At 32.6% G+C, this 72,089-nt stretch overlaps 3 protein-coding genes across 4 annotated transcripts; 1 reads left to right on the top strand and 2 right to left on the bottom strand.

Moving 5' to 3' along the window:
* Window positions 1-51,850: 51,850 nt before the first annotated feature.
* Window positions 51,851-52,923, bottom strand: LOC141660620 (uncharacterized). The gene is made up of 3 exons (XM_074467608.1): window positions 52,830-52,923; window positions 52,125-52,718; window positions 51,851-51,969 (listed from the first exon to the last, which is right to left on the bottom strand). Exons 1-3 carry the CDS (start codon window positions 52,921-52,923, stop codon window positions 51,851-51,853), a joined length of 807 nt encoding a protein of 268 aa, XP_074323709.1.
* A 446-nt stretch (window positions 52,924-53,369) lies between these two features.
* On the bottom strand, window positions 53,370-55,088 carry LOC141660618 (uncharacterized). Its single transcript, XM_074467607.1, has 3 exons — window positions 54,890-55,088; window positions 54,387-54,787; window positions 53,370-53,645 (listed from the first exon to the last, which is right to left on the bottom strand). Exons 1-3 carry the CDS (start codon window positions 55,086-55,088, stop codon window positions 53,370-53,372), a joined length of 876 nt encoding a protein of 291 aa, XP_074323708.1.
* A 5,450-nt stretch (window positions 55,089-60,538) lies between these two features.
* LOC141724748 (protein MOS2) lies at window positions 60,539-67,766 on the top strand. Of its 2 annotated transcripts, none has more exons than XM_074526995.1 (4): window positions 60,539-63,819; window positions 64,067-64,199; window positions 64,392-64,454; window positions 67,418-67,766. In XM_074526995.1, exon 1 carries the CDS (start codon window positions 60,602-60,604, stop codon window positions 61,988-61,990), a length of 1,389 nt encoding a protein of 462 aa, XP_074383096.1. In that variant the 5' UTR covers window positions 60,539-60,601; the 3' UTR covers window positions 61,991-63,819; window positions 64,067-64,199; window positions 64,392-64,454; window positions 67,418-67,766. The 2 variants fall into 2 exon arrangements, with proteins under 2 accessions (XP_074383096.1, XP_074383095.1); XM_074526994.1 differs by having other exon boundaries at window positions 67,382-67,766.
* Window positions 67,767-72,089: the final 4,323 nt, after the last annotated feature.

Genomic DNA, 72,089 nt, shown 5'->3' with positions numbered 1-72,089 from the left:
AGAGCAACTGTTATTGACTTTCTTCCATGCCTCTTGCTCCTTTGATCCATCTCAAGTTCATATGTCTTGAGCATACCATAAATTTCATCAAGAGTAGTTTCAGTAAGGTCATAGTTGTCTCTTATGGTAGTAGACTTCAAATCCCAATTTTCAGGAAGAGCTAAAAGGAATTTTTTATTTGAATCTTCAAGATCATATTCCTTGTCCACCAGTGACAGATCATTCAAGAGTTTGATAAACTTGTCATATAAGTCAGTTAATGACTCATTAGCTTTTGAGTCAAAGTGCTCATACTCTTGGGTGAGTATAGTCCTCCTGTTCTTTTTGATTGCATCAGTTCCCTGGCATCTTGTCTCCAAAGCATCCCATATCTTATTTGTAGTCTTGCATCCAATTACCCTGTTTGACATGACATTATCAATGGCACTATGCAGCAAATGCCTTACCCTTGCATCCTTGGCAATAGATGAGATATCTTCAGTTGTGTAATCACCTTTCTCCTTTGGTATGGACTTTGCTGGTTGATCAGCAACTGCAACAGAGAGCTTGGTAGGATTATATGGTCATTCATTAATCTTATCAAGGTATTCTGGATCTGTAGCTTCTAGAAATATAACCATCTTCACTTTCCATATGGGATACTCAGAAGGTCTCGGTATGGGAACCCTAATAGTCTCATATCGACTGTGGGTTTGAGTGTTTTGAGTTTCTTGAGTTTTGGTGGGCTTGGTTGGAGTTTGTGTTTCTTCAGACATGATTGTTTGGATCTTTAATGTATGTGTGTTAATAGAAAAGCTCTGATACCACTTGTTAGGTCACACAACACTGTGGAAGGGGGTTGAATACAGTGTTTATATAATTAAATCAATTTGAACACAAGTATGTAACAAAGATCAAGTATATTCAATAAACTCTGTTACAATATGAACTGTTATTCTCTCTCAGTGATGAACAAATATCACTAAGAGCTGCTAGGTTACAATGAATAATGTTTCTCGATAATGATAACACATATAGTGTAAACCCTAAGCTGTGTTTATATAGTACATAGTTACAAGATATATTCTAATTGACATGGAATATAATTCTGTCTTTTAAAATATATCAATCAGATATCTTCTACAAGTCTTCTAGTCCTCTAACTCTTCATGCATATCTTCTTTTACTTTAGTCAAGATCTTCTCCTGTAAATCAGCCGCATTCCTTATCTGAAAGTCTTCCCGCACTTAAGTACTGATATGTATCTTCTGACACCTTAAGTTCTGATATTAAGTTCTGACTTCAGTAAGTTCTGATTTCAGTAAGTTCTGATATGTCCTGTTGTTAAGTTCTGAAAACTAAACACAAATCATATTAGACATGACATCTCAAATATATCTAACAATCTCACAGTCCTTGTAGCTTTTACCAATCTCACTGAGTCAATCTGAATCCAAAGTGATTCTTGATAAAGTTTGATATCAGCTTTTCTTCTTTATTCCTCGGGACTTGAGATAGTTTGCTTTGACTTGCTTCAATTCTTCATTCTGACTTCCAATCTGGTAGATTGCAGTCCTTAGTGCTGAGATGTGATTAGTTTCTAAATCATCAACAAGTCTGATAACCCTTGGATGAGAAGAGTCTTCATTTTAGCATAGACATTTCTCTTTTAGAATGACTTCAAGTTTAGCAGAATCCTTCTTCACTGGAATTTCACTGTAACATCCGGGATATTGCGTGTAATTATTTTATCAATAAATAATTTTTATATGATTATTATATGATTTTTGGTGAATTATCTGATTATTGGTGTGGATATGTGAATGCTTATATCTGATACATTATAAGTATGTTAATTTTATTATGACCAGAATAAAATATAGATAATTACGGTTTTTTTCTGGTAATTATTGGGCTGTTATATGATTTTATATTGATTTATGAATTTATTTATTATTTTATGAATAATTACAAAATTATTTTATAAAGCCGGGAATCGTCCGACTTCAACCGTTTTTACGTTTTTACAACCCGACACTCTTCCGAAAACTCTTTCCTAACCTAATCTGGTATTTCCGGACATTTTCCGTGTTTTGACTTTTTCGATCCGGATTATGGTTTGACCCGTGCGCGGCCCGACGCAAGATTTTCGATACGATAATCATTTCGGTGAATCAACAAAACCTGTATTCTCGAAAGACGGGATATTATTACGTTATTCTCATATATAGTGTTTTATAAGAAGCCCGGTTTGGATAATTATCCAATACGGGTATCAAATCGGATCGTTTTTGCAGTTACTTAGCGGCTAAGTAACTAGTTTAACGATCCAAAACGATCCAAAATGAACCAATATTCCAAAAATATATATAGCCCTTTTATCATTTCATTTTATTCGTATAATCAAAATCAGTCAGTAAAACCCTGTAAAATACAGAGTAAATATCGAATTCATGTCGCGTTCTTGAGAATCAAACGTACGAACGAAGGCGTTATCGAACTCTGATTCGGGCGTGCAATATATCAAATAGAAACTCTCAAAAAGTCCTTTCATAATCAATCATCCGTTTTTATGCAGAAATCAAGGTATTTTTCTTATTAAATTATTTTATTTCGAATTTATTAAAGATTAAATTATGAAAATTTGTTCTTGATGTTGTTGATATGATTTAATGATTCCATCATGTAGATAATATTTTTCTGGTCAATTTGGTATATTATATGTCAAAAATAGAGTTCAATAACATAGAGAAAATGATGTTTGATTCTGAAAATTAAAATTTGGGTTTATAAGTTGAATGTTCTTGATTGGAAATTGGGTATTTTTGTGTTTATGGTTATTGTTTAAAATTGGTTGCACAGAGTTGTAGATCGTCGAAAGACGATTCAAATGATATATATATGTTTAACAGACGATAGCCAGAAGGGCTTCGTCGGAAAATCGAACCCCGCGGCGGCGGGATTTTCAGGCAACTTCTTTGGTTAATCCTTCAGTCATTTCATTGAATTGAGTTTGCAGATGTGTTCCTGGAAGTCTAAAGAATATCCCCTGTTAATCTGGCAGTATTTTGGTTTTTTTATAGATCACCGGAAAGCTTGGGACCGCCGGCAATGGCGATCGCCGGCGGGAGGGTAGGGAAGACAGCTAAATTGTTGTTTGACCCCCCTGACTTGTACGGTTTTGCAAAATGGTCCCTGGCTTTTCCAGAAAATCCGAAAAATATATTCATGTTTTAGTATTTACAAAAATGATATTTTCTTTTTATAATTATTTTCAGATAATATTTTTATTTATTTTAAATTCCAAAAATCAATATTTTTCATTCTGAAAATTATTTTTAATTCTAAAATAAATCTTAATTATTTAATTAATTTTAGTTGATAATTAATTATTTAATTAGTCAATTAATTTAAATAATAATTGATTAATTAATTAAATTAGTTATTAATTAATTTTAATTAATTATTTAATTAGATTTAATTATTTAAAATTGATTTAAAAATTCCGAAAAATAGTTTTGAGCTTTAAAATATTATTTTAAATTATTTTCGAAGCTCGATAATTATTATAAAATTATTTTAAAGTCAAATTTGGGTGTTCGAACCCTATCATTTAAGTATAAAATGATTCGGAGTCCAATTTTTATTCCAAAAAATATTCAAAAATTTGTATTAAATACCTGGAAGATCATTTTAACCCCGAATCTTCTTTGAAAAATTATTTTGATCGAATATCTTGTGTGCTATGTGCTACGTGCTATCTAATTGTTGTGTTATATGCCTATATGGTTACTGTTTGACTGTTTTAGTCATAACTTTTAATCCGTAAATTGGATTTGGGTAAAACGAAGGGTAGACAAAGGCTTATGACGTCTATGTGACGATTATAATGATATGAGATTTAGTATTGATAGATACCTGTGATGCCTAGCAGAGTAAGCGAGGCATAAAAAAGAAGGCCAGTGATCAGTAAATACAACTGAAGTGTATAAAAAGAAAACAAATGATCGATGAGTGGAAGCAAGACATATAAAAAGAAGAAAAGTGATGGAAAAGTAAAATTGTTAGATGGTACAAGTAAAGTTGTAAATCATCGGTGATAAGGCAAGTACTTCTGAACCTTCTTCAAGATATATTGCAAATATTTTCGAACTGTTTCATAACATGTCGCCATTATTTAAAATAACTCATGTTTTATATTGCAAGCGCTTTGAACTATTTGACCTTGAACCCTGATTCTTATTCATCTTGAGCCATAAGCCTTATTCTTCATAAACCATTGATTGTTGAATTCCCAGATACGAGCCATACACATACGATACTACTCCACAAATACATATCTACCACATACTGATTCTGATATTGCGTTTCTTAACATACCAACCCTTATTCCATGTTTAACAAAAGGCCAATTCTTGGAACCCTTGAACCCTTGGTCTTCTACTTTATGATTTTTTCCTTAATTTAAAGCCAATCTTTTTGAATTCCATGTTATGCCTTCATGGTGTTATGAATCACCCTATGCTTCAAGATAAATGTTGTTTACGATTCAGCTTATTGATTTACATTGATTATCATATTGAATTGTTTTAGAATTGGAAGGTTTTATAAATGTGGACCAGATTCGTGGTTAGACCAGATTCGTGATCACAATAGGCCAATGCGTGCCTTGGATCCAGTATATAGAGCAAAGCTGAGAGCCTTACTCAGGGTTAGTGCATGACTGATCAGCATCCTAACCTTGGTTTTTAAAATGAAAAGTGAATATCCAATTCTAATCATTGCTTATTCAGAAACTTGATTCTTCTGAATCACTTCAATTGATTATTGTTTAACCTCAATTGTTGCTATTATGACTTGCTGAGCTAGCTATCTCACTCTTGCAAAACTTTTTATGTTTTCAACAGTTGAAAAGGATAGTGTTGGTAACGAGGATTCCCTGTCCAGTATGCGAGATAGGGTCTCCGGTTAAGTTGGATCGAGCTAGCAGGAGTTTTATATTGTAAATAAGATATGTAAGATTGTAAGAACGATATCATTATCAATGGTAAGTTGAACTAGTTGGGATTTGGTATGATATAATAAAAGTTAAGGTTGTGGCTTGTTTTCATACTTTAACTTGTTGCGATCCGTGGTTGTGTAAAGAAGGGTCAATACATATAATATTTTATATACAGGTTTGTATATTATGTGTGTGTGTTGTGAGCCCCAAACTTCTTACCCGGATTTGGAGGGCGTCACAGGTTGGTATCAGAGCTACATGTTATAAGCCACTGAAACAAGCCTAGATTGTTAGAAATGGGTAGAGGGTAAGATTAGAATTAAGAAATAGAGAAATAGAATGTCGAGGGGTTGAGTGCGACCAAATAGTAGGTTTTAGTGCGATCCGTGATGAGATTTGACATCCTCATCTAGCAATGCGATTTTCAGATGGCAGCGATGGAATATTCTTTTATCCCTTGATCGTCTGATCATTCAGAGCCTTCATTCAGAAGACTATCATCTAATTCACGTCATGCTCTGCCACCGGTGTTAGCCATGTCACATCCTGTTGCGGCAGTCGCACCTTTTCACATTATTATCTCATCCCCTGATATGAGACTATCTATTCGAGAATCCCCCATATGCTGATTCTGGTTCTACCGGATACTCAACTGTGGGTGCATCTTTTCTGTTTACTCTACACCCTGTTCTATACCATCAGTTTAAAATCCGTCTTATGAAGTAATAGCACCTAAAAGGTTGGATTCGATAACTACATCATATAGTGAGTACACGAGGTATTAAGAAACGTGAGAAAGAACCGAGAGTAAGGATACGTGTGTTCCAGAAGATAGCCGTTACCAGGTTATATGGAGCTACTAGTAAGTATGTCATCTATGATTATCTTGTGGAGTGAGCTAGATGTATCTTTAAAGAAATTAGAGAATATTATAAATTGAGAGTTCTCTGGGAATTAAATGATGATGTAGTGACTAACCATGATACATATAGAAGTAATGTGAAAATTCGACCTTGTGTTATAAAGTAGATCTGATGATAACTGGATAGATTTGTTAAACTTAGTAATCGTAAGAGATGATGATGGGAATGTTACCAGTATGGAAGACTAGAAGTAAAGTTATGAATAAGACAGTATGCAATGGTAACTGGAATTTTTGTCGATCAATGAAGTTAAAATGGACCCATAAGGGGTAGAAGATATACGGAAATGAATGGGCTCTTATTTGATGGTTTTCCTAATTGAATTCCTCGTGATAGTTGAGAAGGACGACAACCAACTCATATAGTAATGACAACCAGGAATAATTTTCTGAATAATTACAAAATTATTTTATAAAGCCGGGAATCGTCCGACTTCAACCGTTTTTACGTTTTTACAACCTAAAACTCTTCCGAAAACTCCTTCCTAACCCAATCTGGTATTTCCGGACATTTTCCGTGTTTTGACTTTTTCGATCCGGATTACGGTTTGACCCGTGCGCGGCCCATCGCAAGATTTTCGATACGATAATCATTTCGGTGAATCAACAAAACCCGTATTCTCGAAAGACGGGATATTATTATGTTATTATCATATATAGTGTTTTATAAGAAGCCCGGTTTGGATAATAATCCAATACAGGTATCAAATCGGATCATTTTTACAGTTACTTAGCGGCTAAGTAACTAGTTTAACGATCCAAAACGAACCAATATTCCAAAAATATATATAGCCCTTTTATCATTTCATTTTATTCATATAATCACAATCAGTCAGTAAAACCCCGTAAAATACAGAGAAAATATCGAATTCATGTCGCGTTCTTGAGAATCAAACGTACGAACGAAGGCGTTATCGAACTCTGATTCGGGCGTGCAATATATCAAATCAAAGCTCTCGAAAAGTCCTTTCATAATCAATCATCTGTTTTTATGTAGAAATCAAGGTATTTTTCTTATTAAATTGTTTTATTTTGAATTTATTAAAGATTAAATTATGAAAATTTGTTATTGATGTTGTTGATATGATTTGATGATTCCATCGTGTAGATAATATTTTTCTGGTCAATTTGGTATATTATATGTCAAAAATAGAGTTCAATAACGTAGAGAAAATGATGTTTGATTCTGAAAATTAAAATTTGGGTTTATAAGTTGAATGTTCTTAATTGGAAATTGGGTATTTTGTGTTTAGGGTTATTGTTTGAAATTGGTTGCACAGAGTTGTAGATCGCCGAAAGACGATTCGAATGATATATATATATATATATATATATATATATATATATGTTTAGCAGACGATAGCCGGAAGGGCTTCGTCGGAAAATCGAACCCCGCGGCGGCGGGATTTTCAGGCGACTTTTTTGGTTAATCATTCAGTCATTTCAGTGAATTGAGTCTGCAGATGTGTTCCTGGAAGTCTAAAGAATATCCCCTGTTAATCTGGCAGTATTCTGGGTTATTTTACAGATCAGCGGAAAGCTTGGGACCGCCGGTAATGGCGATCGCCGGCGGGAGGGTGGGGAAGACAGCTAAATTGTTGTTTGACCCCCCTGACTTGTTCAGTTTTGCAAAATGATCCCTGGCTTTTGCAGAAAATCCGAAAAATATATTCATGTTTTAGTATTTACAAAAATGATATTTTCCTTTTACAATTATTTTCAGATAATATTTTTATTTATTTTAAATTCCAAAAATCAATATTTTTTATTCTCAAAATTATTTTTAATTCTAACTTAAATCTTGATTATTTAATTAATTAATTTTAGTTGATAATTAATTATTTAATTAGTCAATTAATTTAAATATTAATTGATTAATTAATTTAATTAGTTATTAATTAATTTTAATTGATTATTTAATTGGATTTAATTATTTAAAATTAATTTAAAAATTCCGAAAATTAGTTTCGAGCTTTAAAATATTATTTTAAATTATTTTCGAAGCTCGATAATTATTATAAAATTATTTTTAAAGTCAAATTTGGGTGTTCGAACCCTATTATTTAATTATAAAATGATTCGGAGTTCAATTTTTATTCCAAAAAATGTTCAAAAATTCGTATTAAATACCTGGAAGATTATTTTAACCCCGAATCTTCTTTGAAAAACTATTTTGATCGAATATCTTGCGTGCTATGTGCTACGTGCTATCTAATTGATGTGTTATATGCCTATATGGTTATTATTTGACTGTTGTAGTCATAACTTTTAATCCGTAAATCGGATTTGGGTAAAACGAAGGGTAGACAAAAGCTTATGACGTCTATGTGACGATTATAATGATATGTGATTGAGTATTGATAGATACCTGTGATGCCTAGCAGAGTAAGCGAGGCATAGAAAAGAAGGCCAGTGATTAGTAAATAGAACTGAAGTGTAGAAAAAGAAAGCAAATGATCGATGAATAGAAGCAAGGCATATAAAAAGAAGAAAAATGATGGAAAAGTAAAATTGTTAGATGGTACAAGTAAAGTTGTAAATCATCGGTGATAAGGCAAGTACTTCTGAACCTTCTTCAAGATATATTGCAAATATTTTTGAACTGTTTCATAACATATCGCTACTATTCAAAATAACTCTTGTTTTATATTGCAAGCGCATTGAACTATTTAACCTTGAACCCTGATTCTTATTGATCTTGAGCCATAAGCCTTATTCTTCATAAATCATTAATTATTAAATTCCCAGATATGAGCCACACACATACGATACTACTCCACAAATACATATCTACCACATACTGATTCTGATATTGAGTTTCTTAACATACCAACCCTTATTCCTTGTTTAACAGAAGACCGATTCTTGGAACCCTTGAACCCTTGGTCTTCTACTTTTTGATTCTTTCCTTGATTGAAAGCCAATCTTTTTGAATTCCATGTTATGCCTTCATGGTGTTATGAATCACCCTATGCTTCAAGATAAATGTTATTTATGATTCAGCTTATTGATTTACATTGATTATCATATTGAATTATTTTAGAATTGGATGGTTTTATAAATGTGGACCAGATTCGTGGTCAGACCAAATTCGTGGTCAGACCTGATTCGTGGTCACAATAGGCCAATGCGTGCCTTGGATCCAGTATATAGAGCAAAGCTGAGAGCCTTGTTCAGTGTTAGTGCGTGACTGATCAACAGCCTAACCTTGCTTTTAAAATGAAAAGTGAATATCCAATTCTAATCATTGCTTATTCAGAAAACTTGATTCTTTTGAATCACTTCAATTGATTATTGTTTAACCTCAATAGTTGCTATTATGACTTGCTAAGCTAGCTAGCTCACTCTTGCAAAACTTTTTATGTTTTCAACAATTAAAAAGGAAAGTGTTGGTAACGAGGATTCCATGTCCAGTGTGCAAGCTAGGGTCTCCGGTTAAGTTGGATCGAGCTAGCATGAGCTTTACATTTTAAATAAGATATGTAAGATTGTAAGAACGATATCATTATCAGTGGTAAGTTGAACTAGTTGGGATTTGGTATGATATAATAAAAATTAAGGTTGTGGCTTGTTTTCATACTTTAACCTGTTGCGATCCGTGGTTGTGTAAAGAAGGGTCAATGCATATAATATTTTATATACAGGTATGTATATTATGTAAGTGTGTTTTGAGCCCTAAATTTCTGACCCGGGTTTGGAGGGCGTCACATTCACTTCCATCATCTTCAACTATATTAGAAATAAATTCTGTAACCCTTGAACCAGAAATTCTTGCTTTATCTCTTATGGTCTTCATAATGAAATTTGACCATCTCCTGGTAATCTCAGACTTTATCTCTAAAAGATAATGAAAGAATTAAAGTTCTTTCAGAGATTTGTTCAGTACATCTGATTCTGACATTTGATATGTTCTTCCATCTTCAATAAATAGAGTCATATTTTCTTTAACATTATGCTTATCATGAGCATCCGGTACCACTTGAACAGATATAACCTTATCAAGGTATTTCTGTGTAACTTCTTTAAGAGGTATGTCAGTCAATAAGAATGGATCTCTTGTAAGCACTTCAACTCCTATCTTGATTTTGGCTTCATCAGAACCTAGTCCACCTCTGTCTCTTGCTTCTCTGGCTTTCAATCCAACAGTCATGAAATCAGATAACAATTGGCTTTTCTTTGGATCTGATGGTTTGACATTCTTCCATAGGAGTTTATTCTTATCAGTAACTTTCATCTTATCTAAATCAAGTTGAGCACTGTCAGAGGTTGATTTTTTGATGACTTGATCAGAATTTGTTATTTCTTTTGTAGCATGTTGTTCTTCATTCTGAACAACTTGAGCTTTGTCAGAGGTTGTCTTGGATTCTTCAGTTATCTTCCTTCTTTTCAGAATTTGAACAGTTTCATCTTCAACAGCAATATCATCATAAACTTGAACCATTATGCATACAGATTTCATCAGGATTTGAGGAATCTTCATCTCTTGTGGCTTTGTTGGTTTATCAACTTTTCCTTTCCCTTTATCTTTAGGATCAATCTCAACTTGTGATCTTGTCTTGAGCTTTAAAGCCTCAGAATTTGACTTTTCCTTGATCACAATGCCTTTTGCCATAGGCCTTGGAGGTTTCTTAGCATCAGAAGCTTTAGACTTTAGATTTGTCTTCTCAACTGCAAATCTAGCTTCTTCCTCCTTGAGATTTTCTAAATCCATTCCAGGATTATGCTTGAGAAATAGTCTTCTCGAAATCTCTTTGTTAGATATATTTGAGATGTCATGTCTAATATGATTCATGTTTAGTTTTCAGATCTTAACAAACAGGTCATATCAGGACTTACTGAAATCAGGACTTACTGGAAGTCAAAACTTAATATCAGAACTTAAAGTCATATCAGAACTTATATGCGGGAAGACTTTCATATAAGGAAGGAAGCTGATTTATAGTAGAAGATCGAGACTAAAACAAAAGAAGATATGTATGGGAAGAGTTAGAAGACTGGAAGACTTGTAGAAGATATCTGATTGATATATTTTAGGAGACCGAGTTATATTCCATATCAATTAGAAGTTATCTTATAACTGTGTACTATATAAATACAGACTTAGGGTTTACACTATATGTGTTATCATTATCGAGAAGATTATACATTATAACCTAGCAGCTCTTAGTGATATTTGTTCATCATTGAGAGAGAACAACAGTTCATATTGTAACAGAGTTTGTTCAATATACTTGATCTTTATTACATACTTGTGTTAAATCGATTTGATTGTATTAACACTGTATTCAACCCCCTTCTACAGTGTTGTGTGACCTAACAATTGGTATCAGAGCTTATCTGTTAACATACATACAGTAAAGATTCAAACAATCATGTCTGAAGAAGCACAAACTCCAACCAAGCCCACCAAAACTGAAGAAACTCAAAAGACTCAAACCCACAGTCGATATGAGACTATTAGGGTTTCCATACTGAGGCCTTCTGAGTATCCCATATGGAAAGTGAAGATGGCTATGTTTCTGAAAGCTACAGATCCAGAATACCTTGACAGAATTAATGAAGGACCACATAAGCCAACCAAGCTCTCTGTTATAGTTGCTGATCAACCAGCAAAGACCATACCAAAGGAGAAAGGTGAATATATAGCTAAAGACATCTCATCTATTACCAAGGATGCAAAGGTAAGGCATTTGCTGCATAGTGCCATTGATAATGTCATGTCAAACAGGGTAATATATTGCAAGACTGCAAAGGAGATATGGGAAGCTCTGGAGATAAGATGCCAGGGTACTGATGCAATCAAGAAGAACAAGAGGACTATACTCACTCAAGAGTATGAACACTTTGACTCAAAAGTCGATGACTCATTAACTGACTTATATGATAGGTTTCTCAAACTCTTGAATGATCTATCACTGGTGGACAAGGAATATGATCTTGAAGATTCAAATCTAAAATTCCTTTTAGCTATTCCTGAAAATTGAGATTTGAAGTCTACTACCATAAGAGATAACTATGACCTTACTGAAACTGCTCTTGATGAAATTTACGGTATGCTCAAGACTTATGAACTTGAGATGGATCAAAGGAGCAAGAGGCATTGAAGAAAGTCAAGGACAGTTGCTCTTAAGGCTGATGAGGAATCTCCTAAAATGGCTGCCTCAAAAAGGGGCAAAGGAAAGGCTCTCATCATAAAGTCTGATTCAGAGTCATCATATTCTGATGATGATGATTCAGAAACTGAAAGTTTACCTGAGATGGATGCTGATGAAGAGATAATGAAATTGTGTGCTCTGATGGTAAATGGTATCACAAAGATAGCCTACAGGAAATTCAGAAAAGGCAAGAGGTTTTCCTGGAAAAGTGGAAGTTCTGATAAGAAAGGGTTCAGAAAGTCTGAAGGCAGGGGAGAAAAGTCTGACAGAGGAGACAACTCAAATGTCAAATGCTATAACTGTGGTGAAAGAGGCCACATATCTCCTGACTGCAAGAAAGGAAAAAGTGACGAAGGGAAGGCACTTGTCACAAAGAAGAAAAGCTGGACAGACACTTCAGATTCTGAACATGAGGTGAACTATGCCCTGATGGCAAATGCTGATAGCAGTCCTGACACTGCTGAATTGAAGGTACCTCAAACAACTTATGTCTTTCATACTGATGATATTACTGAGTTGAGATTATATCTTAAAACCATGTTTATTAGTTATAGAGATCAGACTTTAACATGTGAAAGATTAACATCTAAAAATCTTGCTTATAAAAAGAGAAATGATTATTTAGAAAAGGAGTTAGTTTTACTTCATCAAACTAAGAAAGAAAATGATGATGCTTTATATGTTAGAGATGAAGTATTAAAAAATGAATGAATCTCTAAAAGCTGACTTAGAAAAAGAAAGAGAGATTATCAGAACTTGGACTAACTCTGGAAGAACAACTCAGAATCTATTAAGTAGTGGCAACTGGAAAGAAGGCTAGGTTATGGAGATGATAAAAGTGAAAAAGGAACTGAACAAATTGAGCCAATTGTTGTTAAGCAGACTGTTAAGCCAAAGGTAAATCCTGTTAAGTTTGTAGCAAAAACTGTAAAGTCTGATTTTGAAAAGATGAAAGAGTCTGTGACAGAAGTTAAGGAAAAGTCAACTTCTGACAAATTAAAATATGATAAACCAGCTGAAATCAACACAGGCTTAATGACAAAGAAGCAGCTTAAGCATAAGCTGAAAAAGATTAGGAATGTCAACAAGGTAAAGGAAGCTAGGAAAAATAGGAATGAAAATGAAGGTGTGAACAAAAGCAATAATTATATGCCTGTTCCTAATGCTCCTAGAAGGAAATGTTATAACTGTGGAAACTCTAACTATCTTGCTTCTTTTTGCAGGAAGAATAAAGATATAAACTTTTTACCTCCTAGATCAGGAGTTAAGAGTCAGTTTGTTAGGTTTAAGCCACAAAATCTTTGTTTTCATTGTGGTAGTTTATGGCATTCCATCTATACTTGTAAGGAATATCATAGTCTGTACTATGATTATTATCAAATAAAACCTTCTTTAAAGAAAGTTAGTATTATTCATTCTAGTATAAAGTCTGATGCAAAGTCTGATAAAAACTCTGATAAACAGCATGTTAGCATAAACTCTGAAACTAAATCCGATGTAAATGCTAACAAACTTAAAAAGACCAAAGGATCCAAGCAAGTCTGGGTCCTTAAAACTAACCATTAGTGGTCTTTGTGATTGCAGGGCAATAGGAAAAATATCCTAGTTCTAGATAGTGGATGTTCAGGACATATGACTAGAAATAAAGCCCTACTATCAGACTTTATGGAGAAAGCTGGCCCATGAGTTTCTTATGGAGATAGCAACATGGGAAAAACTCTGGGATATGGCAATATAAATCTTGGGAATGTCATCATTGAATCAGTAGCTCTTGTCTCAGGACTTAAACACAATCTGCTAAGTGTGAGTCAAATCTGTGACAGAGGTTATCATATGGATTTCTTTGAAGAACAATGTGAAGTTGTAAGTAATTCTACCGACAAAGTGGTTCTGAAAGGTTACAGGCATGGTAACATTTATGAAGCCAGACTTTCAACAAGTTCTAATGGTTCTGCAATCTGTCTGTTGAGTAGAGCATCAATTGAAAAAATCTGGAATTGGCAGAAAAGACTCTCTCATTTAAATTTCTACAACACAAATGAGCTTGTAAAGAAAGATCTTATAAGAGGACTGCCAAAATCAGTATTTGCTCCTGATGGCCTTTATGATTCATGTCAAAAGGCAAAACAAAGAAAATCTTCATTCAAGAGCAAAATTGAATCCTCAATTCTTGAGCCTTATCACCTACTGCATGTTGATCTATTTGGTCCAGTCAATGTCATGTCTATTGCAAAGAAGAAATATGTTATGGTTATAGTGGATGAGTTCACAAGTATACTTGGGTGTATTTCTTGCACAAGAAGAATGAAACTGCATTTACCCTAACTGATCATGTCAGACAGCTGGATAAGTTGGTCAAAGATTCTATTAAAATTATAAGAAGTGATAATGGCACTGAGTTCAAGAATTCAATCATGGAAGAGTTCTGCAAAGAGCATGGAATCAAACAGGAATTTTTTGCACCTGGAACTCCACAGCAAAATGGAGTTGTAGAAAGAAAGAACAAGACTCTCATAGAAGCTGCACGAACTATGCTTGATGAAGCAAAGCTACCAACCTATTTTTGGGTTGAAGCTGTGTAGACTGCTTGTTTTACACAAAATGCTACACTCATAAACAAGCATGGAAAAACACCATATGAGATGGTGAAGAAAAAGAAGCCAAATCTGAAATACTTTCATGTATTTGGATGTAAGTGTTTTGTTCTTAAGACTCATCCTAAACAGCTGTCAAAATTTGATCTAAAAGCTGATGAAGGAATTTTTGTTGGATATCCACTTTCCACAAAAGCCTTCAGAGTCTACAATTTAAGAACAAGGGTTGTCATGGAATCTACCAATGTATCTTTTGATGATAAAAAGATAACTGGACATGAAGATTTCAATGATCATGATCAACTGAGATCTGAAAATGAAGATTTAAATTCTGAATCTAAAAATTCTGATGACTTAAACTCTGATCCTGTAAGTTCTGACGGGTTAAGTTCTGATGTCATTGAAACTGTGGTAACAACTCCCAAGGAAAATGCATCTGTCTAGGGGGAGCAAGCTGAAGATCCTGCCACAACTCAAGACTCTCAAGAAGCATCGGAACCTGTCACTGGCTCTTCAAAATCTGATTCATCAAGTTCTGATAAGCCAAATTCTGATAATTCTAAAAACTTTGATACTTTAAATCCTGATGGATCCAACTCAAATTCTGAAGTCTTAGAGAGCATAACTACATGGGGCGCATCAGAAAATGCTGATGAAGATAACATAAATCATGAGGGAGGATCCAGTTCTAAAAATCAACTTCCATCTGCAAGGAAGTGGACCAAATCACATACTCCTGATTTGATAATTGGAGATCCTGAAGTAGGTGTCAGAACTGGAACTGCAACATCAAATGAATGTCTCTATCATTCTTTTCTATCTCAGACTGAACCGAAGAAAGTGGAAGAAGCTCTTCAAGATGCTGATTGGGTGCTAGCAATACAGGAAGAGTTAAATGAATTTGAAAGAAATAAAGTCTGGACCCTAGTGCCAAGACCAAATAAAAGATCTATTATTGGCACAAAGTGGGTGTTCAGAAATAAAACTGACAGTGATGGCATAATTACAAGGAACAAAGCAAAGCTGGTTGCTAAGGGTTACTCTCAACAGGAGGGTATTGATTACGATGAAACATTTGCACCAGTTGCTAGATTGGAAGCCATAAGAATCTTTTTGGCTTATGCTTCTCACAAAAAGTTTAAAGTCTTTCAAATGGATGTGAAAAGTGCTTTTCTCAATAGAGAATTGGAAGAAGAGGTATATGTTGAACAACCTCTAGGCTTTGTAGATTCAAAATTTCCAAATCATGTCTACAGGCTTGACAAAGCACTTTATGGCCTTAAGAAAGCTCCTAGAGCATGGTATGAGACTTTAGCTCAATTCCTCTGGAAAGTGGATTTCATAGAGGCACAATTGATAAAACTCTGTTCTACCTCAACCATGGAAAGGACATACTTTTGGAACAGATATATGTTGATGATATCATATTTGGTTCTACAAATGCCAAACTCTATGAAAGGTTTGCAAAGCTAATGCAGTCAAGATATCAAATGAGTATGATGGGAGAACTTAGTTATTTTCTGGGACTTCAAGTCAAGCAAAATGAAGAAGGTACTTTTATTTGTCAATCCAAGTACACCAGAAATTTACTGAAGAAATTTGAAATGCAAGACTGTTCAACTGCATCCACTCCCATGGCCACTGCAACCAAGTTAGATAAAGATACTAGTTCATCAGTAGATATTACTAACTACAGAGGTATGATTGGCTCTTTACTCTATTTAACTGCAAGTATACCTGATATCATGTATGCTACATGTCTTTGTGCAAGATTTCAGGCTGATCCAAAAGAACCTCATCTAATAGTTGTGAAAAGAATTTTCAAGTACCTCAAGGGTACAGCTAATCTAGGATTGTGGTACCCTAGAGAATCAGATTTTAAGCTAATAGATTACTCAGATGCAGATTTTGTAGGATGCAAAATAGACAGGAAAAGGACTAGTGGAAGCTGCCAATTTCTTGGAGGTAAATTAGTTTCTTGGTTTAGCAAGAAACAAAAGTCAATTTCCACATCAACTGCAGAAGCAGAATATATTGATGCAGGAAGCTGTTGTGCACAGATTCTTTGGATGAAAAATCAATTACTGGATTATGGGTTAGAATTTTCTAAAATACCTATTTACTGTGATAATCAAAGTGATATTGCTATGACAGGTAATCCAGTTCAACACTCAATGACAAAGCACATCAGCATTATGTACCATTTCATAAGGGAACATGTGATGGAAGGTACATTGGAATTGCTTTTTATTCTAACAAATCAACAACTAGCAGATATCTTCACAAAACCACTATGTGAAGCTACTTTTACAAGACTGGTAAATGAACTTGGAATGATTTCAGGTTCTTTCTCTAAATCTGCTTAGTTTTTATTCTCATGCATCAGACTTTATGATCACTGTTTACAGATTGTCTTATCTTCATGTAATCTGTGCTTAAATTGAAATACATTAAATGCTGATTGTTATCTGATGTGGATCTATATACTCTGATAGTGATTTGAATGTTCTGTGACTATTCAATCCAAAGAGGATTATTATGCTAGATGCTGACCTAGTAGTCTTTAACATACTAGAAATCCCATGTTTGAATTAGTTGTTTATGTGGAAATTCATTAACACAAGCAAATTCTGATTTTGAGCTTAGTCAAATTTAATTTGTGTATCTTATTACTAAGTCACAAACTAGATTCTTGCTTCTTATCTGTTAAATTCTGATGTCAGTAAATCTTAAGGATGAATTAAATGCTGATAAGCCTCACTTATCAAAAGAAAGGAAAAGAAAATTAAATTCAGGTACTCTTTTGAGATCTAGAGTAAAAATGTGGAAGGGAAGACCCAAGTGCATTGCTGATATTAAGTAATATGCATTAGAAAAGCAAATAATTTTTTCTTGGTGACTTTTCACATTCTCTGATTACTGGAGAAATACTCTGATAATAGCATAAATTCTGATAGCAGTTGTGACTCATTTACACTGTGAAGCCACTGTGAAAAAGAATTCTAAAAGATGCATAAAATGAGCACAAACAGTTGAGGTGGACTCATTCACAAATTTATCCTATAGTAGACTTCATTATTAATGACAGATTTTAAGCACTTTCCTTAGTTATGCCTTATTTCTAAGATGTACTGAAGTTTATCAGACTTTAATCTTTATCTGGTATTCTGCTAAATGCACACACTCTCACTCCATATGAATGATAAAAATTACTATGGTGATTAAGTTGTTTTAGATAAACAGTTAAGTGTCAGTTGCATAAATTCTGAGGACAAGTTCTGATGGAAGTTCTGATGATTAAACTCTGAAGAACCAAGTCAGTATTTGTATGAAGAATCACAAGTATAAACATTCACTTTTTGAGTACAGAAGCCATGTTCTGATGACTGTTAAAATTTGATAATAATCAAGTTCTGATATTAAATTCTGATGGAAACTCTGATGCTTACGTGGCATTATTCTTTACTTGACTTATTTATGGTAAATACTGTAACGGTCATATTTAATCAGAATATAATTAGGTGAGATAAAAACAGTCATAATCATTTGGGTTAGTGATAAACGTGCTTATCCTGAAAAACTGCATGTGCACGTTAATTATTGCTTATTTCTCGTGCCCACTAACTCTGCTTTAACTATTTACTGGCTGACTGGTGTACAAGTGTCTGTTTTACTTCTAAAAAGGACTGTTGAGTGGAGAGAGTATATATATGGGAGTTAAAAGATTTTATAATCTTTTACCTACTTCTCTCATTATCTTATCTCTCTTATTTTCTCTCACCCGCTAATATTCTCTGAAGTGTTTTCATACAGGACTTTTATCAAACACCTTGTACATAATATATTTTATTACTTGTTTCTTATAGAAATGGCACCAAAAGATATTATTTTCAATGGAGCGAAGTTTGTCCCCAACAATTACTTGGCTATTCTTAGCAAGAGTGAAGCCCCATCAGATCTTCATTTCGTTCAGGACTTTCTCGCTAACTCTGAGATAGGTTATGCACTGAACCAACCAGACACATTCTTAGGAACTCAAGTGCTGGAGTTCTGGAGGTCAGGCATGTATGATGATGGTGGTGCTAATGGGTCCCTAAGTATTATCTTTACTACAGGGGAGGATGCACATGTGGTGACTTTGGCCACAGTTCGACAAGCACTCTATCTGCCAGAAAATTGCACATATTCAACAGTTGAAGAGCTAGTTCTTCAACAACTAATGGCCAACCCGGGCTATGAGAAAACTATGGCGAAGCTGGGACAGTTGAAGAGACCTCACATAAGGAGGGAATGGAGTTTCTTCTTCGACTGCATCACCAGGAATTTTGCAAATAAGTGTTCAAATTTTGATGTAATCCCAATTCTCAGTCAATAAATCGGGTATGCTCTCATAAATCAAACTCATTTTGATTATGCAAATGCTGTTTTAGGCTTTATTGGGGATAGGATGACAGAAGATAGAAACACTGTATATTTTGCTAGATTCTGTCAGCTTATTTATAGTTTTTGTTGTTCTGATGCACCTCAACTAGCAAGTGAGTTAATTGAACCATTTAAGCTCGCTAAGAGAGCTTTTACTGACTTATTATCTGCTGATAATAAGAAAACTATTTTGAGATCTCTCCAAATTCCACAATCTGTCAAACAGTTTTTGGTAAACTCTGACCCATCCACCTACACTGCCTTATATCCTGATGTCCAACCATCCCAACCTCCATCAGAACCTCCAACCACTACACAAACACCTCAAACTTCTCAACCACAACCATAACCTACCATCAGGACATATTTCAAACCAACACAATTATCACAACCTCAACCATCAGCACATACCATCAGACCTTCACCTTCCAGGCCAAAGAGGGCAAAGTCTGTTCGTCAACTTCCACCAAAAAGAAGGAAAATGATTCTCAGGGATGAATCTGATAGTGAAGAGGAAGCACAGGTTCATGCATCAGAACCTGTGACAGTTGAAGCTGAGAATGTCACTTCTCAAAAAGAAACTGCAGCTCAAGATTTCGATTCCTTGAAAAGAAAGAGAACTGTAAGTTCTGATGCTGCTAAAGCAACTCCTTCATTGGCAAGGAGATTGAAGAAAATGAGGGCAAAGAGGTATAATGCTAAGCCTTCATCAGAAGATACTGAAGAAGCTGAGGAAGGAGATCAGGAATCTCTGATCTTAAAAGAGCCAATTATCATTGAATCTCTTCCACCTCCAGCTAAAGACCAAGACACTGTTCCTGATACAGTGGTTACACCTCCGGTCTCTCCTCTTCATGAAGATGCTACAGTTAAAGATTCAGGCTTAAGTCCTGAAATTGACATCAATAGGATGCACACTCCTACTATTCTGTATTTGGAAGCTCCTACATCAGCTCGGTCATCTCCAACTCATTCTCTAATTTTAAATGCTGATGCTGAGATACCATATACTCCAACAACACCTATTCTGGAGATAAATTGTGATGCTCAGAATTTAGAAGAAGTTATTCCTGAATCTCCAGTTGCTTCACACACTCTAGTACTGTCAGGAGATAATGAGTCTTCCTGAAGTTTAGAAGATAGTGTTTATGTTGTTACTCTTGCTCCCATTCTAGGAAAGGAGGCACTAATTGATAAGTTTGTTGAGCAAGCTGCTCCTATTTCTTGGGAAGATACTCACAGAGGTGTGGAGTGGACCAAGAAGTGGAATGACACCGATTTCATTCCAAGCTCCAAAGTACTGACATACCATACTGGTAAAGCTAATGAGTTGCTCACTAATGCTGATTTCAAGACACAACTCAAAGTCACAGCTCTGTCTACCAAAAATCTTCAAGGTCTACACTATGCTACTCAAGAAAAGGTTGACAAACTTCTAGAAAAGGCTGAAAAGATGGATATGGAGACCAAGCTTGATAAAAAGAGGTTTATCAGACCTATTTCTGAAAAGGTAGAAGCAATTGAGAAAACTCAAGAGAAGCAACAGGCCCAAATTTCCGAGGTTCTGGAAAATCAAGCTTCTCAACATGCTCAATTGAATGATATTCAATCTTCAGTGGAACTTCTTCTCTCACTCTTATTATCAGATGATGCCAAAAGAGGGAGAAGATAGTTAAGTCCAAATGCTCTAATGATCAATTACCAAAGAAGAAAGATGATGAAGCTGATGACCAGGGAAACCCTAGCAAGGGTAAAGGTCAAAAGTAAGGAAAAGAGCAGAGCATCAAGGTTTCTTCAGGGAAACTAATTACTGATGCAAGCAAATCTTCTACTCAAAAGAAGACAAGTTATGAAGCTGCTCAAACTCAAAATCTGATAGCAAGTACTGAAACTCAAAATATGATATCAAGTTTTGATGAGATAAATCTGATGACAAAGCCTGATATTCTGATACAAGGTGGAAGTCAAGATTCTCAAAAGTTCATGCAAACTCTGAAGCTCAAGGGGAAGCAAACTACAGTCTACTACAAGGATCCCAAGATTCAGACACTTGATGAGGAAATTGCTAGAAGATTATTTCTGAAGCATAATCCAGGAATGGATTTAGAAAATCTCAAGGAGGAAGAAGCTAGATTTAAAGCTGAAAAGAAAAATCTAAAGTCAAAAACTTCTGTTGCAAAGAAACCTCCAAGGCCTAAGGTAAAAGACATTGTGATCAAGGAAAAGTCAATTTCTGAGGCATCTAAAGCCAAGACAAGATCACAATCTAAGATTGATCCCAAAGACAAAGAGAAAAGAAAAGTTGATGAACTAACCAAGCCACTGGAGATGAAAATTTCTCAAATTCTGATAAAGCCATTGTGAAAAATGGTTCAAGTTACTGATGATATTCTTGCTGAAGATGAAGATGTTCAAACTCTGAAAAGAAAGAAGATTTCTGAAGAATCAAAGATAACCTCTAACAAGGCTCAAGTTGTTCAGAGTCAAGAACAACAATCTATAACAGAAACAGTAAGTTCTGATATAGTCATCAAGTCAACATCTGACAGTGCTCAAGTTGATTTAGACAAGATGGAAGTAGCTGATAAAAAGAAACTTCTATGGAAAAATATCAAACCATCAGATCCAAAGAAAAGCCAATTGCTGTCTACTTTCATGACTATTGGGTTAAATGCTAGAGAACCAAGAGACAGGGCTGGACTAGGTTCTGATGAAGCTAAGATTAAAACAGGAGTTGAAGTTGCTACTAGAGATCCATTTCTATTAACTGACATACCTCTTGAAGATGTTACACAGAAATACCTTGATAAGGTTATCTCTGTTCAAGTGGTACTGGATGCTCATGACAAGCACAATGTTAAGGAAAATCTCATTCTATTTCTTGAAGATGGAAGGACATATCAAATGTCAGAATCAGATGTGTTAAACAAATCATTGAAAGAACTTCAATTCTTTCATTATCTTTTAGATGTAAAGTCTGATATTACCAGGAGATGGTCAAACTTCATATTGAAGACCATCAAAGATAAAGCAAGAATTTCTGGTTCAAGAGTTACATAATTCATTCATAGTATTGTTGAAAATGATGGAAGTGAAACTCCAATGAAGAAGAATTCTGCTAAGCTTGAAGTGTTACTGAATGAGAAATGTCTGTGCTACAATGAAGATTCTTCTCATCCTAGGGTAATAAGACTGAATGATGGTTTAGAAAGAAACCATATCTCTTCTTTAAGGACTGCAATCTATCAGATTGGAAGTCAGAATGAAGAGGTGAACCAAGTCAAGACTACAATAGCTCAAGTACTGAGAATTAAAGAAGAAAAGCTGATATCAAGCTTTGTCAAGAATCATTATGGATTCAGATTGACTCAGTAAGATTGGTAAAAGCTACAAGGACTATAAGTTGTAGTTAATTATCTAGTTAAACTCTTATTGCATTTGTACTTAAATGTTTTTGACATCATCAAATCTATTAACTTGTATATTTTGTATAATTTACAAGTTGGGGGAGATTGTTAGATATATTTGAGATGTCATGTCTAATATGATTCATGTTTAGTTTTCAGATCTTAACAAACAGGTCATATCAGGACTTACTGAAATCAGGACTTACTGGAAGTCAAAACTTAATATCAGAACTTAAGGTCATATCAAAACTTAAGTGCGGGAAGTCTTTCATATAAGGAAGGAAGCTGAGTTACAGTAGAAGATCGAGACTAAAACAAAAGAAGATATGCATGGGAAGAGTTAGAAGACTGGAAGACTTGTAGAAGATAGCTGATTGATATATTTTAGGATACAGAATTATATTCCATATCAATTAGAAGTTATCTTGTAACTGTGTACTATATAAACACAGACTTAGGGTTTACACTATATGTGTTATCATTATCAAGAAGATTATACATTGTAACCTAGCAGCTCTTAGTAATATTTGTTCATCACTGAGAGAGAACAATAGTTTATATTGTAACAGAGTTTATTCAATATACTTTATCTTTGTTACATACTTGTGTTAAATCGATTTGATTGTATTAACACTGTATTCAACCCCCTTCTACAGTGTTGTGTGACCTAACACTCTTCATCAAGTGTCTGAATTTTAGGATCTTTGCAGTAAGCAGTAACTAACCTTATTGTTAGAAAAATAGAGTCATGTAACTACAGAGTTAAATATTAAAGAAACATTAAAGAAATACAAATAGAGCCATGTAACTACAGAGTTATGCATACTGTAGAAATATTAAAGAGTATTAAAAGAGTAAAAAAAGGCAGATTACTAACCTTACTGTTAGCATCGTCGGATCCGACATTGTAGCACGTGTACAAGCGTTGCATAATTGACTCAACCTTGACAACAATCTTTGTAACTGTTTCATAATCGTAGACAGATTCAAAGAAATACCTTGGATATTTCATTTTATATCTAGGATCCAAAATAACAGCCAGATTTAGCAGGGGGTTAATGTTGTATGCATTTCCTCAGTACTTATCGAATTTCTCCTTCATGCTAACATCCATAAGTGATAACAGCTCATCATTAGCATCAGCAAGTTCAATCAATTGAGTGTGAATTTCACAGATTTCATGATAAAAGTTGTTGGAGTTTTATTTTAAAAGTTCCACTGAACTTTAAAGTAATTTCGTAGAAAGTTAACAAGAACTTCACAAAAACAGAAGCACATTCCCCATCTGTAGAGGTCGGAGGTCCAATCCTCTGTTTACCATTTTTATTCCATAAGGATACTTACAAATTTTTTATTTTCCTCTTTGTACCTTGTAAATGCTTTCTCGAATTTCAACGCCACCTCAAGCATCATGTAGATGCTGTTCCACCTTGTAACCACATCTAAAATCAGCCCCCTTTGTACTGAATCATTTCCTTCTCTATACAAGCTTTAAATTTTAATAGCCTTGCGGATGATGATCGAATATACCGCACAGAATTGTGAATTGCAGCTATAGAATCATGCAGTTAAGCTAATCCATTTTGCACGATTAAATTAATAATATGTGCATCGCATCTAACATAGAGATACTCGCCACCAAGTATAGTCCTTTTCCACGCATTTAGCCTCCTCCTCATGAAATCAGCAGCCACATCATTGGATGATGCATTTTCCATTGTGACTGTAAAAACCTTTTCTATCCCCCATTAGAGCAAACATGCCTCAATCAATTTATCAACCGTGTCACCTTTATGATTTGTAACTTGGCAGAAGTTTATAATCCTTTTCCGTAAATTCCAATTGGCATTAATATAATGCGCAATAATGCACATATAAGAAATCTGAGTTCGGGTTGTCCAACAATCAGTTATTAGGCAGATTTGCTGACCAGAAGATATCAACTCAACCTTCAATTTAGCTCTCTCCTTGGAAAATAAGTGGCAAACGTCCCAAATAACAGAAATTTTACTCGGGACAACAAACTTGGGTTGTAACTCATTAATAAGTTTTTTGAAATCTTCTCCCTCGATAACTCTGAACGTTTTTTCATCCTTCACCATGAACTTTTCCAAGACATTGCAATATCGAACTTTGTTGAATGTCATTTCCAACAAGTTGGACCCGTCCATTAGCTGCTTTATGAAAGCTCAACACCTTTTGTCTTTTATCAACTGTCCCAATAAGGATTCTTCTTGCATTTATTCAAATGAACCCATAGACTACTCGTCCCAATTCGTCTACTCTGACACGAGTAGTCCGCACCATAGTAATTATAAGTGGACCTAGGGTCAGCCGGATTTTTGCCTACAATTTTTGTAAAATGATCCCATATACTGAGGTTTGAGTAGGCCTTTTCTTGGAAATGTGCGCTTCATTATTACCTTCTTTTTTAGGAGACTTAAGTTTGCTAAGAGCAACATCATCTTGGATAATCATTGGTTCATTCTTTGTGGCTTTTTGGTTAGTGATTGGGGTTGTTTGGACAATGTTTGAAGCTGCTGGGCTAGTGTTTGGGGTTGAGGCTGTTAAATCAATGTTTAGGGTGATGTTAGGGTCATCATTTGTGATGGTAGTGTTATTTGAGAAGTAGTTTTCCATATCTTTATTCCTGAAATTTAAATAAAAACCATAATCAAGTCACATAAACAACGCAAAGCTAGAAGCCTAGAACATAAGACAATAGCACATTAAACATATACACAAACAAACATTTAAAGTTCTAAACAAACTACACAAACATTGAAATGATACATGAGGATTAAAATCACTTAAGTAATTTAATCTGAACAAGTCTCTAAAAATCTAAAGTTATAAACAAATGTCTAATTAAAGTCTAACATAAATGAAGAACCAAGTCATACAAGAAAGTATTAATCTAAATCAAGAAATCATAGAGATAAATCATATAAAAAAATTGAATTAAGAAGTTTAATGTTTACTTACAGTCAAGGACACGACACGAGATTGACAGAGAGAAGATATAGGTGGCAAAGACATAGTTGTGTTATTTTTCTAAAGAGTAAAGTGAGTAACTGTGTGCCTGGTGGCGAGTGTAAACTATAAGCAAACCATATATAATTTACATTTAGGTTAAAATTTTACTGGGCTAGACTGAGAGTATATATGGACTGGGCTGATGGTATACGAGTATGTCTTTAATATATATAATTGGGTTGGGTTAGATGATGGTTAAAATTTTCCAAAACCTGACCCACCCCAATTTAATCGGCTTTTTCAAAATTTCACCCGTTCAATTTTCAATTTGGAATGGGTCGGGTTTTTTGGCTCAAAAAAAGGTTGGGTTGGTTCGGGTTTTGTGGGTTAGTTGGGTTGCGTTCACCCTTATGCCTTGCTACTTGATTCCTGGGTTGAAATTTTCAACCTACCATTGGCTGTGTAGTGAAATAGTTCAATATAAGAATTCTTAAAACTTGTTCTAAAATTGTGACTTTGCTTCTTAGAGAAGAAATAACATAGACAAGTTCAGCTAGATTTCACTTCTAGAATATAAGCAAATTTATGAGTGAAATCGTTACTGCTACCGATAAAATTATATGATAAAATGATCTAAGTTAAGTATAAAGAATTAAGTAACAACTCATGAACATCAGCCTATGAAAGCGTTCTTCATATATAACTTAATCTTAATCAGAATTTTTATCATACCATGAAACCTAGTCACAAAACTCATTATCAGTATTTGTTGGTTTCAACTAAATACTGATATATCAATGATCAATTTCATCAGTATTTATTAGTTTTGAAAATACCTAATAAATCTTGATAAAAATTTAGCGCTACAAATGAAAGTGTTATAACTTACTTTTAAAACACGGAGTTTGGTGAGGACTCTGCATCTTTAAAGTCATGTTGCGTAATCTACTCATAGCCACTGATGAACAATTACATCGATGGCTAAGAACTAGTAGTTGATATATATATATATATATATATATATATATATATATATATCTGTGTGTGTGTGAGGGGGGGGGACATATTTCATGGGTAACCCCTAAGGTTGAGTAACTAAGTAACTCATTTACCTCCCATTAGATGATGTTTCTAATGGACGGTTAAGATTTGCAAATATTTTGATAAGTAACGAGTGATGTACTGGAACACACCCAAAACACTCACGCATGAGGAAGTTTCATATAACTGCTCTTCAAACCAAAAACACGAGTGTAATTCTTTTAAGCTTGGTATTTAATAATTCTTTGTTGATTAGCCTTTTTAATATTCTTCTGTGTACTATAATTTTTCTGTGTACGGTAATTTTGTGTTCTTCACTAACCATGTTTTGTGTAATTTTTTTGTTAGGTGTTCTGTAATTTTTTATATTTTATTAATTTTGTGTGTTTCTTATATTTTACTTGTAATATACTTTTTGTGTTTATAAATTTTAGTGTACTATAAAAAATTTGAGTTCTTAAATTTTGTGTACTATAATATTATAATTTAGTGTGTTCTAATTTTTCGTCTTCTGTAATTTTTTTGTGTAATGTTATTTTATCATATTCTGCCTTCTTAAGTTTTTGTGCGTGAAGTTCTCTATTTCTATCATCTTACAATTTTGTGTAATATGTTTTATGTACTTTTTTAATTTTTTTTGTTAAGTATCTAAAGTATATATTCCAAAAATTTATAGGATGCAAAAATAAGTAAATTACAGTATTGAATAAATAAATTTACAGAACAGAACAACGCAATATGCAAAAATTAATGAAGTATAAAAAATTTAATAAAGTATTAATAAAGTAAATTACAATATTTTTTTGACAAATAAAATATGATTCATTCATTAAAAAACTAGAAGACAGTCGGAACAGACCACCAAATTGATAATACAACCTCATTAAGAAACAAATAAACAAACTAAACAAATAGTCATCTTGTTTTCATATTGTTTAACAAATAGAATAATATTATTTGAAATAAAAAGAATTATAATAATTTTCCCAGCAATCCAATCAACACCAACCTGAAGATAGCAGCATCAAAATTGACCTTCACACTAATGCCATCTTTAATATTCAGAATTTTTAGTCCTTCACACTAATGCCATCTTTAATATTCAGAATTTTTAGTTACATCAACTAAAATCAGAGGAAAAAATACCCCCAAACTATGAATAATCTTCTGTTGTGAAAAGTAAATACTTGAGATATTCACCACCGTCTCAGTTTCGATGCAAGAAATCCAGATCTGCCAGAAAACCATATAAATCCTTTCCAACAGAACCAACACCAAAAGAAAAAAATGCTTTAGACAAAACACACCCAAAAAGATTTGGTACAAACCTTGATAACAAGGTACACAAAAGATCTCACCCAAAAAGGATTAGATCACACCCATAAAAGATGTTTATTCGAAATTTTAAAAAAAATAATAAAATAAAAGAGAAGATGGAAGAGTGAAAATGATTAAACGGTGAAAGAGGATTGTAAATATGTGGGATTGAGAATAGGAGGGGCCATCAAAACCCTAGATCTAAAAACGGAGGCCCACTCTCATCGGAAAGAGTACTAGGATACAGAGAAGATGGAGTGTCTGATGATAAACTTCGATTTAGTAAATTACAGTATTGAATAAATAAATTTATAAAACACAACAATGCAGCGTACAAAAATTACAGTACACAAAAATGATAATCACAGATCACAACAAAATGATAAATTACGGTACACAAAAGTTACAGTTACAGAACACAACAAAACATCAGTGCACAAAGAAATGTGTGAAGATACAATTTTACAAAAATAAAAAAAAGTATAGTATTAAATTATAAAATTAAAATTGAGTACAAGAGACTAAGAATGTAAAAAATTATTCTGTACAAAACAATAAAACAAACAAAAGTTATGAAAACAAAAAAAATTGGTATAAAAAATATTGTATAAATATAAAAATTATTAAAAACAAGAAAGAATATATATAAAAAATACTATAAAATACAAACAAATTATAAGTCTAAAAGAAATATTTAACTAATAAAACTAAAATAGATTTAAAAAACTTGCCTTTATTATTTTAATTTTTAAATTAACATTAATCAAAACAAAATGTTTCATACATGCGTAAAAATATATTTTATAAATGTAACTTAAAGTCAGATTTTAAAAATCAAAGTTTAAGAGCAGATACATAAATAATATCAATAACTTGGAAACATTAAAAAACAAAGTATCTGAAAAAGATAAAGAACCAAAAATCATATTTAGCACAAAATAATAGGAATATTAAAAATTTACATAACATGGACATTTAAAATAGAAGAGTTTGGAAAAAGAGAAAAAAAAACAATGACAATTATTTTGATTAAATACATGATATGACATGTTAGGTGTAGTACACTCCTGATCGATAACATCTAATCTAACGGCTTGTATTTTACTTACTCAGTTACTCAATAAAAAGAGTTACCAGATGATCCTTTATATATATATATTACATGTTTATCAATTGCTAGATAACATATGTAGACTCTAAGTGTTCATTTTTTTTGCTAAATACAAGTGTTCATTTTGACTATCAATGGCTAACGTTATCCATTGATGATGTTAGAGCAGACTTAATCAAATTCATAACTTACCTATCTGGTATTGGATATTGGCTAAGAATCTTATTTGACCACTTGGTTAATGATCAACATGTAACACGATTTCATTCAGTAATATACATATAGATCATTAGAAATTATAACATGTAAAAGCTTTTACAGCAAACATCTAGATTATGTGGTATGACTACTAAAAAAATTAGCATAAACTGATCTTGAAAATCCACAAACATCAAATTGATTGAAGAATAGATTTTCATCAAACTTCATAGCATACAATCTGGCTACTTAAAGCATATATCTAACAAAGATTAAGGAGAGTTTTGGCATACTTAGCTTGATTACCAACTTTGTAAAAGTATATTCTGTTTGGTAGAAATATCTGCTTGTGTTGATTTGCTCGATTCTTTTACTCTTGAACTGAAGATTCAGTTATGCAAAAGCTCTGGTGTTGTCACAGTCAAATGGAGTTCATTCCAATTGCAAGTCATAGCCAATAAATTGACTTTTTGTCTATGTATTCTGTGAAATCATCATCCAGTTTCAGTGTCTACATTCTCAGAAGTAGAGACTGACATAAATTTTAGCTTCTTTGAAAATTCAAGAGTTTAGTCCGACTTCTAGATGATGATAGCTCCTTGTAGATTCTTTCCTGTCATTTTTGTAAATTGGACAATTTGCATCTAGACAACCAGTTAGATCAAACACAGAGTCTCTAGGTTATCAGTTTCTGAGAATTGATGTTCCTTTGAGATATCTGAATAGTTCCTTTAAAGTTTCCGAGTAAGAATGTACTGGAGACAAACTAAGAAGTAAGCACAAAACTTGTGATAAATATAATCTTTGATATATTTTGAGTTTAAATATAAAGAGTACCAACTTAGCTCTTGCATCTTGAAATGTTTGCACGAGCATTCATTTCATATAGATCGAGAATTGGCATGAGTAATTTTGCAGATATAATTAGTTAAGTCAAACATATAAAGAAAAATATGCATAATCAGTGTTTGACTTATAAGGATTTCATCACACTCTTTATTTTCTTGAGCATCAAGAAGATAAGTGAGTTCACTCATCAAGCTCATTTTATATTTAATTTTAGCATTGATTTTGATACACCTTTTTCAAGATTTATCAAAAATAGAATCAAGAATTTTATTATTCACACAAAAATGTACAATTATTCTAGAGAAATATGTATTTCTTAAAAAGAAGATATTTGACTTTTGTACCTCTGAAGAAATAGCCCTTATGCAAATACTAATATAAACAGTCATACCATGCTCTAGATAACTGTATTCATCCACATAGTGCTCTTAGAAGCTAGTCCACACATTCTGTAATTCTTGAATCATCAAGATCCCTAGATTGAGGTATAGAAGCTTCTTCCTTGAGATCTTCAGTTAAAAAAGCACTAGATGTTCCAGTTTGATGGATTTTGAATTTATTATGAGCTGAACAGACATGAAAGATCTTGATTGCTTCTGTCTCATTCACCAAATGAAAATATCAATGTCAATCTTTACTTTCTGCAGATAGTCTTCATCTAGATTGGATTGACTCATTGAAATCATGCCATTTTCATCATTTTTTATTATGAGTGCCAAATTGCTTTCTTTGACTGTACTGTCTTCTGATTTAGGCACCAACTTCTTGACTTTGTTTATCTCAAGTTGGTTTGACACTTGCAGATTGAATGCAAATTAAGTTGATACCAGAAGAACTTCTTTCACTCTCTTGGGTTCTTTCTGAATAGAAAATTATTGTACATGCATTCCTCTAAGGTGACTCATCTGGTTCCTTCCTTGATAAATGTGTCTTCGAAATATGAGTTGAGAATATGTTTCCTTGTTAACTTTCTTTGATGAGGAAAGTTTGATGTTGTCAATGACATTTCTGAGTTGCAAAGAGTGATAGTTGACATATCTTGTAACTCCTCTGAGCGAGAGACTTCAGCCTTATCAGCAGTTGATGTCACTTTAGTTCCTCTATCAACTAATAGCTCATCGATGGCTAACTCTTTTTGATCAATGGATATTTTTAAAGTTGATCAATGGTTGTTCCATTTTGCTGTTCAACTGTTATTTCCACATACTTCGGTTTAGCAGTTGACATGATGAGTTCTCTAAAAATATTACAACCATCAATTTTCCAGTCATATATTTCATCATTCGTTTTGACACCATCTTCAATACTCTGATCTTTCAATTCTTGAGTCTTCTTCTCATCAGGTGCAGTATGGATTGATTTCATAACATCCCCCTTGACTTCCTGATTGTAGACCATATAGTTCCTTGAGCATGTAACTAAAATTCTTCTTACTGCTTTAGCTTCAATCTTGACAATTATTTCTCCTTGAACTAGAATGAGGCATCTGCAACCAAAGTTATGAAGAAATTTCCCGTCTATTTCTTGTCAGATACTCGATTGATCAAAAAGACATTCTAAGTAAAGCCTTTATTGTAGATGGCTTCATTTCAAAGATATGTACATATCTTTGATTCTCCAAGTATTGCTCTTCCCGCATCTCTGAGTAGTCCCTTGTTCCTTTCAGCTGCTCCATTATGCAGTGAAGTTCTTGAAGTTGAGAACCCAAAAATTATTCCTTTCCTTACACAGAGCTCCTTGTTGTCTCTAATGTTAAACTCAGTGTTCTGAAAAGCGCAAATCGGTCCTAAGCGGCGGGAAGACCTTCTAGCGGTTAAGCGGACGCTTAAGCGGTTAAGCGGACGCTTAAGCGGAATTTTAAGCGGGTCTCTAAGCGGATAAATAATATTTATTTAAAATTATATATATAATAATAATATGTGTAATACTAAAATTATGAAAGTAAATAAAGTATCAAGAATATAAATATAATTTTTTCTTAAAAACTTATATATTTTTATTTTTTAATCAAGATCATTGTTTTATTAAAATAAAAATTAATACTTAAATTAAAAATTTGACAAGTCAAAATCGGTTTGACCGCTTAATGACCGTTTAATCCGCTTAATTACCGCTTAATCCGTTTATTAGGCCGCTTAATCTTTAAAAACGCTTAATTCTCCGATTAGTATAAAATCGAAGCGCTTAATGGTCCGATTCCGCTTAGGCAACCGCTTAGGCGTCCGCTTAATGCGCTTTTCAGAACATTGGTTAAACTCAATAGCTCTTAATTTTTAGAGCTCTAAGAATGTCCAAGTAAACATTGAGATAACATAAGTGATTATAGAATGGAACTTCTTTAGATACAAGGCATGAACTGATCCAAGTGGATTCCCGTGTAGGAATTGCAGGTGATTATCAAATGATGACTCTGTCTTCTTGTTGAATGTGACCTTCTTCTCCTAATATGATTGATAAGTAATGATGGGACCATAATTGGATACTATCAATTATGATAATTTTTCTGTAAAATTTCTTTTGATTGAGAGATTCAATTGAGAAAGCTCCTTGCGATCTAGCCATTATGCATCCTTATTTGTCTTGCTGAGCAGATAAATCATTGGTTCATCATTTGTTGAGGTGAAATCAGCTACATACACATTTCATTTTCTCTTTTTAGATAAAAGGACCTTGTTGTCACTCTTGTTAATGACATCACAGACTTCTTTATTAAAAATGACTTCAGAGTCATTATCACATAGTTGGCTGATGCTTAACAAGTTACGATTTAGTCCTTCAACTTTATTAAAAATGACTTCAGAGTCATTATCACATAGTTGGCTGATGCTTAACAAGTTACGATTTAGTCCTTCAACCAGTGCTACATCATCAATGATGACATTTCCAAGTGAAATCAAGTTATATCCCACAGTGTGACCTTTGTTGTCATCTCTAAAGGTAATACTTGGGCCAACTGTCTCTTCAAATTTATTAAACATGGATGAATTTCCAGTCATATAACATGAACAACCATTGTCTATATACCAGACACTCTTCTTTTTTCCTTGCACACATCAAAACCAATTCAAACTGTTTTAGGTACCCAGATATTTTTGGTACCAATTATGTTGACTGCCCTTTTCCCTTTGAGACCATATGTTGTCATATGACTAGTAGGGTTAAGGTCCACTTTTACTCTAGGTGATGATCTTTGAGCAAAAGTTTTGAGGTTATAGTCAGATGATCAATTTTGAGAGTGCATCTTGTTGAATAGAGATGCAGACATGCTATTCTTACCTTGCATACTCCGTGATAATACAGAGTAGTAAGAACTAGAATTGACTGGCATGTTATTTTTGTTCTGACTAAACACTCTTGGCAGGTTTGATATAACATTCATAGGCATGAAAGAAACATACATGATGGGAATATAGATAGTTTTACACCTGGTTGTTAGGTGATTAATACTACCACACTTTACATAAGATTTTCTTGGAGAAAATTTGTCAGGGTTGTAGTTGTTGTGCTTGCTAATCCCTACTTTTCAATTTCCGATGTTCTTCCTAGTGAATCTCATTCTGGATTCGAGTTTGTCTTTTAATTTCTTGTTAGATAAGTAACCTATGTTGCTCTGCTCAACTCTTTTGGTTTTTCTACTTTCTCTTCTTAAAGAGATCTTACTCACTAGTTCATCATCTTCAATTATCATGTCCAGTTTGCAAGTCCTGATACTCTCTTTTAACAAGTAATTTTTATCCCTTAATTTCTCTTCCTTCAATGGATAATTATCATTTGCCGATGAGCAGTTATCAGTGGAAACATCTTGTCCAAATTTCTTCTTCTCCCTTTTCCAAGCATATTCACAGAAAGACTTAACACTTTCAAGATCTGTGACTTTGCTTGCTACATCCCCAGATTTTTTCCATTTACCCATTACTTCTTTTTCAAGTTTTAACTGCCTTTTTAGAATTTCTTCTCTCTTTAATATCCTCAGTAACTGATCTTTAGCAGTTAAACAATTTTTTTGGCATTTTTATATTCAAGTAACTGCATCTCTAATAAGTTGTTTCTCTTGATTGCAAGTAATGATATAAAATTATGAGGTTGTGTGTATTTCATGGCATAAGAATGAGCGATGAGATGATTCTCAAAGGTTTAATGATGGGTGATTTATTGATTTGGATGAATTACATGAAAGAATAACACGGAGGAGGTGGTGGAACAAAGAAGACGAAAAAATAAAAGGATATTTGGGGCCCGTGTATACCTTCGCCAGTCTTATATTATATTATTGCTTTATTGATTAGGCATGGGATTTATCTATGCAAAGTCCATGGGCTAGGACAACCCAATTGTGTGTAACGTCATAACTATATTCACATAAATACATGACATTTATTATATTTTAAAATAATTTAAAAAGAGGTCTGATTAATCATTCCGATTAATCCCCACTTCACCGATTAATCGCTAATCAGTACCTCCACCGATTAGGTCCGATTAATGTTTTTTATAATATTTCTCTCGAACAATAAGGAATTGGAATTTTTAATCCCAACATTTTCTTTTTTAAGAAACTTCAGAGTGACATGCAAGTTGTATAATTCAAAAGACATACCATTGATAGTTTCTTGACATTCACCCTTACTCAACCTAGAGAGATTAGTTGTAATTACATGACTGCTGCTTGAGGATACCTCTGAATCACCATCTTTAGCCATGAGAGACAGGTCCAAAAATTCTGCACACAAGTCTGGAATCTGGGCTTCTACCCCCTTCTATATCATAGTTGATTGAATCAGCTTCAAGATCTTTAAACATTTTGTTTGTTAAAGGCTTACTCTGATACCAATTGTTATTCACTAACAATCAACTTAGGTTAATTCATAGACGGGGTGATTGAATACAAATTAAATTTTCAAGTTAATTCATATTTGGGAAATGAAACATGAACACATATGTTTTAAAATTTTCAGGTGGTTTGTTTTTCGATTTGCCACCTGAGGTTTATTTGGAGAAAATAATTTGTTACAATTACAAATGTAATCTCACAGCTGCGGTTTACAGTGTTTCACTTTGAGGAATATATCTCTCTCTAAAGTTCTCCGAGAATGTAAAACCTATTTCTTAATGGAAACATTTACTTCTATTTGGTTTATTATCACCAAGTTACAATACTTGCTAGACAATGCATAACACAGTCTTCGAGGTCCAACAAGGTTGCTTCTTTATTCTCTTTCTCGTGACACTTGACAAATATGGTTGGATTATATCCTGATATATTGCTTTGAAATCCGTCCAATATGTTTTATATGAAAATGGAATGTTTCTTCTTCTTCAGCATCCAAGATCACATGCAAAGTTTATCTTGGCTTCTCATTTTTTTCTGAGATTTCCATCAACCCATGTGCTGTGATAGTCCTAGGTTTTGACCGTTGTCACGTCACTATCAGTGGCTGTGTATATTCTTAGCCATTGATAGTCACCAGCTACAGAATTCCTTAGCCATTGGAAGTCTCTTGCTGCAACCTTCTCTAGCTATTGATAATTATATGCTTAGCAATTGATGGGCAGATCTTGATAGCAGGTGATGTTATTCACTCATTTAGCAGTCGAATGCTCACTTCACTTAATCCGAATTACATGGCATCAAATATGTACACTTGGCCACCCTATTCAAGATTATCCACCGAGTCAACATGACTTCTGAATGAATAACTGGATTACTATCTATTTATAATAGTCTCATAGAAAATGTTACATAAACCCCATCACTTGATCGGCTACTCATTCAATGACTATCCCCTAGGATTGTTAGTCATAGAAGGTTACAGATTGCCTTAACATAATTATGTAATGTGATTTATTTATCATCAGGATTTAGGCTTGATTCCTAATAGTTTTTTTATAAAAAAGATAAAAGATTTACTTTTATTTTTTTTAAACTTTATAAGCATCACATGGGTCGTAAGTTTTTATTCAACTAGCAAAGAGTAATGTAATGTAATGTGATTATTTATCATGGGAAAATTATACAATGGTTGGGTAGAAACCCGTACGAACCTACTAAATGAGCCCTTGTGATAAACCACGGTCTCTACCAACTAGTATTAAGAAAATTATAGTGTGTTCATGCATTTACATATGTACAATTCACATACATACTGTTGATTTCAAGAAAAATCACTTTTACTATGGTATCAGAAATAAGCTTCACCATCCATGACCTATTCTGAAACACTTCTTTCATAAACTGTTAATCCACATCCTCAAGTGGACTGCTCCTTGTGAATGTACGACACACATGATACATCAACCAACCATGAAAGAAATCTTCTTCAATATCCTCTTATTCTTACAACCATGGTTCTAAAATAGGTAAAACCATTGATTAATCGGCCGAGGAATCGGTATGCGGGAGGCTTCCGATCAGATAATTGGAAAAATGGCCAAAAAAACCATTTTTTCACAAAATGGGTCAAAATCGGGTTGAAATCGGGTCGAACTCTGAAAAATTGGATGACATTCAACAAATATTCAAAGCTTTATGATCAATAACCATAAATCAAACCTAGATATACATATATATATATATATGTATATGTTGTGTATTTCTTGACTGCATTAGATTGAGAGTTTGCTCTTAATATAAGAATATATCACGAAATTTTATTAAATTAACTTATAGCATCAGAATGAGTCATACGATGGTATAAAAAGGTTTATTCAAAAGCGTAACAGAAAGAAGGGGATGAGAGATAGTGATCGAATCGGGGAAGAGAAAGTTGTAAATTGGGGATGATAGTGAAATGAATTACTAGTGTAAAGATAAAATTAAAGGTTTTATGTGTTATTTTTGTTAGAACCCATGAGCCATGTATTACAAACCATATCTTATAGGTCCAATGCTCTGATATTTCTCTCAATATAGTATATTTATAATATTTTATTAAATAATTAAAATAAATATAACCAATTTTTTCTCTGATTAATCATTCTGATTAATTCCCGATTTACCAATTAATCGCCAGTACCTATTTCTGATTTCTACAACCCTGTCTACAACATGTCGGTATTGAGTACCATATCAATATTTATAACTTCTAAGGTACCTACTCGACCCAGCCCTGAGTCTTTTATCTGATCTGCTAGGTTAAAGACCACATCGAAATCAACCGGGTCCATAACTTCTGCCGGCAAGCACACATCTTGGAAATCTGGGTGATCAACATATTTTGTGATGACTCATGTCAAATTCCAGTATGTCAAGTTCCAAAAATAATATCTAATATTTGGTAAAGTTAGTAAAATTGATACATATTAGTTATAAAGTAAGCTTATAAAATATCAAAGAAATTTTATTGATATAAGACATTAAAAATATCCCCCCTCATTGATAAGATATCTTCGTCAAACTCGTAATTTACACTGACTAAATTTACGCAGTGAATCGTTTCACATAGCCAAATGATGAATACTTTTTAAAATATGGGTCAGATTTTAAATTTAAAATAAGTTGAAGTATTTCTAGTACTTTTTTAAAAAAAAGAATGGGTCAAGTTTTAATTTCGAACTCAATTAAAGTACATTGTCTCCTTATAGTTGTGACCATATTTAATATATATATATATATATATATATATATATATATATATTTATACACACATATACACACACACACATATATGAGATTTTATTTTTAGTAATTTGAAAATAATATAAGAATATGTTGAATTAATATTATATGAAAAAGGTTTACGACATATTATTCAACTGAAAAATGATTAATAAATAAGGTAACGATTTGTTAATGTAAAATGTTTGACCTTATATTTTAAATTTAATTTGTTAAATTAACTCCATAAATAATCTAATAATGATGTTTAAAGTTAAATAAAATGTCTTAATCAATATAATAATCTAATAATATTATTTGTGTGGTCATTAATCAACGCAATATAAACTTATGTGTGTATCAAAAATGGTTGTTTGGTACGTATTTCTTAATAGTACGGACATAGAATTTGTGTAAATGCTAATTAAACATGTGTTTGCAGGTTTTTTAAATCAAAAAATTACGGGGGAAGAAACGTCTCACACCATTACATTTTTCAAAACATCTTTTTAAGTTCCGTTTATTTTTTCAATATATGTTGTTTAAAGACCTTATTTAATAAAATTGTGCCAGAGAGTGTCAACACCCTTATTTAACTGGCTTCTTAATTGTTTGTTTGAGAATGCTATCATCTCAACAGCTAGTCATTTAACTCTAAAGCTATTTTTTCGTAAAAGGTTTTTTTATACTCCCTCCGTCCCTCTCGTTTCTTTACATTTTTGAAAGATTGTCCCACACATATTTTAAGGTGCATATAAAGTATTATTCCGTAACTTATTTTTTTCTAAATAAAAATTGAATGATTAAATTTTTATCGATAAAAGAAAATTATAAAAATAAGTTACGGAATTATGATTTATATGTCCCTTAAAATGCGTGTCGGACACTTTTCCGAAATGTAAAAAATTCAGAGGGACAGAGAGAGTTTATATCACCGTCATGATTTATATGTAAGAATATATGATATTGTATAGGTTACATATAATATATTTTTATTTGAATAATTAATCATTATATATAATCTTATATCATATACATACCAATAATTGTCGTCTTGTATTGGTGATTTTGATTGAAAAGTACTTAACAAAAATATCGTATCAATATTGAACAAATAAGTATTATATATTTTATTTTCCGTATAAATGTATACATGATCATGAGGTATTATAAATTTGATATCTTTTCCCATATAACCATTTCTTATATGTAATATCGTAAATTTTAATATAACGTTTACTTTAAAAAGTATAACATCGTTATTTAAATACATGTTATGTGTTAGCTCATCTATCTTTTTCGTAAAATAGTTAGTTTATATGTAAAATATCGATTGGTATTATTATTTTAGTAGTAACTTAATTTTTTTTGAAATATATTAGTAACTTAATCAGCAAATATAAAAAGAAAAATATGATTAAAAATGTTATTTTATAACTCTAACGCAACGCGACACAAAAAAACATATTAGCATAATGATATTGAAGTGTACATATTATTGACTAGGCTTTTTTAATTATATTAAACATATGTGCAAACCTATCATTTCACTGAAAATAAAAAGTCTCACAAATATTATATACATGTTCTCCTATTAGATATTGAAAATATATATAATAAATAGATAGATTCACATTATTTAAAAATTTCTCGTTATCATCTTAATGTTCTTATAAATTTCAAGTCATACAATTTTGTAATACCGTTTTAATCAACTTTATTTTCAAGACAAACTTACGATATTAATATTTTATTTTCTTATCTAAATTTTAAACAATGAAAACTGGCCTTTTCAAGTTTTATTTTATATAATAAGTAATAATTATATAAAAGATAGATCATAGCAACGGATGCTCTTAATTTAAAATAAATCTAAATTTCAAATAATTAAAAACAGCCTTTTCCAAGTTTTATTTTATAGAATAAGTAAGAATTATATATAAAAGTTAGATAATAGCTATGGATGCTCTTATTTTAAGATAAATAATGATAAAATGATATACATTGAATTAGTTTTTATAAATATTTAAGTTAAGTTTTATAATACTGTAAATTTGTTATTCAGTACTTGACGATAAAATTATATGATACAAGATTCGAAAATTTCAAGAGAACTTTTTATTGAAAGTAATTAAAAATTATATTTTTTTAAAGCAAAAGGAATTAAAAATATATATTATATGATTGGGTGGATATCATTTTAATAAAGGGTGAAAAACCAAAATACCCATCATTTACGGGGATTTGCCCAAAATGCCTATTGGCGGGATGGTCCGCCCAAAATACCCACTGAATACTCATGTGGGGGATGCAAATTCTGTTTTTAAAATTTTAACAAAAGATATGCGTATCAACATTTTGTTTTTTTGTGAATACGCATGTTGAACATGCGTATTCTTTGTATAAGTAAAAGTGAATACGCATGTTCAACACGTGTATCCTTTGTTAAACTAGGGACTTTTTGCCCGCGCTACGCGCGCTCCAAATTTCTTCAATTTTGAATTTTTTTCTCGAAGTTTGTAATTTTTATAACATAAACGGTTATCTTCTAGTTTTATTTAATTTATTTATTACAGTTATTTAGGTTCCGTTTATTTTGAAATATAAAATTGATATTATAGTTTAACATTAAATCTCAGTATTTTATTTTAGTTTTCTTTCTCTCACATTTTAACCAATTAAAAGTCTCTTAACTCATATTTTAACATTTCTCTTTTACTTTTTTAGTAGTCAATATTTTAATAATTTGTACAACAAAACTGAGTAAATATTTTTTTTAATTCAATACTTTTTAAAAAAATCCAGTAAATATTACATAACATATAATTTATTGCAATATTTTATTTTAAAATCAAAATAATACAAAAACCCAATTATATTAAAACATAATATATAACACTATTTTGTAAAAATCGTTTTTTATAAATTATAAAAAGAGAGAAAATATCAAAAGAATTAAAAAACCCAAACAACCCAAATAAGTTGACTTTGGGATATGTTAAACTCCTGTCTTAAAAGAAGCCCACATAAAATCAAAGTCCTGTCTTAAAAGAAGCCCAGATAAGATTGGGATTCTCAACTTCTTCAAGCAAAAAGTAACTTTTTTTCACCAAGGAGACAACACTCTCGGTAGAATCAAACTCTTTCTTTACAATGGAGGTATGAATCAATTCGTTGTCTATAGTTTATCTTGCTTTCATACAGCATATATATGCAATGGAACCATGAACCAGTGTTAGAACTTGAGATTATATTACTTGTTTGATAGAGTTTTAAAATATACACACCATAACTTAAATGATTAATGTTATATAGAATTTAAGAACATTACTTGCTCAAATTCATGTAATTCTCAAGTTTTGTATCCTATACATGTAGTGTTCTTGTAAAATCTTTGATTTGTATCTCATGCATGTAATATCTAAGTAAAATAACGTGCTTTATATTGATTGGAACAAATTTATTATGTAATTATAGATGAAGAAAGGATCCAGTTCTAGAGCGAAGAATGTCAAATTCAATTTAGGAAAAAATTTAACCTAGAATGTATATACTGCATTTATTTAGGTACATTAACATAATACCAACTGTACAGATAATGAAGAGAGTATATGTAGCTTTCTGGCAGCAAATGTAGAAGTCTCTGATTTTAGGCACTTTGTAAGTGTATATTTTACAGCGTTAATTTATATAGTGTCAAATTTATGTTTATTTTTAAATGTATTTGATTTAATGGTACTTGATCAAAGAGTGCCCGGGGATTTTAAAAGTGTTTGTGGTGGAAGAATTCCAACTGGCTTGAAGATGTATTATAAAACACATAAATGGCGTGCTCGATATGATTCAGAAATTTAAAAAATATGTGGTCTTGCTCGCTTTATGAAGTTTTATGGAATTACAATATATAATCTTGTTTTATTTGATTATCATGGAGATGGGGTCTTTAATGTCAAGATATATAAGGAAGCGACAATTGAGATAAACTACCCGACGATAGAACCAAATGAGTGGATGTTTAATAAACCGGAATGGAAAGACGAAAAATTCATGGTTGTCTATGGAAACATTCAGTTTCAGAAATCTGTTGCTATGTTAGTTTATGATGTTTTCCTGAACAAAACTGAAGCTTACCGTATTAGCGTAAATAGTGCAGACTTGCAAGGTGATTGATCTGGTAAGATTTATTTGCAATTGTTTTCAATATCAGGTCGGATTCATACTTTAATACCAGTGTGTATATGCTGGATACCTGAACAAATTTTTGCATATATGATAGACAATGAAGTCAGGAACAGAGAATTTCTACAAAAACTTCAAACATGGAAACTCTGTCAGTCTGAGGTTCACCACTAAGGAATGGAAATGTGAGGTGGAGAGGGTTGGAGGCCATTACAGATTTGAGAAAGGCTGGTCTGATTTTGTATCAGACACAGGACTTGGAATTGATGATTCTATAATGATGTACATGATGAATAATGATATAGAAAATGTAAAAAATGTGAATGTTTGCATCTATAAACATGATGTTTATGAGAAAAATCTTGATAGAGGTAATGTGATAAATTAACTATTTTAAATTCTATATTTAAATTGATTCAATTACGGATATTCTAAAATATTACAAACTTATAAATTATTTTATTTTTTGTGGCAGGAAACTTGTTTGCGGCAAAATCATTTTTGAAAATCGTCTCTAAAGATACTCTGGCATGTGGAGGTTTTGTAAGTTTATGTGATTTAATCGAAAAGGTTGTATATATAATAGAGTCTATATATTTGTGTGTTTGTTTTGTGTTTGTGTTTTTATGTGTAATCTGTAAACATTGCATTGTTTATTATTTTTTCCAAGGTTGTACCATGTTTGGTGCGATACAAATACAGTAAAAAGCTCATGAAAATAATAAAAATCTCCCTTGAAGGGTATGAATCTTTCGTTTCATACAACTCGGAAAATGGATATTTTTACTGCCTTTGATATGTGCTAAGGATATTTCATTTGCGCGAAAGAGATACACTTTTATTTACAATGGATGATAGTGATATCATTTTAGCAAGGATATTTCAGGAAGATGGATTAGAGATTGATTATTTGAAAAGGCATATTAGAGGAAAAGAGATGATTGGAAAAGATTGGTTTCTACAGGTTCATTTGGATTCAGGTGAAGGTATGTCACTTATCAATGTCTTAAAATCTTTATGATTTTAAATTTATACTTATTGGACACATGTTTCTTTATTACATATTTTATAGATATGGATATTGAACATAAATTTGATGACGGAGAAAAAGAAAAAGGTCTTTTAATGGAAGAAGCAGATTAGATCAATCCATTGCAGGAATTTTGTAGTTGGTTGCCACTAATAAAGGATGCAAATATTCCTAAATCAAATTTGAAATTGAAGCAGAAAGAGAAGATGGTATGTAATCATATCAATTCATATTAATAGAATCAAGTTAAATGGTCTTTTAAATTTAAAAATAATTATCTTCTGTTCCTGTAATTATTAGGTGGATATTTCTGTATCCAAGCTTCCAGAGTTTATTGTGATTCTTAAATCCGGTAACTATGTACAAAATGTAGTGGTAAATTTTTTATTTAATATTGTACAAATTTAACATATTAATTTTGCTATAATCTATAAATTGCTGCAAGTATGGTTTACTAATGAGTTTTTTAAAATTTAACTGATTTATACAGAAATTACCAGAGAGGTCGGCTACAACATTTGCAAGCGTGATGCCAAAAAAAGTTTGGTTTCGGTTACCAAATGATCGTCAATTTGATGTCAAGTATTCACAGGAAGACCACAGTTTTGTAAAGCTTACATGGTTCTTGAAAGAAGTTAGCAGGTATTCAACTACAATTCTGATTTTCAAGCATGAGGACCTGGGACAATTTGTGGTATGTGCACTAAATCCTGATGCAATTGAAGTAGATTATACTTCTGCAAGACTCGCTTCCCGGTCACATTTATCTTCTAGAGGTAAATGCACATTTATACAAAGTTTTTACTTATTTATTTTGAGAGAGAATTTTAATTTTCATTATTCATTATGACTAAAATTGGATAATGATATTTAATTTATAGATACAATAAGTGGAATTGATTGGAAGTTCATGGTATTTGGTATTGGCGATGCAGTAGACTCTGGAGTAATAGTAAGCTTTAAATTGCCTAATCATTATTTTCCCGCACTATGATCAGTATCTCTTTTTTGTAGCAATACTAAATTTTAAACCTAGCGATACTTATGATGCTTGTGACAGACCATACCAGAAAAGTTTCACACCTCTTTTGGACAGTTAATACATGTCAAAGTACAGTTGATGTTAAAGAATGGAATGATATACAATTGTCAGTACTCTGAATCTACTGGGAGGATTTATGATCTACTGGAGCTAGTTAATGACAAAATGTTCGAGAGGAAGGATTTTATGTTGCTAACCTACAGAGGATCTGGGAAGTTTGACACTATCATTTTTTATAGTTCAAAAATTGAAAAATTACCTGTCAGATGTTCATCAAGAAATGGTAATACTTTAAGTACTGCATATCATTTAATTTGTCTGGTAATTAGGATACCAAATATTAGTCATATAATATTCTTGTTAAAATGTTAAGACTTATTGAAGCAATGCACTCATTCGCTAATAATGGAGAAGCTATTTATGAAAATATTCATCTTAATACATTTTCTTAATTTTCTGCAGATGTCAATGAAGAGCATGAAGGTGGAATTGCGGAAATAGAACAGATTGTTGACATGAATATTAAAGAAGAGGCTGATGGTGCTGCAGAAATTCCTGAAGCAGGAATGCAGGAAGAAGAAGAAATCTTTGATATGGATATTGAAGGAGCAGCAGAAGATGTTGTAGAAGAGGGTGTAATTTATGAGGAAAATGATCAAGTAATGGCAATGCAGTTCACCGCAACGCTGACAACTTCAAATATGAACAACACATGTCATGGAGCGGTATTGTTACACTAATCCTTCAATTCACCTACAATATTTTCACAAATACAATATAAAGTTCACTTGTGTTGTGGCTAATTATTTCAAAAATGATATTTTTTGTAGTATATCCCAACAGCTATACTGCCAAATGGTAGGATATGGATAAATGGTGAAAATGTAACCTTGAGGAGGGGGCTTCTAACATGGAATGTTAAGGTAGTGTGTTCTACTGTATTGCCTCAATTCTCTGCTGGATGGAACCAATTTACAACAGATAATGAGCTGGAAAAAGACGATACCTTAGTTTTTACTTTTCATCAAGAAGACTTAATATTCGATATAGTTATTGAATAGTGTGTTTAATCTCTATTAAATTGGAAAGTAGATGAATGTGATCGAGTACTTTGTGTCTGAAAGATGATGTATTAATCTTACGAATTTTATAGGTTTAAATTTGGATTATGCATCTAAATTTTATTGTCTTCCGTACCGTTCAAATTAAATTTCTATTGAGATCATGTAGTAAATAAAACATTTATTCATAACTCTCGAGAAACTATAGCGTTAAAATGTTATCATCGAAAAGTTTGATTGAGTACTTGTGGAGTATTAATAATTGGTCAATCTTTTATATCTTAAGTTTAATAATTTGTACAACGGATAGAATTAAAGAAAACTAAAAACAGGAATCTAAGTACTGGATTACATAGATAAATATATGAAGCAATCCTTAATAATGATATAAAGTATTGAAGGAAATTATTATAGAAATTCTAGAAATTGAAAGAAACTGGATCATAGTACGTACAACTTGTCCAATCTACAAAATTTATTTGCATCAATTCCGGAAAACAAAGTTATGAAAGATAGAATATGATGATCACAACTTGATAATGGTCATTATTTAAAACGAAATTCAAAAATGCTAAACACCAATCCAATCCAGCTTTCGTACATAACATCAAGCAAAATAATTGAGTGATAAACTGCTGTATTACTTCTCCTGCAAATTTTATCAAATTAAAAATTCTTAGAATATGACCAAAACAACAGAAAAAACTTACAGAATATAGGTACTTATTAATATATTTATACCAATCAATTCATGTCAAATAGTAATGTAACTCAGACTTACGTCAAGAACCAAAACCAATATGCCTTTAAATTTAACGTAGAAAAACAACTTATCTTACAACTTATGAGGATAATTAATGAACGGAATGTAAGTGATTTAATGCAAAAAAACAAAATACAATGCATAAATGTATCTTACCTTTTTAATTTTTTTGGTAACTGATTTTGCAGAGCCTGGAGTATGATCAATGGCATCAAGATCGACAGACTAACACAAAAACAATTACGCTTTATAAAGATTTGTTGGAAGACTAAAAGTTATAAAATTATAATGGTTTGAGTATTATAACATATAAAAACCAAACTTACATTAACGAAAAAGTTGATAGAGGAAGATTCTGATATATGTGCAGATTCAGATGGACTTTGACTCCGCATAGTCATGTCAAATATGTCATTTGTATCAAATATTGTACTATCCTCAGTTACATTTGCTTTGTTCAACTGAATAATGACAGTGACTTCCTTTCCAACCAAATCTTTAAGTACCTGAGGAAGGCCTTCTTCAGGAGCCTGAGACAATGTAATAATTATTAAACACTTTAATTGATAATTTAGAACATTACATTTGATCTGTTTTTTGTAATGAATTTATACCTTCTCAAAATCATTATACGCTTTTGATGCACTTGTACCAACAATCCTTCTAGCAGCTCGGTCCATGAGCATAACATTACATGAAAATGTATCATCTTCGGCAAGGACCATGATACGAAACCTGAATTTATAAGGAATTATGTGATAAGTATTGAAAGTTGACTTTAATACAGAGTAAAGCATAATAAATTTTTGATATAACTCTAATTTGTTCTACCTTTTAGGGGCAACCGGAATTATGCGAAGGCAATTATTACATCGAAATCTCCTGTCTAGCCGTTCAACCTCTTGTTGACATTTGTTACAACTGTAAAACCACCATGCTACATCCTCATCCACCTTAACAACAGAGAACGTGGTGTATATCCTTTTCTGTTTGAAGTGAAAAAAGTTCAGATTTAAAAATAAATCATATTCAATATGGTTATGTCGTGCAAATTTTATAAAGGTTATAAAACCTTCAAGTCATCATATGTCAGCTTTTCATTGAGATCCTTTAATGTCATTCTTTCCATAAAGGTTTCAACAAATTCAGATTTGTTGCCTTAAGATATTTTTCTCTCTTTGATAAATATCCCTCATCCTTCAACCTACAAAGGTAAACATTGATGTTTATTAACTCAGCCTCCTATCAACTGTTATTAAACATGCAAATGTGCTGTAATTATGTAATTATTATAATTCTTAATCGTAGTATCTCATCCCCATATCAGTCACAGATTCATCATCTAGGTTGAGGTATAATTTTGAAGCAAAGTACCAATCTGCACAGTATCTATATCAAAGCAATATAGTTCAGGAAATTCTTGTATAATGTCAAGGTCATTTATACTAAGTAGTTAAAGAGAACTTACTCATGAAAGTTGTAACTTTTGTGCTCGTTATTATTGCAATGACTGGAGACTGGAGTTCCTTAGTATAAATGTTATTGGCCAACACAGCAAGATCTCCCAAAACACTGACTTTATGCTGATTACTATATTGAAAAATGAACATATATTTAAGGATATAAAACTTCCACATTAGAGGCAGACTCAGAAAATAATTAAAATTACTGAATAAATATTAAAACATTCGACAAACCTGAAATCACAAATCCTGAATTTGACAATGTCTCACATGCCAAATTTTGTGTCAAGTTTCGTTAGAGGTTCAAAATCCTCAATAACTCCAATTGCATCTAAATTAAATAGAGCAATATATTTAATTTAGTGAACGATAAAATGTAGTAAAATATTAAGGTACACATTTTAATCTGAACCAAAAGAGTATTATATTAAGGTCACTTATAGCAAATTCAGGTTGTTGTTGTGGCTGATATTTGCTGGCCTCAGCAAAATGATCACCTAAATCCAGAAATTCGAATTCGTAGGCAGAAATCATGCCATCATCTTCAACAGCGGTGACCGTAGTATATTATGAAAATCTGATGCAGATATCAGCTTGTACAGGCTTTAGATTACCGACAGCATCTTTCACAGAAAATTAGTCAAAAACATAAACGCCTCCTTCAATCACCGGAGTTTTGAATCCATTCCAAATATTGGGATAAGCAAATGCATGGACGTGATTATTCTAAAACAAAAAAGGATGTTACATTTGGTATACAAAAGAAGGTAGGATTTTACGTAATACCATAATAAAATTTTAGAACATAAGACTTACATCATCATCAAGCAGAATGACATTATATCCTTTGACTGATCCATTCTCAGAGCTAACGCTGGTCCACATCCTAGTTACTCTAGCCTTAATCTTCCAGTTGGTAGTCGATTGATCAAGGTCTTCAATAAGATTGAATACAGCATACTCCATTGAAGCTTTTGTTCAAGTCAATTAAGCATTAACAATTGAGGAATTAAAGCCTACAAAATATTAACAAAAATTGACAACATGCACGATGAAGAAATAATGTTAACATATTAGATCAGTTCCTACCAATCGATGATGTTTTTAGAGAGAACAAATTGAGAGGAAACCTAAAGTTTTATTTTTAGTGTCAGAGTGTGTTTGATGTTTATCTCAAGGCATGAAATTTAAATGCATTTGCAAATGATATATGCAACTTGATAGGTTATGATTACTATTCAAACTGGTAAATTGATGCTAATTGATACTCTATTTTAACTGTATGATAAAGACTGCCAACAATATGGTCATGATTGATTCTCTAATTATTCATCAATTATCTTATTCAATCTGGCAAGTTGAAGCCAAATTGATACTTTTTTTTAAATATGGACGATAAAGACCGACAACAATATAATCCTGAATGATTATCTCATTAATCATCAATTATCTTCCTATCTATTCAATATAATTCTTAAATATATAAGTACAATTTAGATGTAACGGAATATTATATTTTAAATTTTGAGTTAATTAGTTAATTAAGGTTAATCAATTAAATTAATCCAATCATCACAATCAAAGTGTTATTAATTCCATTTTTTTATCAACTTGTATATTTTTGTTCATAACTCTGTCTGTTTCTCTAATTCATTTAAAAATATGCATAAGATATGAAAATGTTATGAATATTTATAACATAATCTGTTTGATTCTTTCGAAATGGAATTATAACATCTTTTTCAGAACTTTAGAATATACATATTAAATTAATGTATTTATTTAAACTGTTGAAATAATGTGATCAAAATTGTTCCAACATTTAATAAAGACAAATACTGAGAGAATTATGTTTTACACAGAAATTATAAAATAATCCATAGCGTGGTAAATAAGTTTAATAAAAACAAATACGACAATGCGGTTGAATCAGGAAGTTTATCAGTATTCCAACAATTGAAAAATGACATGTCTCATCAATTTAATAGAAATGCCATAAAATAAAATGTCTTCAAGCTTCGTTGACGGGAATGGTTCTGCAGCGTCAAATTTGGATTTGTCAAATATCCATCAACCTATATTGCAAAGTATGTAAAAATTATAAGCGTATATATGAAAAAAATGATGTAAAATTCAAAAATATATAATTAATATTTAGTCACCTCTGCCTCAAATAAAAGACATCAGGATAATCAAGATTGACAAAAAGCTTTGTTAATGGAATATTGTTGATCTGCACTATTCCTGTTTTTAAGAGCGAAAAATATATATTATTTAAGAGCTAGAATAAATTCTATAACTTATGAGAAGGCTTACAATTTTAAAGGTTTTTAATATAAAAAATAAGACATTAACCTCGATACATAAAGACTCAAACAGATACCAGAATCACAATTTTGGGTTCAATTTCAATAACTTGGTATAATGATTCAAAATTTGTTGGCAAAGAACCGCTAAAACACACTTGGATGGCCCTCCTAAAATGAATATAATAAAACGTCAAAGACTTATGGATGTTCAGTAGTGTTAATACGTAAAATATGAAAATTGGAGGATGGCGTGGTATTTTTATAATTGTCAAAAATTTTATTGAAGAGTCTTACACGCCATCTGAAATTCTGAAGTGTAACACTTCCTTTTCACCAAATCTTGTCATAATAGATTGTACTGGTTGCAGGAGTTCAACAATTCCAATGAAATCTACAACAATAAACTTAAAGTTAAAAACAACAAATTGTAAGCGATTTGTTCTAAAATTTAATACGCAATACTAGTGGAATAAATATGAAGCTCATCGAGAGCAGAACAATAAAGAGAATTATATAGGAGCGTCACAGGAACCAAATAAAATTTATGGCACGGTATACTCAAAATTTCCTCAGGTTCTAACACCACCACAGTGATGGGAAGAAACATGATGTAATTTGCAGAACGCACAGGCCTCAAAAACCCAGCAGCTGGAAGAACCTGAACATTTCTGATAAGTAACAATGTGCCGGGATTAATGATGAAGGCAAACAAATTCCAAAGAGCTAGTGGAACAATTGCAAGTATGTGATTATTCCGCAAAAAAGAAATTCTTAGGATAGAGGCTGGAAAACACAATCATAGATGTGGTATAAGTCATATAGTTATTCAATCAAATCTCACAGTCCAATAAAATAATATTGTGCCTGACTAAAACACCTTGTCGATTAGTTGATACCCACATTCTTGTCACACGGACCTTCAAAGTCCAAGCAGTATGATTACCATCCAGTTTGGATAAATGATGATGGTCCTGTATATCTGAGTAATGAAAAAGTTAATAGATGTTATTAAAAAAGGAGTATGTTAAATGTTCATATCAACAAATAGGTAATGAATTATAATTATACTTGGATGTTCTGCCATATGAACTCTGAAATTAGTTTGTGAGTTGGATATATAGCAAAAAAAATCAGAATGTGTGGAGCATTTAAGACAATCGGTTGTATTTTTAATAAAGATATACATTATCTTTATAGTTAAGGTGATAGGCTGATAATTAGTCCATAAAAATCTCAATCAATAGATATCTATTAGAGTTGTATGATGATCCTTAACAGCTTACACTAATATTAGCATGGAAAAAAAGATTATGTTAAAATAGAAGATCAATTAGTAACGTAAACGTGATATTAAACAAATATTTAAATATGAGTTAGTTATCTGATAGATATTGTTGTTATCCCATAATCTTCTCTGATTATCATAATGTCTCCTTATCAATATAAAACATATCACATCTAATTATATTGAGAATTTGATATGCATAAAAAACTATTCGAGAATATGCCTTTTACTTCGCATATGAGCATCAATAACCAATATGACCTGATGTAATTCTAATTTAATAAAAAATAATTTCTCAAACTACCAATTATAATAAAATGATGAGTAACTTAGTCAGGATTGTAAATGTGCAATACAAATAACTAATCTGATACATTCTCATCATTTATGCTCAGTAGGTTGTAAAATACTTCTTCATACACTACATTTGATGTAATATTTTTTGTGGTACCATCATCACTATCGATGAGAATGTGGAGACCTTCTGGTCTTGTAACTCTTGAGATGGCAACGTAGACATGGCCATGAGAAAACACTGCTCTGGGAAGGTATAGACCAACCGTGTCAAGTGATTGGCCCTGGCTCTTATTAATTGTCATTGCATAACAAATCTGGAGTGGGAACTGAATTCTTTTAAACTCAAAAGGCCAGCTGGTATCTGTTGGAATCATCTTTATCCTCGGGATCAAATATTTTGAGCCAACATGAGATCCGCATAATATTTCACACTCAATACTATTCTTCTTGCAGGATGTCACAATCATTCGCGTGCCGTTACACAATCCCATAATTTGGTTTAAATTTCTTATAAGTATGACAACGACGCCAACCTTGATGTTTAACTCGTGCTTAGGAATGCAAGGCATATTTAATGAGTTCAGGTACTCTAATGGAAATACTGATCTGCATTCATTATCTTCATCACCAGCATCGTCAATTGAATCCTGACTAAGATATTTGTGTAGAGTTCCAGGAATTTTCTCAAGAATCCTGTTATTGATGTCGTCCACCACAACATTAGTTGGTGTTAGGATAGCTCTTGATCTTAGATAAGAATGTGAAGACATGTTTCTTAGAAAATCCGGGTAAGTAATTTCAAAAAGACTTTCTATAGGATTTTGCGTGGTATGAACAACATATTGATCTGGAATCTATATTAGCATTTCACCAATGTCTGCATCAGGACTAAAGTTCTCAACTTTACCATCGCCAACTAAAAGCTGCCATTTACAGAAATCCGCTATAACCTTATTCTCTATTTCTGTATTTCCTGCATGAAGCAACATATTTTGCTTAAGTAAAAATACTTGGCAAAATTCCCAAATCTTTGATTTATTGAGGGTGTAACCTACTACTTAGCTCTGGATGCCTTTGGAATCACGGGTAAAATCTGCCTATAATCTCCACCAAAAACTACTATGATACCACCAAATGGCTTCTTTGCTCTCCTTTTGTTAATAGCAGACATTATATCCCTCAAAGAACGGTCAACAGATTCAAAGGCATGATGATGTTGCATTGGCGCTTCATCCCAAATGATCAAATCAGTTTGTTGGATTAATTCTGTAATATCGGTTCCATGTCTGATTCCGGCTGTACTGTCCTGATCAAGTTTCAAAGGAATATGAAATCTTGAATATGCAGTTCTACCACCAGGCAACAATACGGCTGCTATTCCACATGAGGCAACAGGAAACACAATCTTTCCTTCTGAACGAAGGCGACAACATAATGTCTGCCATAGAAATATTTTGCCGCATCCTCCACTTCCATATACAAAGAAAACACCATCTACCTTATTATAAACATTTTGTATGATAGAATCGTAAATGTTCTTCTGTTCAGGGTTGAGCATTCCATGATTCTTTTCATGCAAAATTTTCAGTTCTTCTTTATCATATGAAGTTTCTTCTTGGAGTAGTCTATTAACAGCATTGCTAAAATAAACTTCACTTGGAAATGGCATTGTCGCGTAGTCCTTCAAACTCTTCCCGATGTCATTAAACAATTTTTCAATTTCTGCGGGCAAAAATATATATGAAGTGTTATGTTAGTTTAAAAGTATACTACATATAATATCTAAAAAGAATTATGTTAATTATTCAGGTAGTATGATAATGAGATATAAACCAGCAAGTGCATAATTCTTCAAATCTTCGTCTGATAGGTATAGATGAGGATCATTAAGCATATGTCGCCTGATGATGAGAATATCTTCTGACATACATTGCCAATTAGCTTCCCAAGTCTAAGTGGATCTGAAATAGGACTATATGCCAAAATATTGACAAACATTGCACGTAACTGTGGAGGCAATGATGTATGGGAGTTCTCGACAATTGCTTCATGCCATTTTTTTATCATTTTGTAGAAGATCAAGGGCCGCACATGCTTCCTTGAATGTTTCATGAATGTGTCCATTAACAGTTTTAAGATCTTCAAAAGACTTGGAACCTTTCTTCCTAAGTAACAGCATGCGGAGATATAATAGTTCACCACTTGATAAATGTACTTCAGAGAGTCTCCCAATAATATCTCATCTTTTCCTTTCTTTCCAGATACCAGGTCGAGGATGCCAAGTAAATTTATTTAGAAATTCAGAATAACTATAATTCCTCGCATTTGGGAAAGTCTGATTTGCATCAAACCATGCTTCTAACTTGGTTTTTTTTATATTGCCTTGTCGCAAACATCCTCCAAGACATCTCCAGCCTTAAACGAAATATGTTTCTCGCCTGGTAAATGTATCGGTAACCTCTCTACCGATGGCCAACGGGAATGAATGTCAAAAGCAAATATCTTCCAAGATGCTTCTGACGCGCAAACATATCTCCCATCCAAATAATGTTTTACCTCATCAATCGGACCTTTTGGTGCTTTTTTTGGGATTGTTGCAGAAGTACTTGTACGTGTTTTCCTCAAACACATTGTTGTCGTGTCATGACCCTTTAGACAGTATTTGAAAAGGTACTTTAATGATCTTGAATTATTGCAAATCTCCAGATTCATGTGACATTGAAAATGCACCAAAAGATCGCGATTGAATGGGACAACAAAGCGATTATCAAGATTGACCCTCTTCTTGTTAATGGTAATTCCAGTCCTCCTTCTTTTATATATGGGGAATCCACACTCATCAAAAAAATTTTATGAAAATTATACCTGTAACAAAATATATTTAAAATTGTAAAAAATCTGGTGATAAAACTGGAGGTATTAACAAAGTAAAGTATTTATAATTAAGGATCTTAATGAAAATACCGCTTAGGAAAATGCTTTATACAGTTGCCTTTGACCATGCATGGAGATTTAGTATAATCAGAACCACATGGTCCGTGGATCATATAATTGCTCACGATATTATATCCAACTGGATCAACTTCTGGATCGGGAATTTCAGCTGATACCATTTTATCAAATTGCTCAGTTGTTTTAGGTCTATCGTCGGGGTGCAACCAAATTAATATATGAGCGTGAGGCAATCCATGCTTCTGGAATTCAATTACATGCATCACTATGGAAATATTATAGAAAAACGGTTAGTACCAGGCAAAATATATACTAAGCATTTTGAAATAACAATTTAGGAATAATTGTGTGAGTATTAAAAAACTTAGCAATAATTATACCTCCTATACATCTGCCAAAATAATTTTTCTTTTTAATCATATTTATAAGTTGATCAACCTTCATTTTAAAGACTCTGGCTACAACATCAGGTGCATCAGCAACATCAACACCAGGCATATGTTTTAACATGCGCTGAATTTTGGGCCATTTTGTATTAGTGGTCATAGTAAGGAACAATGAAGGATGTCTTAAAGTTTGACATATTACTAATGAGTCTTTAAAATACTGAGTCATATAGCGCTTATTTCCGGTGAATGAAGCGGGAAGAATGATTGCTTTACCAATATTGGATGGATTTCTATCTCCCTTTTGCATTGCATCTCTGATATTATGGCAGAGATCAGATCTTATAGTAGTTTGATGGTCTCTAATCCAGCCCAATATGTACTGCTCAATTGCGGTGAAAGCATCCACAACATATTGCTGCCATAAACGACCTCCAAGATCTGGTGTCAAACCTGTTACAGTAAAATGTATAAATGAATCGAATATAAACTAATTATCACAAAGTTGAACAGCTGAATGAGAAATTATAATTCTGTTAAATAGCAAATTTGTACCTTCTGAAAGACGTATCATTAGTTTATAATTATAAAACTCTCTCATTGTAATATACTCTCTAGCACATTTTTCGTCAGGATCTTCAGATTCGGTAACTTCTACGTCTCCCTTAGAATGCTTCACAGGTCTATTTAATGGGATCTCACGATAATATCCAATATCTCCGTGAGGGAAAAGTAATGGACATTGAAGTTGCATGAAACATGGATCGGTCTAAAAAATCCTATATAATCCATCAACTCTAGAATCAATGACAGTATCTCGACAACCTTTTGCATAAGGAGAAGTAACAATCAATCCTGTTACCTCATTTGATGGAGCAATATGATTTGGTCGGCCACTTGCTGAACTCGATGAAATCAGAACCAATTTAAACTCATCTACTGCATTTTGCTTAACCCTTTCACGAGCCATACGAAAACCTTTAACCAACCTGTTATTCTCATCCAACATATGCAACAAAGATTGTACAATTTCTTCATTAACAACATCCCTGCCACCATTAACTTCATTGATCCTGTTGTTGATTTTGTCCTCTGTGTCATAGATATAAAGCTGACAAAACTTTGGAGTGTTATCGTCAGTTGGGACCAGACTTCCTATATTGCGGTAATTAACACCTTGGACCTTGAAGCAATATGGCGCACCACCTCTGTTAATTGAATGGTCAATCTTTCCTTCAGTAGAACTCATGGCAAACATGCAGTTGTAAAACCTTATATTTTGTTTGAAATGCTTAAAATGAACACCACCAGTAAGGAGAGTAGCCAGAGGTTCAGGAGGCTGTTTCTCCTTATCCAGTACGACTTGACCATTTTTACAACAAAGAGAAAATGTTGGCGGCTTATTAGGAGAACTCTTATTGTTTTTTTCGTGATTCCACATGACAGCATCACACTTCGAACAGATTTTATCAGGAGCTCCAAGATCCAAGTATCCGTCCCACATAGATTGATTATTACTCAAATATTCTTCATCAATATCCTCAATATCACTTGCCATGTCTGTTGCAAAAAATGCAAATTTTTAAAAATCATCATTGAGCAAAAGTATGTGATGCTTCAGACAGTAAAACAATTATTAATGTCCTGCAGAATTAAACAAATTATTCGAAAACAAATAATTAATACCTCCACATGTTGTATCACTGTCGATGGTAACATTGTCATCAACATCGTTAAACTCATTCATTAAATTTGTTTGCCTAGAACTTTCACCTTTTTCAAATGTACTCTTTACATTTGCTGTATTGAACGACGAAGGACCCGGTGATAGTTTTCCACAAAACTTTTTTGAATGATTATGTTCTTTTTCACTATCAGCAACAATTTTCTTTTTGACACCTTTTTGTTTGTGAACGGTTGTCACACAAGATTCAGGAATTGAGAATATGAGAGAACTGTTTCCACTGCTGTTAATATTCTAAATTTCTGCATTTTTGCTATTATGTTCAGCATGATATACATTAGTAGATGCAGAGTATTAAACATGACACATTGTTTAAATAATCCTTCAGAGTTTTGTAATTCTAGAATAAGCCACAAAATTTGATACCTTCGACAGGAACGTTTGGCAATATTATGCGTTGAAATTGATTTTTACTTTGTTCAGCTGTCTGAGAAGAGGAATACATTTCTGAAAAAATATTTTTCAGAATACTGAAATTTTTAGAATTTGACATAATTTCGTAATCAACTGATACATCCAGAATTGCATTTTATTGTTTAAAAAATCACCTGATGACTGTGTATTAGTTGCAGAAGAAAACTGAATATTAGGCGATGACGTACATTATCCGGATATTTTTCTCAAATCTGGTAAGGTGCTACGAAATACACCGAAATCTTCTTTGTTGAAATTCTTTGGACGAATCCTAACTTTATGCACTACATAGAAGATGGGAAACATATTTTAGCATCTACGCTGATAAACACTCTTACATAGACTGAAATAAGAAGTTAATGAAAGTATTGAAAATTAACCTGATTTTGAATTTGATGGAATATTAGGAGATATATTTTGATCAAATCTTGATAGAGGACTCGGCAGACACGATTTTGATTTTTTTACCGTAACAGGCTGCATCATAGATCTATTGTTCATTGCTGCAACTATTCCCACAAAATCCATAATTTCAAAAGCAATTTTATAACAGATGTATCAGAAAAATGAGATATATCAAGAATTATACCATTAGGTTCTTCTGAACAAATTATGTGGCTTTCAAGATTTTCTGCAAGAGAGGTCTGCAGAACACTTTGCGTCTGCTGTGTTAACCGTGAATTCTGAGATGAAATACTACCTGAAGCATGTCTCCGCTATAAATTCTGGCAATTAGATGTTAAAAATAGTAATCGTGAAATAAATCCAACTAAATTTTACCTCTTAACGATCTTAACGATATATTAGGCGGCACACGTTCATCAGTTCTTGATAGAGGAGTTCTCATTGGATGGCCTATATTATTAACTGAAACACAAAAGATATAGGCAAATTGATGGCACAATTATAAAAAGGTATGATACATCTCAGAATGGAGTAAGAATAATACCATTATTGTGCTCTGGTGTCATTCTATTGATTTCTCCATCTGCTAAGGTGTTACGAAAAACACCGAGATCTTGTTTGTTCAAATTTTTTGAACGAATTCTTACTTTTCGCACTACATAGAAGATGGAAAATAAATGGAAGCATGAAATATGACCAACATCTCCTAATTGACTGGAATAAGATGTTGATCAAACTATTTTAAAATTAACCTGATTTTGAGGCTGCTAAAATATTAGGAGATATATTTTCATCAAATATTGAAAGAGAACTCTTTAGAACACTTTGCGAATGCTGTTTTAAACGTGTAAACTGAGATGAAACAGTACCTGCATGAAGTTGTTAATAAAATTCACAGAATTAGAGTTAATAATTAGTAGTAATGGGTAAAATCCATCTGTATTTTACCTATTGATGATCTTAACAATATATTAGGCCTAAATTATTAACAGCAACACAACAGATATAATAAATGATCGAAGACAAAATTGCAAAAAATGTATATTACCAATTAGAATGGATAAAGAATGATACCATTATTGTACTCTGATGTCATTCTATTGCTTTCCAGATTTGCTGCAACTCCGCTATGCAAAACACCTTTCGAAAACTGTCTTATTCCTGAGTTAATAGTAACTTCAAGTCACAATTATAAATGCACGTATAAAAAGAATCAGACGGATAAACAATGATACAAATACCTTGTTCTGGTGTCACGCTTTGATCAATCATTGATTGCGGAGTTGTTGCAGAATGACCTATTTTATTATTAACAGCAACATGACACATATATACAAACTGAAGACATCATTACAAAAACTGTATAATAACAATCAGAATGGATGAAGAATGATACCATTGATGTACTCTGATGTCATTCTATTCTATTGTTTTCCAGATTTGCCGCAACTCCGCTATGAAAAACACCTTTCGAAAGCTGTCTTATTCCTGAATGTTAATAGAAACTTCAGGACACAATTATCAATCCATGTATAAAAACAATCAGGCGGATAAACAATGAGACCAATACCCTGTTCCGGTGTCACACTTTGATCAATAATTAATAACAGAGTTCTTACAGAATGACCTATTTTATTAACATAAGCACATCAAATATATGTATAACAATGTACATTATCCTAAAGGTTTGAGAAAATTACCATTTGTGTGATGAACCAAAGTCTCTGGGAACTTTCTTAAATATTCTTCGTTGTTATGTAAATTCAGAGTAGTATTTTCTTTATCATTACTCATATGCTCAGTCGGAGAAGATACATGGTATGTTACATAACATGGTATGTCAAACGTATATACACATCAACCAATCTGAAATTCTATAGAGAAAGTTTACGTGTATCATATCTGTTCGCTGAATTTGTGAGATTCTTGTCCACATTCTTCCCACGCGTACGACGTTTGACAACTGAATTAATACATGAAAATCATTATCACTTTCAATAAACGAATCAGAAATGGAATTAAAGTGTACACTACCTTGATTCTCTGGTTCTGATGGATTTTTAAACACATTATCAACATTGTGTCAACGAACACGTCATTTTGAACCTATAAGAAAATCATGATCAAATCAGATATCTGCAAAACGATGTTATTATAAGTAAACTGACAAAGGAGATGAATACCTGATGTACTTGGTCCTCGAGAATCCATCCGGATATATTCAGTAAATCATGAACCTGGTTTTAACAGATGAACAACATATTCTGTAAACTTGTATGACGAACATGATACACATCAAATCTTCATCAAGAATTTTATGAAAATTAGGTCATGCTTGCAAAGAATGAGAGAGAATAAGGAAACCAATAATTATCATAGAATTAGTGTTGTAACAGATGTGAGAAAATCATGCAAATATTTCCTTAGATAAGATGTTTAAATTTTAAAATTCAAAAAAATTCCATGTTTAGTGTTGTGATGGTAAAAAATGGGTAAACTTATATGGATATATCCATGGATATATATATTTTATACTTAATATTGGTCATGGGTAAATTTATTTAGCCATTGGGTAAATTTTGTGGATATGTCCATGAATTTAGTGATTTTATACTTAATATGGGTTATGAGTAAAAAAAATTACTCATTTGGAAAATGGGTAAATTAAGGAGTACACTTTAAGAATATATAGATTTTAGAAGGTTGAATACGCATCCATTAAATGCGTATTCCGTGGATAGTTTGGTCGGTTCACGCACATCTGGGCACTTTGGGCACTTGAAGGTGAAAAGTGGTGTATTTTGTGCATTATTTCCTTAATAAACTAGTTCAAATTAATAAACAATTGTATTTATGATCAAAATATGTAGTTAAACAATTGACATGTTATATTAAGGGGCATATTCATTTGAGATTTTAAAAGAATTAAAAATGATCCTATGATTTTAAAAAATTTCATCGATTTTAATTGTAATTTTGATGAAATTGATAACAATCTTGCATGTCTCGATAACTTTGTGAATTTTTTAAGAAATCATTCAAAATCTCATTTATTTTAAAGAAATTTCAAAAAATTTAAAATATAATAGCAAATTCATCAATATCCATCAATATTTCAAGTAAAGCAAAATTCATAATTTTTTAATACCATCATATTTCAATAAAGTTTTTAAAATTCAAGTTATCTACCTCATTCTTTTAAAATTTAAATTAAATACTCTCAAATTTTTGAGTGAAATACAAATTAAGCCTATATTTATATAAAATTAATAAAAATGATCAATTTCTAAAATATTGGCCAATTTTTGAAAAAATATCCAATTGTCAGTATAGTATTTATTTTATATGAGATGCTCAACTGTAACCGGAGAATCCCATATATAAAATAGCCAACTACCAGGGAAATATCTTATATAATTTGGGATACTCAAATCAACCAAAATTAGTCAATTTTTTTCGAATGACTATTTTGGTTAATTTTTTTAAAAAATTGATTATTTTTATCATTTTTCAGATTTTAATCAATTTTTTTTAATCCAAATTAAAAACCTCTGTATTTACGATTTTTCAAAATCTAATTTAATACCCATTCTTTTTAAAAAATTTAAATATCATGATAGAATACACCTTTAAATTAAGCGATACAGTACCCGGCTGATTTGTATTTTTTTGTTGTGTCTTGTGAGTTGTGCGTATCAATCACCATGAAAGGAGTCTCTTTTTCTCTTGGATCCAAGAACTCATCATCTTCATCTAACAAGAGAGCAATTATAAAACCCAATACACACACAGATGAAACCAAAGAGTTAATTACTGAATTCGATTCTTCAAAACCCCTTTCAACTTCCCAATCCAAAACCCTAATTATCCCACCTCAACCCAATTCATGGCGACCCCACAAGAAAATGAAGAATCTTGATGTCGGAATCGAATCTGCAGCTGATTCTAAGGGTGCCCTTGAGTTTGAAACGGAAATTGATCCGGGTCAAACCCGAACCGGATCCGAACCCGAGGTTTCTTATGGGTTGAATTTGAGGAAGAGTGTGATTGAGGATGTGGGTATTGTTGAAAATGAAAATAGCGAGTTTGTGAGTATAGATAGGGTGATGGTGAAGAATTTGAAGGATGATTTGGAGAAATTGCCTGATGATATGGGGTTTGATGAGTTTGATGGGTGTCCTGTTGAGGGGTTTGCGGCGGCGGTGTTGAAAGGGTATGGGTGGACTCAAGGGAGAGGGATTGGGAGGAATACTAAGGAGGATGTTAAGGTTGTTGAGTACGAAAGACGGGTTGGGAAGGAAGGGTTTGGTTTTGTTGCGGATGCTCCCGTGATGAGTAATGGTGGTGGTAAGGGTTCGGAGAAGAGGAAAGAGCGTACGAGTGGGGGGGTTACGGGGAAGGATGTTAGGATTGTGAGAGGGAGGGAAATGGGGTTGAAGGGGAAGGTTTTGAATGTAATTGGTGGTGGTGATTATGTTGTTTTGAGTGTTTTGAGGAATGGGAGTGAAGATGAGGTGAGAGTGAGGTGTAGTGATGTTGCGGAGTTGGGTTCGGTTGAAGAAGAGAGGTGTTTGAGGAAGTTGAAAGAGTTGAAGATTGAGGAGAAGAAGAGGGAGGGTAAGAGCAGGCGTAGTGGTGAGAGGGAGGAGAGAGTGGGAATTAAGATTGAGGAGAGGAGAGGTGATGAGAGGGAGGAAAAACCGGTTAGGAAGGAGAAGGAGAAAGTGCGGTGGTTAACGAGTAATATTAAAGTTAGGATTATTAGTAAGAAGTTGAATGGTGGGAAGTTGTATTTGAAAAAGGGGAAGGTTGTGGATGTGGTTGGACCTTCAACATGTGATATATCTATGGATGATAGTAGGGAGTTGATTCAAGGTGTGGATCAGGAGTTACTTGAAACTGCGGTTCCACGGACTGGTGGCCCTATTCTTGTTTTGTACGGGAAGTATAAGGGTGTTTATGGAAGCCTTTTACAGAAGGATATGGAGAAGGAAACTGCTGTTGTTGAAGATGCTGATACTCGTAAGCCACTTCATGTACTTCTTGAACAAATTGCGGAGTATATGGGAGACCCGAGTGAATTAGGATACTGATCTTTTTCTGTTCAACGTAACAGTAGAAAATGTGTAATGTGCACCTTACCTTCATGGAAAGTTACATTGAGTTTCATTTTAATGGCTTATTATTACAAGTATGTCTACTTATATTTGAGATTTGCAAAGTACTTGAAATGTTAGGTATCTTTTTTCGTGATAATCTTGCCTTCAGCTTGTAAGCGTAATGTAGATTTGGTTGATTATATTACTTCATCATATTTGATTTTAATAATGGAGATGATTATATGATTGAAACTACATGTGTTTATATCATTTACTTATTTTTCGCGATTGAGCAATGTGTAATTTTTGTTGTAATTTTATGCAATTTATAGTCTGACTTGCTCGTTATAGTGTGAAGCATGTAGAACAGTGCATTTTATTGTATGTAGCGACAATTCTATTTATAGATATGTAGATGGGTCATAGATGTATTTTGAATGATAGGTCAACCATTAGTGTCATGATTTAGTGCTCAACCTTTGAATTGACGATTTGAATATTCCAAGTCATATATGTATGTCAATCCTTTAGTTCATTATGTATAATGAGTGGTGATTTTGGAATTCATGTTAGTATTAATTACGGGCTTGATACAAGGTCAAATATCAGTTAGGAGCCTGTTCATAAGAGGTGCAAATTATTATCCCTTTTTATCTTCATGCTACATAGGTTAAATACATTTTAATTTACTAGTAGTATGATCAACTTTTTTTGATGTTATTTTACTCAATATTAACTTTTTCGTTAACCAATTATAGAGATAGGCATGGATGGTAAACGCACTAACACACAATGTTAAACCAATAGAGGCTGGCATGCTTTTTTGGGTGAATATATAGGTAACTAACTTTGAACATATGTGGGGGGTTGTGGCTTAGCTACACAAACACTTATTGCATAATGAATTAATGATATACTCGTGGTGAAAAACTATTTTTCAAGATAATCGGTCTAGTCTGCAGCCCCTGATTTTTAGAAACCGGTCCAGTTTTAGACCTTTATGGAGAGACTTATGGCACTGAAAGCAAGGCAGGTGCACTACCCCAGCCACACAATTAACAGGTGCCCCTAACTTGGCTTGCTTCCATGTAAGCTGATAGAAAATGTTTATAACTCGCTTCTGTTTGTAGTATGTTTTTTTGAGTTGATTGCAGGTGTTAGGGTGTTGCTGTTGTCAGATGGGTATTTTTTTGAGTTAATTGCATGTGTCAGGGTGATCCTGTTGTCAGATGAGGTCTCATTTTTGACAGGGTTTCATTTGCTGTAGCCTGTAAACTTAGTTCTGTAGCTATCACATTACTTTGCATTTTGACCAGATTTTCAAAAGTAAAGGAGTCGTTACTTGATGTCAAAAGAAACCCCCCATTCCTTTTTTTGTGTTGGGGAAAGTCGATATGTTTCTAGGGACCAACTATATGCTGCTGTGGAAAAAATTGTAATTATTCCATCCTCTTGGTCACTTTTCAAAATTAATTATGAAAATTTTGTTTGCTAAGGTATCCTTAATATGAAAGTAAAGAAAGAAACTTATGCCTAAGCACATGTTTGAAAGTAAAGTTATGACTAACGAACATATATGCACACACTTGCTCTTTTTGGAGTTTTTGCTACGTGCCTGTACAGATCTTTTTCCTTGGCCAGGAAAATGGAACAAGCTTGGAAGAGAAGAGAAAGGATTGATGTGGCCGAGGTTGTTGTCAAACAACAAAGGTTGGCTACAATTTGCAGTAACCTTGAACTGTTGGAAGGAATGAGATTAAAATAGCAGACTAAGAGTAAATGTAAGCAGAGAAAGGCAAGGATGTGTGTGAAGATACGTAAGGGTTGGTTTCCATTAGACTTTGCCTTTTCGATGTACTTTGAGCAAAGATTTGTTAAACTAGGAGTTTAAAATTAGAGGGAGCCAAATGGTCCCAAATTTAAATGGGAACGTATTACTTCACTTGCCTAATAAATCTCTTTTAATACTTAAAATGGGAAATTTAAATCATGCTTATTATTTGATATAACTGATCCTGAATAATAACATCTATATTATTCGAGTTGATAATGAGATGAATATTTATCCAGAATAATTCTTGGACTGGATGCTGCTACATTGGTTATTCCAGTTGAGGCATTAAATATTCGACTCAGCACCTGCTGTCTCGAGCTATCATCATCATCAATGGACAAAGAAGAATGTATTTTTCTTGTGGGAGAGGTGAGTGTCCATTCCCCACTATTTACTACTTTACTTTGTGAGAAACACACCTGGATATTTATGTGTTCTATTCTGAGTGAAATGATAAAAAGACATTGCTGCATTAGTTTTAAATTTTTTAAAAGGATTTGTAATTTTTTTTGTGTTCCATTGAATCCTCGCTAAATATCTGCTTTGGCCTATGATTTACAGGTAGAGCACAAAGGATAAAGCTTGGGATGCAAGAAAGCAATTCACTATAACTAAGTTTCTAAGGTACGAACATGTACTAACACAGCCGAAGATATAATTTTGTATATTCCATTAGAATCATTTTTTTTAATTAATTATTTGCTTTTTTTAATGTGACTTATATAGAACTATTATGTCTTCTTTGGGTCTTAGCAAGTTAGAGAGGTGCCAGCAAAGGAGTAGGACACTGTACTTGTGCTTTAAACAAGAATATGATTAGAAATAACTTGAAGATAGGAACATACAAAAGTAACTATGCACAGACGAATGGTCAACATCGTAATATAACAAGATTCCTGAATAGAGCAAATCTAAGTTGCTGCAATGTATTATATGATGTCACTAAAAAAACTACTATTATGTTACTTGATGTCTCGATATTTGGCAAAAACTACTTCCAACTCATACTTACTTACACTCTTGTTCTCTAAAAAAATTGCTTCGACTTGAGTGTGTTGGACTTTTGCTTCTAAAATTTCGTTTGAGTGTCAACTGCAGATTGCATTACTTGTCATATTTTTTAGCTATATTTAACTTCAAACACTTCAAAATTGATCAGAGAATCAGGTTCAAACACTTCAAAATTGATCAGAGAATCAGGATCAACTAATGTAAATGCAGCCAGCCACTGTTCTCAATCATGCTTGATATTTACAACCTTTATATTATTAATTGCTTTTAGATCAACTGCTTGTAAGCATATTCTGTTGAAATATAGAGCTTCTTTCTAACATCTAAATGAATTTTTCTATTTGCTGCGGTTCGATTCATTTAATACTTTCTTGTCCTCTCTACAAATAATGGACCGTGCTTGAATCAACACTATTGGAGATGATTGTTTCTTCTAACTATATCTCAAAATTTTACTTATACTTGCAGCCCACAACAGTATTCTACTTGGTTGCCAGTAATGGCTACATAGACCCTGTCGTCAGAACTTGTATTTCACCTTAAAACTAGCCCAGTGACTAGCATATAGGAAGTTGGATCATGCCCTGCACTTCGAAGTGTAAATAGCTCATTTGATTGTGTAGTATACTAACTTTTTACCTCAGTGCAACCATCTTATAACTGCTCTAGGTGTTCCATTACAATTGACAATTATTCATTTAAGCCTGCATTCATAGAAAATTTATTTATAAATTTACAATTCATAATTGGCCAAAGGAGCTAGTTTAAATTAAAATTACAAACCATTTTTCTTATTCATTTTTCCTTACAATCTTCATTATAAAAATATTCTATTCCCTCATTTTTGTTCGCTATTTATCCTAACACGTTATATCAGGAATTGTAGCTGAACACCCCGATTCCTATTCCTGTTTCCAGACCTATACCTTTTGAACCAAACGATCGCATAATGTCAATCTTTTGAACCAAACGATCGCATAATGTCAATCTTCTCATCTCATCTCGTTTATCACCAACGGCTCTGATGGAAACAGATTAGAAAGAAACTGACAAAAAGGACAGACAATTTATATCCAAAATACAAAAACCAGTTATTTTAAATGCGTAATCAGTACCAAAAGAAAGAGTTCATTAAAATTTGAGGATGCAATGAATGTAGCAGTAGTAATTGAACATTGCCTAATTCAACTAAATTTTTGTGAGCTGCGTTCAACATATAAGTATTACCAACAATAATTAAGTATAGCTTTATTGATTTATGTTGATATGCCTACCAGCAATTGACCCCTTTTTAGATATATATTCCATAAGCTAGAAAAATTGGAATATGTTAATTAAAGAAATGAAAAAAAGATGAGAGACAGCTTAGCCCTGTTCTTTGGCAACCAGCTTGCAATTATAGGAGCCAGGAGGGGAAATAAAAGAGACTATTAGGTTGTTCCCCTGTACAGCGTACGCCTCTGAGCCTTCTAAAGTTGAAAGAATCATCACTGCCTAATATTAATAATCTATGGCCTATTTAACTTGATCACAGAACAGCTAGCAACCCATAATACAATAGTACCTTCTGCATGTCTTTTTAGCAAAATTCTTCTGTGTATTGGTACGCTTGAAACGATTTGGGACATCTTTTTTCTTATGCTAATCAACGATTGATGATTCTTGCTTGTTATCAACAGTTATGTGCTTCTAATATTAATTTTACGGACAAATTTATAAACATCACCGGTTATGATGGTATAAACTAGTATCAAAACGTAATAGAATAACAAACTTCTAATAGTCTTACAGGCTACAAGTTGTATTTTTTCTTAATCTTGGATTTAAACAGTAAAGTACATGCTTAAGGCACTTGCTATATAATTATTATCTATATTTAATACCGTTGGCCAAAAAGATTATCATGTGCCATAACCCATAACTAAGAATAGTTTAATTATCTCATGCAGTTTCACTTTCCTTTCCATGGAATTAGTTAATTTAGTGTCTTGGGATTCACAATAATTTGCTTAACTCAGAAGTTTTTTACCATGACCCTGCAAATTAAGTTACTAAACCCCTAGCATACAGTAGCACTGTATAGTGTATGATCAACTAATCAACACTAAAATAAAGGAAGTTTGGGAGGTGTTTGGAAGTAACAGAAAAGGGGAGGTACTTCTGAAAAGGGAAAAGTGGAAGACAACTGCATTTGTGCTTTTTTCTTTGTTTAAACTCTCAACTTTATTAGCTTGACCATTTACTTACAACCTAAGCTTCATAATGTGCATGCATGCTGTTTCCTTACATTAATAATCTTTACCATATTAGCTACCCTATACTCCTGTTATATGTTCCTCCTCCTCCACTAGTATATATATGTGCACTCAGCTGCTTAGATATTTCATGCAACTACTCAATATACACAGTATATATTCTCCAGCTTAAATTTCTTTCGAATTCTCCTTCCTTGTAAACATAAAAGTAATTTTAGAATAAAATGGGAAGATCACAAAGGAAGGCAAGTTCATTACTGTCACTGTTGAGTGCTTGTTGTTCAGGTGGAAGTGATTATGATAGCTGGGATGATGGTGCAGGTGGATACACTAGAAGAATCTGTGCAAGTGATGAAGACAGAGGAAGATGGATTGGCGATCGTCGGATTGATAGCAAAGCCTCTGCTTTCATTGCCCGATTTCATCAATCTCGACTCGATCTTTGACAGATGATTCATGATACAAACATGACAATCATGCATACCTATCCATGAATGTTTAGTTCCTAACTCTAGCTTGTTTTAGCTTATGATTCTCATCTTTGATCTTTTTCCCAGTTGTGCATTATATGAATTTGTTATGTAATGTTTCTTCATGTTCTTTTATATCTATAGTCTTGTAATCTTGCATGAGGTTCATGGATTGAAATAAAAATGTAGAGTTTCATTAATTTGTTCAATCTCGAGGATACCTCCTTTTTTTTTTTGTTCTGCGTAAATCACGCCTTAAATCGTAGTTGCATAAGTTAGTTACAGTTGTAATTCATGATCTAATTCACGAGCTTATAAGTTGCAACACAAGTAACACAACATCAAAACTTAAGTCACAAAAAATAAGATTGTCCAAAATTTCATGTTTTAATCGGTGTTAAGTACACGAGAAATAATTCTAATCAGTGTATTCTTAGAAAATGAAATCATTAAAATTGTATTTTTGGCAGTTAGAAAAACCAAACCAAGTCATTTGTTTCCGGCTAGCTCAATTTGCTTTTACCCATTACTCCAGAGGCCAAAAAAATAAATTGCATTTACCCAACCTATGGACTGGGTTGGAGCCTTCTTTAATTAAAGCCCAAACGGCCCAGAATAGATGAATTGCCTTACCTGAGGATCGAAGCATCAGGTCCAATCCAAAATTTTAGTTAGACTTATAAAATTAGTACTCTTAACAATATTTCAGTAATATATTAAAGTTTTAGGATCCTTCTCATATGTATTATAATGAGAATTTTATTAATAAAATATTGAAGGCTAGGCTCGAATATTATAACATAAATCATATTAGGGGTGTATTTAATTCATATTTTAGAAGATTTACGTTTTGAATGATTGTTATTAATTTTGACTGATTTTAATTGTACGGAAATTTTAGTGGAGTTGTTGAATAAACCTCGTAAAGTTTTCTGATTTGAGCAGTGATTTTTACAAATCCATCAATATCACTTGAAATTTGCTAAGTGTCCACTAAGCTAACCATAAATTATTCTAATTGTCCGTTTAAGAAATCTTAAAATAAGTAACTTATAACTTAAAATGAATAAGTAACTTATAAGTAATAAGTAAATTAAAATTTATAAGTTATATAAGTGTTTGGATGACTTTACTTAAAAGTCAGAATTATTTTTATTTAAATGAACTAAAACAAATATTTTTTATATACAATTATCTTAATTCATGAGTTTTGTATTAATATAATATTTATAAACATATATTTTAAAATTAAAGTTAATAAAAAAATAAAAAATTAAAATAAGTTAAGAAAAAGTACGTCATTACTAACATTTAACTTATCAGCTTATAAGTTATAAATTCAACTTATAAGTGGGGTCGATAAATATTCCTCAATAAGTTGTTACGAACATATAAGCTATAAGTAGCTTATAAGTTGTCACACAAACAGGCCGTTAGATTTATGAAAACATAAATATACTAGCAAACCTATCAAAATCTAGAATATTATAAAATATCAAAAAAATTATGGACTTTTAAATATCACCAGATTTTAAGAAATTTTTTAAAATTCAAATTAAATACCACCAGATTTAATATACTTCTTGAAATTTAGATTGAATACCCCATATTTTAAAAGAATTTTTTCGGTACCTATTGAAAAACATCAGTTTTTAAAAAATATTTTAGAATCCAAATTAAATATCCTAAAATTTTTAAAATTCAAAATATTCCTTTAAAAATACACTCCTTCATATAGCTTGGGGAGTTTAAATGTTTGCAGTCTTATGTTTAAGATGTTTGCAGTCTTATCCCATCTCGAGTGATAAGAAGAAAGTTTTTCAAAACACCCCACCTTTTTAGAGATGAATAACAAAGGACTTTAAACATTGTACTTGTAAAAATTGGTTGGAAAATAACGTACCTTGGACACGAAAATTTATTAATTGTTATAAAATACTAGCTATAGTAACAAAAAAGGGTTCTAAAAAAACTATTATATTTGATCGAAGAGAGAGAAAGATAAGTAGGAGAAAGAGCAGAGAAAGAATGCTCGGTGTAATTTTTCATTTCATTCACAGATTCAAGCTATATTTATAGCATGTGAAAGGGGACATGTAACTAATTCACATGTTAACAATTCTACACCTAAAGCTTAGCCTTGCTATTACATGTTTGACCACGTGACAAATCAATTCACAACACTTCTCTTTGATTGTCATTGTGGTATGGATCATAGACTACCTCGTTAAAATCTTGTCAAAGAAAAGCTCAGTGGGATAAAAATTTTGATGAAAGAAAAAGAGTAAAATCCCCCCTTGGAAAAACTAATCATTTTCTGAATTTTGGTGAAACAAATTCTTGAGTTGGCGCATTCCAATGTTCTGTCGTAATTTCCCAAATGTTGAATTTGGTAATGATTTCGTGAATAAATCAGCAAGGTTGTCACATGAGCGAATTTGTTGTACATCAACTTTACCATTCTTTTGAAGCTCATGAGTGTAGAAGAATTTTGGCGAAATGTGCTTCTTCATTTCTACTTTGATATATCCTTCCTTGAGTTGATCAATGCATGCAGTGTTATCCTCAAACATAATGGTAGGACTTCTAGTGATGTCTGGTAATCCACATGATTCCCGAATATTCTTGATGATAGATCGCAACCAAACACATTCTCTACTGGCTTCATGAATTGCAATGAGTTCTGAATGATTTATTGAGGTTGCCACTGTAGTTTTCTTCGTAGATTTCCAGGAAATGGCTGTACCGCAATATGTAAACACATATCCAATTTGTGATTTACCAAAATAAAGATTTGACAAATATCCAACGTCTGCATATCCAATTAACTGAGATGTCGAGTTTTCCGGGAAGAATAATCCAAAGTCTGTTGTTCCACGAAGATAACATAATATATGTTTGATCTCATTCCAATGTCTATCCATCGGAGCAGAGCTAAATCTAGCCAATAAATTCACAGCAAATGCAATATCTGGCCTTGTATTATTTACAAGATACATAAGTGCACCAATTGCACCTAGATATGAGATTTCAGGACCAAGAACCTCTTCATCATCTTCTCGTGGTCGAAATGGATCTTTATCAGGCTCTAAAGATCTAACCACCATTGGAGTAGTCAATGGATGAGATTTATCCATGTAAAATCTGTTCAAAACATTTTCTGTATATGTAGATTGGTGGAGAAAAATTTCCGATGACAAGTGCTCGACTTGTATACCAAGGCAATATTTTGTCCTTCCAAGATCTTTCATTTTAAACTCTGTCTTTAGATATATGACAACTTCATCAACCTCTGTACCTGTTTCTACAAGGTTTAAATCATCCACATATACATCAATAATCACAAAACCAGATTGTGATTTTTTTATAAAAACACATGGAGAAATTTGATTACTAATATACCCATTATTTTGTAAATCACGACTACGTCAGTTATACCACATACGACCGGATTGTTTCAGTCCATACAATGATCGTTGAAGTTTAATGGAATATATATGAATTGGTTTCTTGAACTCATCCATTTTTAACCCTTCTGGGTTTTTCATAAAAATTTCACTATCAAGTGAACCATACAGGTATGCAGTAACGACGTCCATAAGACGTGTTTCCAATTTTTCTTTATATGCCATACCTAATATAAAACGAAAAGTAAATTCATCCATCACTGGCGAGTATGTCTCTTGATAATCAATGCCAGGCCTTTGAGAAAACCCTTGTGCTACAAGTCGGGCTTTATATCTCATAATTTCATTCTTTTCATTTCGTTTTCTTTTGAATACCCATTTATTCCCTACAAGGTTCACAACAATTGGTGTTTGGAAAACAGGTCCAAATACTTCTCTTTTACTCAATGAATTTAATTCTGTTTGGATTGCGTCTTTCCATTTTGGCCAGTCTTTTCTCGACGGCATTCATCCACACTTTGTGGCTCGGGATCATAATTTATGTTTACATCCAATGCTGCAGAATACACAAATATATCTTCGATTATGACTTTACTTCGATCCCATAATTTCATATCATGCACATAATTTATTGAAATTTCATGATTGCTTAATCCCGTATCTTTAGGGACTGGAATCTCTTCCGGAGAAAATACCACTTTAAGGGTATTTGCTTGTTCTGGAGCATAAGCCACTTCAGGGGTAATTTACTATATTTTTCTTTTTCGTGGTGCAACATCTTTTGCACCGACCGGTCTACCACGCTTCAGGCGTGGCTCTGATTCTGTAACCAATTTTTTTATATCTGATTTTTGAATTGGCATATCTATTCTAGCTGGAGTATTTATTGTAGGTATATGAGATTTAATTATATTTCTAGAATCGTTAAATGCGTGAGGCATTTGATTTGCGATATTTTGCATATAAATAATTTTTATAACTTCAAGTTCGCATTGACCGGTACGTGGATCTAGAAAATATAATCCTGATGCATTTCATGTTATGTCAAGATTAACTTTATCTGAATGTTTATCTCCCCCTAAGGAAGGAAGTATAGACTCGTCAAAATGACAATCT

Source organism: Apium graveolens, chromosome 5 (genome assembly GCF_009905375.1).
Source record: "Apium graveolens cultivar Ventura chromosome 5, ASM990537v1, whole genome shotgun sequence".
NCBI lineage: Eukaryota > Viridiplantae > Streptophyta > Magnoliopsida > Apiales > Apiaceae > Apium > Apium graveolens.
This window is presented reverse-complemented; position numbering and strand designations above follow the sequence as displayed.

Excerpts from the sequence above, each read along its gene's own strand:
- LOC141660618 (XM_074467607.1), bottom strand. The coding sequence starts at position 55,088 with ATGCAACTTCAATGTCCATTACTTTTCCCTCACGGAGATATTGGATAT. Across the intron at positions 54,788-54,889 it reads AATGATACGTCTTTCAGAAG|GTTTGACACCAGATCTTGGA; the intron begins GTACAAATTTGC and ends TTACTGTAACAG. Across the intron at positions 53,646-54,386 it reads CCAGAGTCTTTAAAATGAAG|GGTCATGACACGACAACAAT; the intron begins GTTGATCAACTT and ends TACTGTCTAAAG.
- LOC141724748 (XM_074526995.1), top strand. The coding sequence starts at position 60,602 with ATGAAAGGAGTCTCTTTTTCTCTTGGATCCAAGAACTCATCATCTTCA.
- LOC141660620 (XM_074467608.1), bottom strand. The coding sequence starts at position 52,923 with ATGTCAGAAGATATTCTCATCATCAGGCGACATATGCTTAATGATCCT. Across the intron at positions 52,719-52,829 it reads GAAGAATTATGCACTTGCTG|AAATTGAAAAATTGTTTAAT; the intron begins GTTTATATCTCA and ends TTTTGCCCGCAG. Across the intron at positions 51,970-52,124 it reads AGCAAAGAAGCCATTTGGTG|GAAATACAGAAATAGAGAAT; the intron begins GTATCATAGTAG and ends TGCTTCATGCAG.